Here is a 72,089-nt window from a genome sequence, read left to right as displayed (position 1 = left end):
ACGAAAAGCCGGCGACCCTCTATCATTAGTACTCCAAGCTTTTCGTACCGTCTCCAGGCAATCTTCATAATCCAAAGCCCATGCATCAATCTTAAACGGTCTTTGACCCCCACTTCTAATAAGGTTCAGATCCACTTCAATGGGGGCATGATCAGAAATCTGAATAGGGTAATGCTTAATACCCGTATCCGGGAAAAGAGACAACCAATCCTTAGACCCCAAAGCTTTGTCAAGCCGCTCATAAACCCTTTTAACCCCCTGCCGATTATTACACCAAGTAAACCGGGGTCCCTTAAAAGGAATATCCACTAATTCATTTCTTATCTTCCATAAGCGGAATTCCTCCGCTCCGTCAATTTTTCTTTGACTTGAACTTAGTTTGTCACAACTAAAATCCACTTGATTAAAATCCCCTACCATAAGAAAAGGATATTTACATGTAGCAAGCCATTGTTCCAAGTCCATAAAAACGGATGCGCGCATATTAAGAGACGGCGCACCATAGAAAAGCACAAGATACCATAACCTTCCGTTATATTTTTCAACTGCTAGAATAATAAAGTTATTACAAGCCTTAATTAACTTCATCCTTGACTCCTTTCGCCATCCAACCCATAAACCACCCGATGCCCCCACGGCATCTACCCCAAAATGATTAACAAAACCTGCCGATCTAAAAACTGGGAAAACTTGGCTTGCACTACATTTCGTCTCAATTAGAAATAAGAAATCATAAAACTTACTACCTAATAACGCTCTTATTTTAGGAAATGTAGGGGAGAGCGTATTATTAAGGCCCCTACAATTCCAAATAAGGCCCATCATGGTGCTCGAGGAGGTTGTGACGGCCCAACCTCCGCAAAGCCAACTTCATCAGCTGCCATACCATTGACTGAAGGTTCAGATGACTCACTAGAATCCAGCATGATCACATCATCAACATTTACCCGAAAACCCCAGTTCAATTGTTGTTGCTCCTCTCTCTGGTTGCCATGCTCCCAGCGTCCTTTCTTAGCCAATCTCAGCAAGTAATTTTTCGCATTGTCCAAAGATAAACGAGCTTCCTCAGGTATAATATACTCACCAGCTTCAGTGCAGCACTTCCTTTTTCTTGCAGCAGAGATTACATCCTTATGTTCATCACGCATATCAGAGACATGATACGCGTCAGCGAGCCCCAAAAATCCATCAGACGTGCTCCCAACAGGTAGAGCTGCAATTTGTTTGGATTTTGCCCCCACCTCAGGGACATCAAAGAATTTGAACCCCTGCTTGCCAACTGATTTCACACCCTTCACCATTGCCAACTCCTTTTCATACGCATCCTGGACCAATTTCTCCAGAGGAGCTAAATTAGCAGAACCCTCATCAAGTTCCTTACCCTTCCTTCGAATAGCTGCAGAAGCTAAAGAGATTTGTCCTCCAGTAACCAACACATCCCCATTTGAACCCTGCTGCCCAACATCAGAGGCTCCCTGCACTGTCAGTTGCAGATCAGAATTAAGACCAGAAGAGCTATCAGAGGAGATAATGATAACCTCCTCAGGCATTCTTTCAGAAGAAGAGTCATCAGACATGAGGGCCGCATGTGCATTGAACCACTCATTGGCAAGCTCATCCGCATCAGGGCCAGAAGAAGCTTCATCATCTGCATCATCATCTGCAAGAGATTCTTCCATACCAGCAGTGCCATTTGTGTCTTCTCCCTCTGCCACCACAGCAAGCCCATTCATTTGTCCCAAATCCTCCTGATGGGGCATATTCTGCACCCGCTGACCAAGTCAACATATTGAGCGAGGTCAAAGATATCCACAGCAAGCCAATGACTTAGACATCCCAGCCGATCGACCTTTCGGCTGCCCGCTACTGGTCTCGGCATGGCAACTCACAAATGGGGCACATACCCGCGTACTCATATCCAAGAACCCTCGGCATGGAGTCAACCAGGCTCGCCGGCCTGCCATGGGTCCCTCGGCCGAGGGTAGATCAGTCTTTCCACCTGCTACGCCACTTGGCCCACTTGGCCACTACGTGACAAAAGGTGAAAGTCTATAAATACTCCTCAATCCTCATTGAGGAAGGGATCCAGAATCTAACCTAAGAACCCCTTAAATTGGTATTATCTCTCTCATCTCTCTACAATACACGTCATCAAGCTACATACTACTTAATCACAATAAGTTCACTGACTTGAGCGTCGGAGTGAGTACGCTTGGCACAAAGCCAAGCCCTCGGTTGCCCATTGTTGCGGGAGAGGCCGAGGAGAGCAGTCAAGGCTAGAAGAGGCATTATTCGACAAAGCTAGCGTGGTAAACAAACCTACTTCGGAATTCATACCCGGAACAATTGGCGCCGTCTGTGGGGATACAGATACTAGAAGCTAGTCTTTCCCAAACACAAAAAAAAAACCCACCCAAAAAGCTGAGAAGATGTCAAAAGAACAAGAGGTGTTCGTAACCGAAGAGCCCCTCCACCCGGATGATACCGTCCACAGTGCAGGTTGTGCGACCCTCCACCAGCCGGATAATTCAACCGGAGATCGGGATGCCAATAATGCCGATACGCTGTGCCGCCGCCGACCAGGTCACCATCATGGGGCGCGTGGTTGATGCAAAGAAAGCCGACGACTCCTGGACTCGATTGTCGCCGCGCCGCTCACACTCGCCACACCGGCAAGAGCGGCGGGACCCGTCCGAAGCTAGGGCCCAAAAGGTGACTCCGAGAAACCTGAACGAAGCACTGAGAGAGGCTGAGCGTACCAAGACGCCGGGGGAGCCCAGAGTGTCAGTGGTAGAACTAAGCCCTTCCCGCACTCGCGGAAGGACGATGTCGCCACGACGCCCACGAGGCATACCCCAGACGAGCGAAGGGAGTCCGACTCACCAGAGTCGAAGAAGGAGTCCGACTCACCAGAGTCGAAGAAGGAGTCCGACTCACCAGAGTCGGAGAAGGAGTCCGACTCACCAGAGTCGGAGAAGAAGCCCTTCCCGCCACAGGGAGAGGGGCCGGACTAGGGATGCGAGGAGCCGATCGCCGCGTGTCATTAGACACGTGGTCAGACAGCCCCTCAGTGCCTACGTCCTAGAGACCCAGGTGCCGCCAAAGCTAAAGCTACCGTCTATATCATACAAAGGAGAGGGCGACCCAACCGATCACGCCGAGGCTTTCGAGTCTCACATGTCGGTATGGGAGCAACCTGACGAGGTCTGGTGCCGAGTTTTCCCAACGACCTTGGTTGGAATGGCGCAAAGCTGGTACAAGGGCTACCGGGTGGGTCGTATACTCCTATTCCGACCTAAGAGACGCGTTTTGGCCAGATGCTCTACCAATAAAAGGAGAGCCGTTGAGACATCGGACCTCCTGACCATCAGGCAGGAGGGAGGCGAGTCACTTCGAAGCTATGTGAAGAGGTTCGATGCCAGGGTTCAGCAGATAAGGGAGCTGAACAGCGAACTAGCGGCCTTCGCACTGATGAAAGGCCTCCCCAGAGGGGACTTGAAAAACGAGCTCATCAAGTGTGGTGGCCTGAGCCTTGAGTCCGCCAGGAAATTGGCCGACCAGGCCATTAAGGTCGAAGACTATCACAAAATATGGATAGGCCACGGCGAGGCCGGGCACTCAGAAAGAAAGAGCTACCGGGAGGACAAGCCGGATGAAATACGCCGTGACAACAATAGGTCGCGGACCGACAGGCCCGCCAGAAGCGAAACCCGGCGGACGGGGGAGTTCGGTCCGTACTACCATAAGAAATTCAAGGATCACACCCCCTGGTCGTATCGGCCGCCGAGGTCTTCTCCCGAGCGAAACGAGGGGCGAAGTGGGAAAGGCCCCCAAACCTAGGGGGACGGTGACACGAGCCCTCATCTTTGTGAGTACCACGGCCACACCGGTCACTTAACCAACGACTAGCCGCATTTGAAGAATGCCATTGAAGAGCCGATCGAGAAAAGGAGCCTCGGCAAATATATTGCCGGAGGCCAAAAGACTAACACCGGTGGCTCGGATAAAAAATCCGTCTTTCAACGGATAGGAACAATTCATGTTGTCATCGGGGGAAACGAGAACGGCGGATCCGCTCACGGGCACAAAAGGCACTGAACGAATCGATCGGGCCGTCAACTTCGTGCCCACTACAGGCCCCGCGCTTCCAACGTCCCGAACATAACTATTGGGAAGAAGGACTACGAAGGAGTCATCGCCCCACATAGCGACCCACTCGTAGTCCACTTAGACATAGCTAACCACCTGGTCATGAGATGCCCGATTGACACGGGTGCTTACACGAACATCATGTTCGGGGAGTGCTTTACGGGCTCGGCACGAAAATGCGGACCTTAGCCCATGCACCAACCCGTTGTACGACTTCTCCGGCAGGCTTGGTCCCCCACAGGGGTCTATCAAGTTACCAGTGATGTTCGGCCAATCCGACGCGGCCAAGAATGTGATGTCCGAGTTCGTGGTCATCGACGGCTCATCCGCATACAACGTTCTCATCGGCCGTGTCACCCTGAGTGAGGTCGATCTTTGTAATGTCCATCCGGGCCACGACACGATGTATGTCTCGGACCGCGGAGAGGTTCATAAACTCGTCTCAAAGAACGAAAAAGACGAGGTGGTCAACGTCCAAATATCGGCCAGAGGATGCAACATGCAATCCTTCAAAGTGGCAAAGAAAGAGGAAAAAGGGAAGAACCCATCCTTAAGACAAGAGGACGAACCGATGAGCACCAACCACGTCGCCATGGTCGAAGGGGCCGAGACCGAACAGATAGAGATTGATCCAGGGGCGCACCGTGATCGTCGGTGTCGGCCTAGAACCAAAATTCAGGGCCGATCTCCTAGACCTGCTGAGAAGGAACAAAGATGTCTTTGCATACTCGGCCGCCGAGATGCCGTGTAAGCGGGAGGTCATCGTCCACAATCGAACGTACTCCCCGCGCTCGCCCCGTGAAGCGAGAGGGTGAGAAACTCCTCGGCCGAAAAGGAAGATGCCATCAAGGCCGAGGTCGATAAATTGTTAGATGCGAGCTTTATCATCCCTTGTACATACCCCGAATGGCTAGCTAATGTTGTAATGGTTAAAAAGTCATCAGGGGGGTGGAGGATGTGTGTTGATTTTACGCAACTTAATAAAGCATGCCCGAAAGATTGCTACCCCTTGCCTCGGATAGATAGCTTAATAGACGCAACGGCAGGCTACACAATCTTGAGCCTGCTTTCGACGCCTTTTCGGGATACCATCGGTATTCATGGCGAGAGAAGACATGCCTAAATGCGCATTCATCACCATACACGGCACCTACATGTACAAGATGATGCCGTTTGGTTTGAAAAAACGCCGCGCGACTTACACAAGATCGGTGGACAAAGTGTTCCAAAATCAAAAAGGGCGAAACATTGAGGCTTACGTCGACGATGCTATTGTCAAGAGCAAGTCCGACGGCGAGCACCTAGCCGATTTACACGAGACATTTTGTTCACTAAGGAAATACAAGATGAAGCTTAACCCTACAAAGTGCAACTTCGGTGTCCGGGCCGGCAAATTCCTCGGCGTGCTTGTCAGCGCCAGGGGAATTGATGCCAATCCAGAGAAGGTGCGAGCAATTCTAGACCTGCCGGAGCCGAGGAATCGCAAGGAGGTCATGATACTGACCGGGAGGATGGCGGCCCTTGCCCGTTTTATCTCTCGGTCAGCCGACAAGAGCACCCCATTCTTCAAAGTGCTAAAGGGAATAAGGACTTCTGGGGGAGGAACAGAGCACGGCTTTCAAACAACTGAAGGCCCATCTGCAAACTCTCCCGACCCTGTCCAGACCGACGCTGGGGGAAACACTATATCTATATCTAGCAGTAACCTCGGCCACGGTCGGTCTGCGTAATCGTCGAGAGAAAAAACAAGCAAAGAAGACACCCAATCTACTTTATCACCATACACCTTTGTTGCCGCCGAGAAAACTACCCGCCGATTGAAAAAGCGAGCCTTTGCCGTGGTCGTTGCCGCAAGGAAGTTGAAACCCTACTTCGACGCACATCCCATGACGGTCTTAACCGACCGGTAGTTGGAAAAAGCATTGGAAAAATTCGAACGATCAGGCGGACTTATCAAATGGGCGAGAGAGCTATCGGCTTCGGCATTCAATACAAACCAAGGCCTTCGATAAAGGGGCAAAGGCGGCGGCGACTTCTTGGCCGAATGCACGTATCAGGAAGAATCGTGTCCCGGCATGTGGGAGGTATATACCGATGGATCCTCCACAACGAACGGCTCGGGAGCCGGCATCCTCATCATCAGCCCAAACGGGGACGAATTCGAGTACGCTTTGAAGTTTACCTTCTCGACCTCAAACAACGAATCCGAATATGAGGCGGTGATAACCGGAGTTGAGTTAGCCGAGCCGCCGGGGCGTAACACATCATTTTGAAAACGGACTCTCTCTTGGTGACTAACCAATACGAAGGAGAGTCGGCTCGGGACGATGGGATGGTAAGATACCTGGAAAAGGTAAAAGCCGAGACCTCAAAATTGAAGTCATTCAAAATGCGACACATCCCAGTGTCCGAGAACAACCGGGCCGACGCTCTCTCAAAGCGGCCGTTCAACCATAAAGAATATCACCGGACCGTCTTTGTGGACATCGAACGCTAAAAGCATTGACGAAACCATCGGCATGGTGTGCAACGTGGAAACCGAGACGACATGGATGACTCCGATCAAGGGGTATAAACTGTCAAATGAATTACCAGAGGACCGCAACCTCTCACAAAAGATAAAGAGGATCGCAGCAAGGTACTTGGTGTTTGAAGGAGAGTTATATAGGAGGTCCGCGACAAGGCCACTCCTGAAGTGTGTCGGTCCAGCCGATGCAGAGCTAATACTGACAGAAATACACGAAGGCATCTGTGGACATCACATGGGGGCAAGAACACTAGCCCACAAAGCTCTCCGAGCCGGCTACTTCTGGCCCACCATGCTTGAAGATTCCAGAAACAAAACCAGAAAATGCAACAACTGTCAGATGCACGCTCCGGTGATACACGCACCTTCCCGAGACTCGCAACCGAGTGCTTAATCCCCTTCCCTTTGCACAGTGGGGAATGGATCTACTAGGGCCATTTCCAACGGCATCCGGAGGAAGAAAGTTCCTAATCGTCGCCGTCGACTACTTCACCAAATGGGTTGAGGCCGTGGCAGTGCCTGCGAAGACCGCGGCGGCCGTAAGAAAGGTGATCTGGGAAAATGTCATAACTCGTTTTGGGTTACCCCAAGTCATGGTGTTCGACCATGGCCGAGAATTTTGGAGTGACACAATAATGAGCTGGTTGGAAGAACTCGGCATCAAATTTGCATACTCCTCCGTCTGCCACCCCCAGAGCAACGGACAGGCGGAGGCAGCCAATAAAACGATCCTCAACGGCTTGAAGAAGACAGTTGAAGACCTCGAAGGAAGATGGGCGATGAGCTACCCGGCGTTCTATGGTCCCTCCGGACCACGGAGAAAGAAGCAACGGGGTGCGTCCTTTTCACCTAGTCTACGGGTCCGGCGATCCTGCCGATTGAAGCAACGGTGCCAACATTCAGAACGGCCACTTTTAACCCGGATGAAAACGAGGAAGGCCTAAGAACCTCCCTGGACCTGGTCGAAGAAAGCCGAGATACGGCACGCCTCAACTTAGCGGTATATCGTAGCCGAATGAAAAGGGCCTACAAATCAAGAGTCCACAAAGGGACTTAAAAGTAGGAGATCTGGTCCTAAGGAAGTCAGCCGCCACCAACAAAGGAAACATCCATGGCAAGTTGACGGCCAATCGGGGAGGGTCCCTACAAGGTAGTTGAAGAAATGAGGCCGGGTACATACCCGACGGACATGGGAGATGTACCTTTGATGAGCCATTGGAACACCGACAATCTCGAAAAAATACTTTGTATAACAAATGAGTTGCCCAAAACAATTGTTGGCACCCCAATGCATATTCATATCTAATGAGGAGTCATCCAAGTTTTTCATCAAAGTGTTAATCCACCCCAATCAGAAGGCATACTAACATATGTACACAGCAGACAGAGCCAAAACCTCGTCTCATCCCTACCTTTTAACGGGAGTGACGATGGGACGAGCCGATATGCTAACATATGTTCAACGGCGGTCAAAACGTAAACTCCGTTGCCCCGTGAATCGGCCGGGAAGAGACGAGTGAAACGCGATCGCCTCGGCAAATTAAGACCGAGCTTAAAGACGTTAAACACAGTTGAGATACGCATTCTAACTGCCTCGGCCAAGCCGAAGGTAAAAACGAAAAAGCGCTCAATTAATTAACGCAACTGCCCTCGGCAAATTAAGACCGAGCTTAAAGACGTTAAACACAGTTGAGATACGCATTCTAACTGCCTCGGCCAAGCCGAAGGTAAAAACGAAAAAGCGCTCAATTAATTAACGCAACTGCCCTCGGCAAATTAAGACCGAGCTTAAAGACGTTAAACACAGTTGAGATACGAAAAGCGCTCAATTAATTAACGCAAAGCGCTCAATTAATTAACGCAAGAAGACAAGTGAAGGAATAAATCAAAGGCCTCGGCCAGAGGCAAAACAAGCGAGTTCTCATTAAAGAAAAAGATAACAAAGTTACAAGAAGGAGAAATACAGACGACGGCCGTCCCCTTTGGGATAAGCCAAGACTCTACCTACCAAGGTTTCACAAAATACAAGGAAAAGTAAAGCAAAAGGTTACGGACTGGTTCTTTGAAGCGCCAAAAGGATGGCAGGGAGAAAAGGCTTAATAGTTGGCCCCCGAATAGCTGAAGCTATCCGAGACGCCGGGTGAGCCTGGTGACGACCGCCCGTCTCCCTATGCCTGTTCTTTGCTTGCCCTTACCGCCATCGCGGCGTTACCCTCGGTGAGCGACTTAGATGCGCTGGGCGACCTTAGCATCCTCAGCTTTCTTAGCAGCCTTAGCATCCTCAGCTGCCTTCAGTCTAGCAGACTCCTCCTCGGCCGCCCTCGTCTTCTCTGCAAGGGCCGCCTTTGCAGCGGTCGCCTCCTCCTCCTTCTTGGCCCTCGCATCCTCGGCAGCCTTATCCGCCGCAGCCTTCTCCTTAGCCTCGAGCCTATCGTCGAACAGCTCGTCAAATTTTGTCCATAGAAAGGAGCCATCCGGATAGACCTCATCTACCACCTCCCTGAAAGCTTCTTCGGTCAGGTCCCTATACTGAGCACACATGCGTGGGAGAAGCGTGTTTTGAAGTGTCTCAATATCCTTCTCCCTTTGGGCAAGGATAGCACTAGTCTCCCTATGCGACTCTGCTTGGAGCCGATACGCCCTTTTCGACTCCTCCCTTTGGGCGACAACAACGTCGTAGCCGCCCTTGTACCTGTCCCGTTCCTCCTTCACTTGGCGGCGGCGGAATCGCCGGCCTCTACCTTGGCCTTCTCGGCCGACAAAGAGCTTCTCAATTTCCTCGACTCGCGCTTGTGCGGCGAGGAGGTCATGCTTAGCCTTTCCGGCCACCCCTTTGCGGCAACAACATCGAGCCTCACCGCTCTATCAACGGTCCCGTATCGGCCAAGGCCTTTTCTTGCTCCCTAATACGAGAGCCGACCGGATCGGACCAAATCCCAACCTTCTTGCTCGACTTTGTACCCTCCGCTATGAGCCGGTCGTTGGATATCGACGCGAGTACGGAGTCGACATTTTTCCCGCCGTCTGCATAGGCCTCTTCTCAACTCGCCGCTCGAATTGGGGACAGATCGCGCGGTTGATCTACAAAAATTCAACCAAAGAGTCCACGTCAACGTTCATGGACATACCAGAGAGCCGGTCATCGGGTATATCTAATGAGCCGGCTAAATCGAGCCGCAAGTTAGACCTGCCGGAGGGCTTGCTCTTCTTGGCCGCTTGATCCGTTTCCTCGGCGCCGGCATTAACATGAGCGACGACGAAGCATCGGTGGCATGGGTAGATCTTTTCCTCTTACGCCTAAGCGGAGATCCCTCAGCATCGGAATCCTCTCCATCGACAATGTCAACGACCTCCACCTCTGGTGGAGGCGGAACAAAGGTTGACACCGTCGCCGCCGTAGACTTGGCTTTTCGGACCCGGCGAGGAATGGCGGCAGCTACCTTGGCACGGGCCGCCGTATCGTCCAAGCCCTTCAGAGGTCGAGGCGACGGACGGCGGTCATGCACATCGACCTTCGGATTCTTCTCCTTAACGTTTCCGTCTTTGTCCAGCCCCCATCTTCTCGAGGAGTTGCTCGGACGATTCGGGACCAAAGTGCTCGTAAAAAGAAACAAAGCAAAACTTAGACAAAGGGACATGTCAAGAAACAAACAACGAAAAACATTAAAGCAGAAATGGGCCTCACACCGACCCCACTCACCCTGTGCTAGGGCCGGTATGAGGCCGACGTGGCAAAGCGGCTCATCCATCTGGATGACTTGCGTCGGGGGCAACCAAACCTTCGGCGCCCCATCATCATCGACCTCGAAAAGCTTCAGTGCCTGCTTCTCGTCCTCATTAAGATAGACATTCCCGGCGTCCATCTTATTCTTGCCCTTGGGGATCATCTTCTCACGCTCCCCTTTGCTCTCGCACCGCAAGTTAACATGGTGCTCAAAAGACCGAGGCAACGGATAATCATCTCGGGACCTCGACATACACCCACCGTTCCTTCCGGCCCTTGCAAAGAGGTGAGCTTAGGCACGGTGAGATAGCCCGGCTCGATCTGGACGCTATACCATCCCCGGCCACCTTGAACATTCATTCGAAGAAAATGAATTCGGCGGAATAAGTTTACCGTTGGGATCACCCCCTGACGACACGGCCACACGAAGCCGACTATAGTCCTAACGGCCAAAGGGTGAAGGCTGCGCCGCCGCAACGTTCATCGCCTGAATTATGGAAGAGACGTACATATTGAGAGGAAACCGGAGACCATACTCCAGGTGCCTCATATATACGCCGATGTGACCCGGGGGAGGGCAACAGACGGCCTGACCCTCCCCAGGGATGACAATGTTGTACCCCTTGCCAAAAAAGAAGTGCTCTTCGAAAAATTCAGAGCCAGAGCAGCGGACCAACTTATCGATAAAACCACGATCGGCGCCGTAGTACGGGCATCGTAATGATGCAAGACTGCCGCCCTCTCCGCCCGGAAGGATTCCTTTCCTCATCATCATCACCGTCATCCACATCGTCATCATCCTCCCACTCCTCCGAACTCGCGGTCAACTTCCGGGGAAGGAGACCTAGGGCCCCTCGACCTTAACGGAATTGCGGCTACCACCTCCTCCTCATCAAAACGCGACGGGGAACCCCCGGCGCACGGCACTGGGACCGGCATCGGTAGAAGACATGGTTCACAACAATTACTTAAACAAAACAAAAAGTTGAAAAGGTTTTTCGGTTTACCTTGAAGAAAAGTGCTACGCCGACGTAAAAATTCTGAAGATCGAAAGAGAGGGAAAGACTTGGAATTTTGGAAAGAAGAAAATTTTTAGAATGAATGAAATTGCTAAACAATTTCACTTCAAAAGTCTGGTATTTATAGGCAAAAGCCCATAAAGGAGGACCAATCAAAACGCAGCCCATAAAGCGTCAGCCAATCAACGAAGAGACACATGTCAGGCATGCGTACACGGAATGTCAATCGACGCAACAGTTGAATGTCAATCAATGCAACAGTAACCAAGCGTCTTCAACAAGCCCCTTTATATCCCCTTGACTAGTCATCTTCCTCAGCAAAATCCTAAAGTATCTGTTCTCCGCCGGCAGTATGACTAACCAAGCTAGGTAGCACCGGCCGGGGGCAATCAAAAAGCACACCGGCACTCTCAACCTTGGGTCCGCCGGCCAGCAGCATCTTCTCTTCCACATTTGATGTCCAATACCCATCCATGTGGAGGGGGGATATGGTACGGCCTGTACAGAAGTAAGCCGAGGGAGAAGCAGCCGGGGCAGAAAATTTTCACTTGCGCAGAATATACGCTCAACATACATCGGAGCCCATACCACGGCATAGACTACGCTGGGGGAAATTGATGGGGCATATTCTGCACCCGCTGACCAAGTCAACATATTGAGCGAGGTCAAAGATATTCACAAGGAAGCCAATGACTTAGACATCCCAGCCGATGCAGCCTTTCGGCTGCCCGGCCCTGGTCTCGGCATTATGATGGCAACTTTGCCGCCGGGCACATACCCGCGTACTCATATCCAAGAACCCTCGGCATGGAGTCAACCAGGCTCGCCGGCCTGCCATGGGTCCCTCGGCCGAGGGTAGATCAGTCTTTCCACCTGCTACGCCACTTGGCCCACTTGGCCACTACGTGACAAAAGGTGAAAGTCTATAAATACTCCTCAATCCTCATTGAGGAAGGGATCCAGAATCTAACCTAAGAACCCCTTAAATTGGTATTATCTCTCTCATCTCTCTACAATACACGTCATCAAGCTACATACTACTTAATCACAATAAGTTCACTGACTTGAGCGTCGGAGTGAGTACGCTTGGCACAAAGCCAAGCCCTCAGTTTGCCCATTGTTGCAGGAGAGGCCGAGGAGAGCAGTCAAGGCTAGAAGAGGCATTATTCGACAAAGCTAGCGTGGTAAACAAACCTACTTCGGAATTCATACCCGGAACACCTCCTCATACCCCTCACTGTCTTGTACCTGACCTTGGCGAGAGCTTTGCCCCACCTGTAAACTCTGGATTCCACCCGGATAATGATACCATGGAGGAAGACCCTCAACTGGTAATTCGAAGGTTTGGTTATAACCTCGCTGTTCATCTTCCATCCTTGCCCAATCCATATCCCCATCAACCCTGTTTGCAATAGCTGACTGGATCCTCTCATCCCTATCCACCAGCCCACTCAAGCTATCATGAGTTGAATAAACAACGTACGGGTCTTCAGCTTGAAGCTGTACCAGGACCCCTTGTTGAAGCAGATTCAAATCCTCCTGCATCTCCATCTCTTCCCCTGCACTGTGAAAATTTTCATTGTTCTCGTCCTCTTCAACAATCCAACCCCCAGCACCAGGAAGCACCCCACCCATAGGGGACGGGGTTCCAGTAGCCAACTCCTGAGTGCCAGCACCCGTAGCCTCTGCCTGAGCATCACCATTTCCTACCACCTGAACATCATCCATGATCACATCAGTTCCAGTATTTCCTTCAGCACGAATTTCAGCATGGATAATCCCATCAGCATTCCCCAAGCCATTTCCCTGCTCCCTGATCCCATTACCACTACTACCAGCTCTCCCCCCATTCTCAGCACCCCCTGCCTCAACCTGGAACACCACCGCCCAAAGAAAAGGTCGTGCCGTGACAAAGAAAAAGACATACTGTAGGACTCTCCCCCACAGGGTGATGTCCAGTCAAAGTCAACAGCTCTCTCAGGGGATTCCCATCTTCGCCGCCTCCTTTGTGTACCCCTCTCATTAGCTAGCTTCACCCTTGAGGACAGGAATTTTGTGGTAGAAGGGGTAGCACGCAGGTCCAGATTGAACATGGTATGATTGCTGTTAGTTTGATACACAGGAAATCCTTTCTCCACAGATTTGTCCAACATGCTGTTGATACTAGTAACCACATTCATCAGGGAATCCCTACACTGAGACCCTCTATGACCTATCTTGCCACACTTAACACAATATTTAAACACCTCCTCATAACGGAATTGCACCCACAACAAATAACCCCCCTCCATTGCCAGGAAAAAACCTGGCATTAACGGCTCATTAAGCCTGAGATACACTTTCAACCTCAAATAATCATACTCCGGTACCATCTCAAAGGGTTCAACTGAATACTGATGACTGATCAACTTACCCGCAATATGGGCCACTTCCATATTCAAGTATTCAAAAGGAAGGCCACAAACCCGAACAGCCATCTCAGCATATGGAAATCTCACAGTGCGTGGAACAGTATCGCGGAACCACTTGGAAAAAACCATGACGGCCCCATCGATAGTAGCAGTAGTCCTCTGAAGAAGACCCTCTCTGTCTTCCTCCTCCACACAGTGGAAAACATAGACCTCCCCCATGCGGAAAACCGTAATAGCACCCTTCGTAGTCCACTTCCTTCTTATAACATCGTTTATCAGCTCAGCCTCAAAACAGCGGTAATCCACCAGAAAACCCAAAACACAGCATCCCCAAAACTCCCTTGATTTCCCTAAAGCAGAGGGATCAATATTAATAACCCCCCCGGAACGAGGATACCTCCAGATGTTAGCATGAAATGAATTCATGGGATTAAACTCCGCGTCAGGGAAGGGCTGATGGACATTCTGATGATTCAGGCCAGAGTGCTGACCCTCAACGCCTTGCATCTCAGTAGTATAGTCATTCCCTCCATTTACACCTTCACTAGCCATAGTAAAACCCCTTGGAAAGTTATAGTAGAATTTATGTGCTCCCAAGCTATCACAATCCGAATTTTTGTGTCTTGATTTTTTCTTAGGATTAATAAGATTTACAAAATGAGATGAGTGAGATGAGAAACCCACTGCCATTCAGGCAGATATAAATAGAATCGAAAGAACTGCCCTAATACACGTTACAGCTTGGAATAAGCAGCGACACCTCCAATCAATGCACCCCAATACCCAATCAGCTTAACAATTAACCCTCGAGCCACTCATGCCTCAGCTTCCGCCAATACAACTTAAATACACACAATGATTGTAAGAATACGAAAGGATATTACTCGAAAAAACCCCCAAGCAGCTGAGGAAACTAGGTATACAAACCCCAATAAAGACCCCAAATATTAATGATGATCTGAAAAAAGTTATAGATCAAAGGAAAGGAGCAATCAGGAGCTGAGAGAAAAGGATAAAACCTTTTGCATCCCCCTTCAAACAATTAAATAACTGAGTAAAAATAAAAAGTGGGAGAAAAAGCACGATTTGAGGAACCAAAGAGGATAAAATTTATTAAGGATTTTGTGTCAGAAGAAAGCATTAAGCCAAAAAAAGAAGGAATATGGAAAGATCTGTGTAGAAAATCCACTGCAAATAGAGTTCTGACATGAATTAGGGTTTCGAGCCCCAATTAAAGCTCCCTAATCCAAATAATTACTGATTTTAGTAGATTTACTTTCTGGCTATATGATATTAGCTGATCAAAATATTTGAGAAGTAGTGATAGTAGTGAAAAATGAATCAACCCAGCCGATGAAATTTGGGGAAGGTAAAAAGATTTATGTAGATTAGTATTGATATGATGATAGCTAGAAAGGTAAGACGGTCTATTATATATGTAACTAATTTCATTAATAATAAATGATGATAATTCAGTTATACTCTCCTACTATTATTAACATCCGCTACCATACCTAAGGACTAAGGAGTACTATATTCTAAAGTCACGTTCTCAAAACTTCGAAGTTCGTATATTCCTAACTATTTTGGCATGACATGCATACAACGCGCATGCAATGTTATGTTTTCGTGTTCTTAGCTCTTACGTCCAACTTACCTCTAATTTGCATGGAAATAGTTTTAGTTTGGTGGGTATGTTTTTGTCATGAATTTTCCTTTAATGTTATCAAAGTCCACTTATTATTCGATCATTTTGGTCCAATTAAATTACTCAGTTTAGTAGTTCAGATAGTGTTGTACTTGGGCTGGGTCGGGCTGGCTCGGGGCGGCAGGTTCACCTGGCTAGGCCCTGAACTGGTCCGTGAGTTGGCTGTATTTGGCGGGGCGGGTCGGTTTGGATGGTGGTGTGACCCGGGCCGGGCCAAGGGCCTTTTTTCTAAATTAGCGGGGCTTAGGGCGGCGAGCTGGATTTTTGGTACCCAGGCCAGGGTGTTGGGCGGGCCTTTAATGGGCTTGGACGGGTCGGATTGGGGTCGGGTCAGGCTGATATGTTGCTTTGGCCAATTCTAAGTTCAGGTTTAAACAAATGTCGTAAGTAAAATAAAACTTGCAAGTTCCAAGGTCAACATCTAATTATTATCTGGATCAACCATTTATTACCAGTTTATTCGGGTTTAAGGAGCTCTGGTTATCGTAACTAAATTCAATTAAATGTGATAAGTCGATAATGCTTATTAGTCTTTTCTAGAAAATTTCAATCAAAATAATTGACATATTTAGCACATAACAAGTGAGAATTAGAGGTCTTGCATGACCTTGAATCTAGAAGGGAAAACTAAAAACATCACTTATAAATTGTAATCTTGTATTGTGTATGACTTGATTACATTTGAATTAGATAATTAGATTGAATACATACAAACTATTGACCATGATCAATAATGACTGGAATTTAAGATTACATTATTAAAATTCTATTGTTTTGATATTGATGACCCACATGGTACTTCTAGATTCATGACTAATTGATTAAGTAATTCAAAGATGGAGAGTCGAGTTTGTACCGTGTAAGCTAGGATATTTTTACTGTTGCCGGAAAAAATAAAAAATCAAAGATAGAGAGGAGAATAATGATTGGATAAGCTAGGAGGGAAAAGTTAAAATCATAAATTACTATGGTTTTATATTCCAATTCTTTTGGAAGATATAAATACAATAAACAAAACGTTTGGAAGTAGATTAGTGTAATTTCAAGAGAAAAAGAAACTTACATCGGATGTACTATAAGAGGTATTAAACTTATAAGCTGAAGAGAGAGAAAGAGAAAAAACCCCCAAATCAACAACCCTAAAAACCCGCTATTGCAACTGCTGCATCGCCCGTCCGCCCACCGTCCCTCTCGAGTCTCACCATATCGCCGGAGATGGGGCCGTCTTCAAAGCTCTATCTCCGGCGATCGTTCACTCACCTCTAATTTAACTAGATAAACCGATTTGTCATACACCCATTTATTTTGTCTGCTTTCCATTGTTCCATTCGTGGTATTATCAGTCTACGCCTGTCTGTGATCGTTAGCTGCTACGGTTCACACTTTTACTTTGTCTGCCTTCCATGGTTACATTTATTTTGTCTGCCTTCCATTCGTGGTCTTACAGGTTTGAACTTTGTGTGGTTTTGTGACAATCAAATTAGCCATCCTAACTTTTCATTGCTGACAACAACAATGTTATTTACTCAGTATAAGTATGGTTGAAGCAGCACGAGAACTTTGTTTTATAAATATAACTTCTTGTTTTCACCATCTTTGGAGGATTTGATTGAATTGGGACTCATGTTTCTTCTCCATTTTGTCTTGATTTTTATGTGTATGTCCTAGTGATCTTTGGTTATCGGTTGTGGCTGTCTTGTTTGATGGTGATTTTGTCTGTTTTTTGGATGATGTTCTTGTCTGAGGTTGGTGTTGAGGTTTCAGGGTGTTGCTGCTGGTTTTTGGGTGTTGATAGTCGGTTTTTCTAGAAGAGTGGGTTTTAGGTGGACTCGGGATGGGTTTATACGGTGGTGAGGGTCGGGTCAGGTGCAGTGGTTTTTCCGATAACTTTTGTCCGGTACTCTTAATTTATAAGCTTTTCTTTGCTTCTCGTTTTTCTCATAATATTATACTCTTAGAAGAGTATTTAGATTAGTAATCAATTCTGTGCTCTTAGTTTTTTCGAGTTGGCGTTGTTTTGTGAAACGTTATGGCTACCATTTCTATTGATAAAATTTTTCTAAAACACTTTGTTATTGCACATGGAAATGGTGAGCTTAAGGATGATGATTGGTCACTGTTTAGTTCTTTCTTACCAATGGATGAAACCCATTTGAATAAGGTTAAATTCCTTAAGGAGAGGGGTAATGACTTCTTTAAGCAAAATCTGTTTGACTCGGCTGGCGGCTGCTATGATATGGCATGTCGGCTCTTATGTTTAGTTTTGGAATCCATGGAGGGCTACGACGTTGAATCTATCTTGCAATTAGCAATTTCTTTAAACTTGAATTTAGCGGCTTGCGCTAATAAGCTGCATGAGTATGAGGCGGCCATAAACTTCTGCTCTTTGGTCTTGTCGTCCTACCCTAAAAATGCTAAGGCTTTATTTCGTAGAGCTGTAGCTTGTATGAAGACTAATATGCTCATGGAAGCGCAAACTGATCTTGAAACTGCGTCAATGATTGAACCTAAGAATAAAGATATCCTTAGAGAACTGAATGTTGTTAAGGGTCTACGGGCTATTAATCATAACGGTAAAAGAAGTATTGATGACCAGTTGTTATGTGAGGTGACTAGGGAGAGTAAAAGACCTATCCCTGATGATAATACCGGGGACATCTCGGTAAACGATAACGGGGGATCTTCTTGTGGCTCTTGCGTGACTCCACTTTCTGACTCCACTGTCATGGATACATGCATTTCGGATGATGGCAATCCTATAAATCTCGAAGAAAATTCTTCTCCTAATTTTGATTTGGCACACAATCAAAAAGACTCTCAAATGGGTGATAATGAGCATATCCCTAAAAACTCGATTCTCGAGTTCTCAAGAAAAGGTGGAGGAAATTCAAGACTAAAGATCTCCGGACAAGCTTATCAAAAAATGCTCCAAGGTAGTAAGGTGAGCTTTTATAATAAAAGAGACTTGTCTTCTATGACAATTCGGATCCTTAACAACAAGGTCACCAAGGAGGGAGGAATTACAAGAGATCATTATAAGAGAAAGAAGAGAAGAAGACGGTCTAAAAAGCAAAAAATGAAGACGGTGATGGTAAATGATGACACGGTTTCCTGTTCGGGTGCCATCGGCGGGGTTCATGGTATTATTTCGAGGGAGTCCTCAATTGGTGGCGTTAGCTCGAGGTCTTTCTCTTTTTGTGACAACTTATCTCTTTCTGGTACTCAAATTCTCCAAGGAGACCCTACGGTTGTCGCCCCTAATTTCTGCTTACCTGTCTCTTTGGCGAATGACACGACCAATACTTCTGTTTGCTTCCAAGCCCATAATGATTCAACTGATCGTCATCAGCCGTTCCTTTTTTCAGCTGGTCCTAAGAAGTGCAAGAGTCCTTCTTTTGGTAAAATGTCACGTGCCTCGCCTACACGTAGGCTTTGCAGGTACCCCTCACGTAGATTTTGCAGATATCCTTCTAATCGACAAATGAGTGAGACAAAGAGAATTAATAATTCTAAGAAGAATCAAAGCCAAGAGGATGAATCTCCGAGACACAATGTATCTACTTGTTCTACAAGTAGGTCTTTCTCCCGTAAATCTCTACGTCCTAGGGGCGTAAGTGTGTCTTGTTGCAGGTACTCCTCCGAAGCCCAATTGATGAAGAAGAGAAAAGAAACTTTCACTCATTTGGCAGACTCAGATCGCCCCTTCAAGAAGCTTTTTCTTTTCGATAACCCCACTCTTAGTTTAATTTCCTTTGCCAATAATGTATTAATAAAGTCTGACTCGGAGAGTCGGCTAAGCACTGTGTAAACCTTTCTTTACTACTGTTTTGTCTAAAAAAAAAAAAAAAAAAAAAAAAAAAAAAAAAAAAAACATCGGATGTACTATATCCAACTTTTTTGTTTTTTGAGCATATATGTATTTTTTTTGAGCTTATTACCTCACACTTTATTTATTTTTGAGCATATGTGTATTTTTTGAGCATAATAAAGTTTATAAGTTGGATTTTAATATTTTTTCCGTCAAACTAAAATTTAACTAAGCTTATATGTAATGTTTTTGAATTTTATTATAATTTTTTAGAGCTTAATGTTTAAGTGAATAAGCTCAGAAAGTTTATATTGAAACTCAGAAACTTTAAAACAAACTTAATTGTAATGCTCAGAAACTATAGAATTGGAGGTAGTACATCAAATGTATAATCCTCTTACTGAATTTCAACGATCATTATTAATACGCCCTCCGATATATATAGACGATTTTATTCACTTTTGAGATGTTTTCGAGGCACCAGTTAGATCGCATTTTTTAAATTTATGTGACCCATTTAATTTAGAAAAAACTACTTTGAATAATTATGTAAAAAGTTTTTCATGACAAATCAAAATATATTAATTTCATACTGTCTAATATAATTACTGTCAAAGTTTATTAAATTTGATAAACAAAAGGCGAGTAGAATCGTTTGGTTGTAAGAGAGTATAAATTATAAATACAATTAAACCTCTCTAAATTAATACTCAATAAATAAATAAACGCTCTAAATTAATATATTTACAAGTCCGATGCGGGACGGTGTAAAAAAGCACAAATACTATCCTACAACCAGTTGTATAATAGCATTGTACAACCAGTTCAAAGTTGTTGAGCTCTTACACAAAGCTGTTGAGGTATTTTACAAGTTATTGAGGTATTTTACAATTTATTAAGCTATTTTACGAAATTATTGAGTTTAATAATTATTCTGTTAAACTCAATAACTTTATACCATAACTCGATAATTTTGATAATAAAGCTCGACAACTTTGTAACAAAGCTCAACTACATTGAATAAGTTGTATACATTAACTGGTAAAAAAGTGCCAATTTTAATGAAACATAAAATAAGATAATAATCTTGTACAAACCCCTGTATAATTTCCGGTCCCTTTAATTTCTTAAATTAATAATTATAAATTACAAATACAAATATAATTAGGATAACTTATTGAAATATGACTATTGTTTGTTTTTCTTGTAATTTATATCTAGTTGGATTTCACATTGCAAAAGATGATATCCAACTGGATATAAAAAGCCCCTTACACGAAAGATGAAATCCAATGGCACCATATCATCACCATTAGGTCTTTTCTTCAGACGCGCACATTTACGTCTAAAGGTTTCAGACGGGTCATATGTGACCCATTTACAACCAACCAAATGTTACCACTTTTTTGACAAAATTACCTAAACAACAAACACTAGTTACAACATTTTGTCGTTCACATAAGGCCGTCTGAAACCTTTAGACAAAATAGTCCGTCTGAAATGAGAATAGTGTTACCATCAAATTACTTAACAAATCTGCTTACCGAACCATCCACCATAAGCGAATATGACCCGTCTCGCCCGGGGCGAGAGCTCGAATCATTGGCCAAATGTTTGGATATTATTTGTCGAACCATTGAGCCAGTAACGGCCAAGTGTTAGCCATCACTACGACTGTGCCACCATGGGACATGAATTAAATCCGCCGTGTGACAAGGGCATAATTGACTTCATCACATAATATGCCGAGTTCTTCCGACTACTCGAAATATGCTGAATCGTGTTGATTTAGCCAAGAGCCGGTGTTATCCTGGGATAGTGGATTTAGACTATCGACTACGTCTTGGGTGCATGATGTTACAAACATACATGTTACTCACCTGCAAGTAGGGTAAATTCAGAAATACAGGATTAAACGGCGACATTGGCACATTATATTCTACCCGATTTGCAACAACAAACACAAGATTATGCATATGAATTACTGTACTAATGTAGCGTCCAGAAGACGTTAATTAAGGTTGTGATTGACAAAAAAAATTAGAAAAATGCCGAAAAAAATGGTTATATACCTCAAGACTTTATGGTAATTCTCTGATTTGATAAAATGTTAACAGCGACCAGCATCAAGGCTGGTCATCTGTTTTTTCTTTCGTTTCTTCATCGCAATTGATGTTGCAAAACAGGCCTATGGGTTTTGAGTTGAGTGTTTTAGCAAGTCTTAAGAAAATCTATATATATAGATTAAAATACGGGATTAGGTGGGATAAGTAATCACACATTTGAATGGTAATGCGGATATTTTTCGTTTAATGTCATAAAAAAAATTGGGAGCAAATGTGGATTTAGTGATATGTTTCCACTTTAGAGAATTCTATAAGAGATCACAGAGATTAATTTCCGTCTGGGTAGATACATGAATGCCTGAGGGAGGATTGTTTCTGTATCCAGTCTGATATATGATTTTTTTCCCATTTCCAGCAATTTATTACCTTATGAACGATATTAACTTCTACTTCCTCCCAGTCACTATAATGTTTCCTCTTTCCCGAAACGGATTATTCAACTAATGTTCCCCTTTCTATTTTTAGAAACTTTTACTCTTATTTTATTCATTCCTCTCTCCTATAACCAAACCCACACAACTCTTTTACTCTTATTTTATTACTTTTCTTTATGTTTTGGCCCACAATTCTTTATTTAACTACTAATAATTCATCTCTCTCTCCTATCACCAACCCCACACAACTTTTTTACTCCTATTTTAATACTTTTCCTAAAGTATTGTGCCAAAATAAAATGGGAAGATTATGATGAATGGGAGGGAGTATAAACAAAGATCTGAGAAAAATGATAAAAAAAATGGTAGCAAATAATTTGGTATTCTCTCCGTCTCGATCATTTTTTTAAGTTTTCTTTTTCCTTATGTCACAGTCATTTCTTTATTATACTTCTTTTTCTTCACAAAACCCGCCATATTTAAAACGGTTTTCTCTCGATTATCCTAGTCAATGCGGTTACTACTTAAAGTAAAACTCACGAGACCAAGCATCTCGCTGGCACTCCTAAGAACCACCACCAAGTGTATCAACCTATAATGCACAGATGCAACAATGCCTAAGACGAATGTAACAACTTAGAAGGCTTTCTATAACAATAAACTTGTCTTCGCGATCATCTCATTTATTTTGATACCGTACCAAACTTCCTTTCTTTTAACGTATCTTTTGTTTATAATCTTAAGACAGTAAGATATGATACCGCCAAAATACGATTATATTTTGGCCATTTGATACAGAATACTGCTTTGATTCAGAACATCAGATTCGGCACCAGACCTAGTTGAAGAATTGCTTACAGTTTTTGTATTGATAGTTACAGACATTTGGTTGTTAAACATAAACAATCAGAAAACATGCCTTTACAAAGATGAGGGTTTGTTGCATTAAGGTGGTCAAGAAACTATAATTACTAATGGATTTACTTTAAGACGCCCCTGATTTTATGTTTCGATGCCTACTCATCTGAATGAACTTAAATATAGATTTGAACAATTTTGTATTGAAAGTGAGTTTGTTGCATGATCCTTGTCTCCGGAAGGCTTGCTCGGATTGAGAGTTTTGGGAGGGTTCGGAGGAGGGACATTTTTCTAATTTGGTTTGCTAATGGGAGAGGAGAGAACTAGAGCAATCCATTTCTCCTCCTAGGCATACTAGAATAGTAGAATCTCTCGATCATAGAAATTATTTGGAGGGAAAACTTACCACTTCATTCCTCTTTCCTTTTGTTCCTTTCAATCCGCTTTCCTTCCGAAAATTAAACCCAAATAGACGCCACGCGAGTATTTGAAGGATTTTGGGGTACATTGAGGGTACATTGAGGGGGTGTTTGAATTGAGGGATTTGAGGGAAAAGAAAGGGAGGAAGAGTAGGAGATTTAAAATCCCTTGTTTGGATAGCAAATAAAGGGTGGAGGGAAATGAAGGGAGAAGGATTTGGAGGAATCAATTTTCCCTCCAAGGCAAATCGATGAAAATCTCTCCACATTAAACAAAGATTTGGAGGGAAATTGTATCCAAACACACACACCCCCATTTTCCCTCCCCTCCCCTTCCCTCCCTTTCTCTTCCCTCCTTCCCCCTCCCCTCCATTTTCCTCCACTTTTACTATCCAATCTCACCCTGAAGGGTGGACTAGACAAGGATCTAAAATCCCTCATTTGGATAAAATTGGAGGAGAGTTTGAGGAAGAAATTGAGGAAATCTATTCTTCTCCTATAACCCTAATCAAATTCCCAACAACATAGAAATAAAATTGAAGGAAAAACTCAACCCCTCCAATACACTTTACTATTTGCTTTCCTCGATCACATCCCCTCCCTTACCCTCTTATTTTTGTTCCACTCACTTCATTTCCCCTCTCCTCTTTTTTTCTTAAAATATCGCCTTTCATTTCCTCCGTAAAATTGTATGCGAATACACTCAATGTGTTTACCGGGATACAAATTAAGGAAGGAAATGGAAGGCGAGATTATTTATAGCGAAAAGGGAAGGAGGGGGAATGAAATGAGTTAGTTTTTCCACTAACAATGTGTTTAAAAATAGTAGTTGAACAAAGAAGGGTAAAGGAGGGAAATGAAAGATGAGAAAATGGAGGAAGAGGACAGAAGAGGACGGAAAAGAATCGAATTTGTCTTAGAAGAGGGAGCATAGGTCTCTCAATTTCCCTTTGACAATATCTGGTAACCCAAAAACATAATTTGCATCCCTTCCTCCTCTTCCCTCCTTTTTATTTCCTTTCATCCTCCTTTCCTACTAAATTAAATCCAAACATATCCTAAGGCCTCTTTAATTAGAGGATTTAGAGTGGTGGATAAGCGAGAGGTGCAAAATCCCTTTTATCTGGATAACAAATAAGATAGGAAATAAATGGAGGGGATGAAAAATGAGGAAGTCCATTTTCCCCTACTCTAAGCCTACACAAAGGGTGTGTTTGGATAATAAAAGTGGAGGGAAAGGGAGGGGAGGGGGAATGAGGGAAGAGAAAGGGAGGGAGGGGAAATGGAGTATGGATGTTTGGATACAATTTCCCTCCAAATCTTGCCTATTGTGGAGAGATTTTAATTTGTCTTCAAGGAGGGAAAATGGATCCCTCAATATCCTTCCCCCTTCATTTCCCTCCACCCTTATTTGCTATCCAACAAGGGATTTTAAATCCCCTACTCTCCCTCCCTTTCTTTTCCCTTCAAATCCCTCAATCCAAACACACCCAAAATCTCACAACATGGGAAAATTTTGAAGGAAAAACGCATCCTCTATGTTCACCTTTCCTCCATCCCCCTTACCTCTATTTCCCTCATATGTTTGTATACAAACAAACTGGATACAGATTGCTTGGATAAACTTTTAGAAATGATGTGAAAGGATACGATTAATAGAAAAAGGAAAGGGAGAGAAGAGAAGGGGATGGAAATAAAGTTAAGTGTGTTTTACCATGTGTGTTTAGATAGCATATGGGAAAACAAGGGCAAAAGAGGGAGAAGAAAGGCAAGGAAATGGAGGAAGAACAGGGAAAGGATTTTGATTTTTGTCTAAAAAAAGGGAACATTGGTCACTCAATTTTTCTCAAACTTGGGAAGCCTCGAACTTGGGATTAAAAATGGAAGAATGTTGAAACTTGGGATTATTGGTGTTAAATTTTCCAAAAAGTAGAAAGAAAATAAAGGTTGTGTATAAATTAAAATTCAAGATTTCTGGTAGCCTTGTATGTCATTAAGTAATTCAGCAGCACAAAACATAAAGAAGACAATAAGAAGAGATCTCACCCGACCCAAGGTTTTTGAATTTCAAAAGAGAGGATAAGAGTACAATCTTAGTCTTGGCGCGAAAACATAATTAGGAGGATAGTTTAAATCTCACGGTAGAACAAAACGGAAGAAATTAGATTTTTGCACTAGCGTAACATTGAGGAGGAACTATAGTATTTCGGATTTTATATTATGGACTTATGGTCGTTGATTTCAATTTCTGGAGCTAAAATAAAACTAGGGAGAATTTAATGACAGACTCGAGTTTCTTGCAAAATCAAAGTAAAAGTAGATAACTTATTAGAGTTCACATAAAAGAAAAACTGAAATGTATACTGTAAAAAACATCGACAAAAAGCAAGCATGGTAATATATGAAAGTCGGATTTCAGAAGAATATTACCCCGGGAACTTTTCAGTAATACTCTGATTTGATGTATAGGAGTCATTCTCCTCGCAACGCTCTTTTTCTTCTTCTATTTCTTCAAGATCATACTCGGTGGCTGGTACCCGAGACTTGATCTGAAGAAGAAAAAAGATGGCTCAATTTAAAGATGAGGAATACGGATCCAAATCACCAACTTAGGCCGGACATAAATAGAAAGACAGATTACTTTACAATTGTGTAAATGATCTATTTCTCATTTTAGTCATCAAAATATTTTCTACTAAGCATGGAATTGGAAAGCTAGATTTTCTTTGGTGTATAATTTTATCTGATGTTAACGTTTTATCAGTTTGTCGTTTTAGATTGTAAAAACCGTTATATCTGTTAAATTTACTCGGAAGAATACAGAAAAGAATTTTCCCTAGATCCGTCATTGACAAGTGCACCACATTTTAATTCTCATCTCAGGTCATAGTGGATCAAAGTGACACCAAAAATCGGAAAAAGAGCCTCATCTGTCGAATTTTTATGGACTAGTAGGCATTTTCAGAAACATTGGATAATGATCTATTTCTCATTTTAGTCATTATAAATTATGCCTCTCTACCAAGTATGGAAAGCTATATTTCCTTTGGTGTCATGATTTTATCCGACACTGAGATTTTTATTTAGTTTGTCGGTTTATGTCGTTAATACCGTTAAATTTATCTGAAGGGATACGGGAAAGTATTTTTCCCGGATCTGCCACTAACTACAGCTGAACTAATACCTCATTATGATGCGCGAAGTGATACAATGGCTCTTCTTTGTTGACAGCATGCCTCTGCGTGCCAGGCCGACAGCGTCATCATGACTTGGATCTGTGTTGAGATAGAATCCACCATACTGTCGACCAATAGCATTAAAGTCAGCAAGGCGCTGGCACCGTTCTTGTGCCACAACGCCAGCCATCATTGATGCTCACACAGATTCATCCTCTGGATGCTGTTCTGGATGCTCCTGCAGAATTGAAATCGATCTTATCATGATTGCAGCAACAGGAGCAACAGTATTAACATTGTATTCTTAATCAGAAGTAAACTAATTCAAGTCGGGATGATGGTGTATATCTAATTCTCGGAAATTGCATCGGGGTAATGTTGTTGTTTAGCCAACTAACAGATTCTCAATATCCATGATACTACTGCATTAAAAACTATAGCAACTATGCACAAACAGAAGCAAATTCTACCAACTATAACAGAAACAGATGAGTTGGTCATCTAACATCAATTTTCCGTAACTCTTTTCTTATTGATAGTGACTCAAAGAAACGCTTACATTTGATACATGATTTCATAACAAACGGACACATTTTATCGTAGATAGTGACTCAAATTTGACACTTACATTTGATATATGGTTTCAGAACAAGCGTACACATTTTATCGTAGATAGTAGACTCAAAGAGACTCTTACATTTGATACATGATTTCATAACAAGCGTACCCATTTTATCGTAGATAGTGACAACTTTTACTAGTACCCATTTTATTATTTTTGGTACCATTTTACTTTAAATTGAAGTTGGTCTTCCAATAAATTTATTGCGAGATCATCTCTCAAGAGTCCTGACCTACTCATGTCTGTCTAGTACTACGAAGAGTCGGTAGCAATTTATCAGCATGCTGCTTCTTCCGTGGCTTACTTCATACTAGCTTCAACTGCTTTTTTAAACTTCTCCCAATATATTTATTGAGGAAAGAGCAGATTTGTTGTTTGACATTACCTCCTGCAATTCCTTATGTAGTTTATCATCCTTCTGCTTCTCTTTGCCAAACACCATTGAGAAACTGATAGGAGCTTCTCCAATTGTGTCTGCTAGGACAGGGATTGTAGACGACTCCTCCGGAATGACCTCTCTTTTTTCACAATAGGGAATTGCCACATCTGCTTTATGTCATTATGACATAGTGGCTTCATAAGAAACATCATTGCTCCAATCGAGAGACCGTGCAGGCGTGCATGACGAGATGTCGAGATGTTCATTAAAAGTATCGGACATCACTGCATAGAATAATAGGGTATTAGTTCGAAAGAGTGGTTGCATCCAGCATTGTTCGAGAAGATATTGACAAGAGGAGAAAATGGGACTTCGGAAACATAATCGAAAGAGATACTGTACTTACTTCCGACAGCTACTCTCGTTTCTGTTTCGACTTTTTGCAGAAACTCAAGACTGGACGACATATCCGGCAAAAAGAGGTCTGTCACCACTAAGGAGATGCCATGATGTTTCTTCAGGAGAATGCGCAGTGCCGCTTCTCCTGTTGTAGCAGTCACAACTAAGGATGCTACATCAGTTTTTGCAAAATACCATTGAGAAATTATTAGGAAGGAACTATAATAATAAGGGAGAATATATTTGCAGACTCGAGCCTCCTGCAAAATCAAGTATCAATAGATAACACTTATTAGAGTTTACATCAAACAAAAAACACTAAAAAAGAACTGAAATGTATGTGTAAACATTATCAAAATATCGACAAAAAATAGGATTTCATAAGAATATTACCCAGGGAACTTTACGGTAATTCTCTGAATTGATGTATAGGAGCCTTTCTCCTTGTAATTTTTTATTCTTCGTCTTCATCTTCTTCATGATCAGAAGAAGCAAAAAGCAGTGAGTGACATGACTAAGGAATTCCTCCTCAATTTAAAGAGGGAGAATACGCGTTCAAATCACCAACTTGGCAAACATAAATAGAAACATAGATTACTTTCCAATTATGTAATGATCTATTTCCAATTCTATCAACCAAGTATGGAAAGCTATCAACCAAGTATGGACAGGCAGAGAAAATCTCTGGCGATCTTATCTGATACTAAGATTGTTATTAGTTTGTCGGTCTACGTCGTAATACCGTTTCATATAGTAATACCATTAAATTTACTATTTCTCTCTCGCAAGTACGGAAAGCTACATTTTATTTGGTGTTACTCATTTTTTGTCGTCATATACTAGTATCTTTATTTGGTATATGATTTCTAACAAGGTTTAAACAATTTTAAAGAGGCGTTTTATGTCGCATGCGTAACTCGTAATATGGTAATACATGGAAAGCTATATTTTTTTTGGAATCATGATTTTATTGGAAAGTAAGACTTCTTTTATTTAGTTTGTCGGTTTATGTCGTTAATACCGTTGAACGAATATGAAGAGATACAAAAAAAATGGATCTGCCACTAACTATTGCAGAACTGATACCTCATTATGGTGCGCGAAGTGATATACTGGCTTTTCATGAACAACAACACGTCTCAGAGTGTCAAGAAGACAAAAACCACTACCATTGTGGCGAGGCCACCATGCTTATCACAATCAAATTCCAAATCCAAAATCTGCAGATACGGATTTGTAAATTATTCTTCAGTTATCCAAACACTTATTGCCTCAAACGTAATTTAGAAAAAAAGACGGAACCAGTTCAGATGTTCCTTATCGACAATAAGGCACAAGCTAAGTAAGGACAATCATTCCTTAAGCATACTCACTATCACGATCTCTACGACAAAAACAATACAAGTCATAAGAAACTATACACTTTTGCAAACATTCCAAAAAAGGTTTTTAAATGCAAAATACAGACTGATTTTGATTTTATCTGAAACTAAGATCTTTATTTAATTTGTTGATTTATGTCGTTAATATAGTTAAATTAATCTGAAGAGATACGGGAAAATGGATCTGCACTAGATATTGCAGAACTGATACCTCATTATGGTGAGCAAAGTGATACAGTGGCTCTTCTTGGATGACAGCATGCTTGAAAGTACCAGGGATTAACCGTGTCATCATCCCGTCCACCAATAGCATCTCTACAAAGCCAATGTCACAGTTAGCAAGGCGTTTGCTGTTCTTGTGCCAGTTACGATCACAACGCCAGCAATCATCAACAGAATTTCCTGTTCCACAAGAAAAATAACATCTTACTCTGGGTGCTGTTCTGGATGCTCCTGCAGATGTGAAATCGATAATATCATGATGGCAGAAATTCCTCAATAATATCTCTAGGGTTCAGATGCGATAAACTCCACAATCCATGATTTAACATCATTTCAATCTAATTCAGAACTTAGAAGTAGACTTCAATTAAATACAAGAATGCTATATTGTATTCTTTTTACCCTTAATTGCATTGGAGTAATGTTCTTGTCGAGCAAAGTAAAAAAAATTCAATTACTGTTATGCTACTGCATTAGAAAACTGCACCAAGCCACCAACTATACACAAACAGAAGCACATTCTACCAACCATAACAGAAAAAGATAAGTTGATCCTCTAGCATCAAAATTTTCTTTTATTATTGATTGAGACTCAAAATTACTCTTACATTTGATACATGATTTCATAACAAGCGTACCCATTTTATCATAAAAAATGACCACTTTGATTAATAAACCATTTTATATTACACGTACCCATTTTATTACCTATGGTACCATTTTATTACACGCACATTGTACCAACCATACTATGAAGATCCGGAAGCAATTTATCAGCACAGCGCTTTTCTTCCATGGCTTTCTTCATACTGGCTTCAAGTGCTTTTTTCGGCTCTTCCTTTTCAAACTCCACCCAAGAACAACCCTCACGATACCTTCTATGAAGATCCAGAAGTAAGCTATCAGCACAATCCTCTTCTTCCATGCCTCTCTTCATAGTGGCATTAGTTTTATCTCAAGTTTTTGTCTAACCACATCTAACTGAGAGGAAACAGCAGATTTTGGGTTTGACATAACCTCCTACAATTCCTTCCTGCTTCTCTTTGTCACTGCTGGAATGCCACGCATCTGAAGTCCACTGGATTCTAGCGCATAAACACAAAATTTGACATGTCTGGCAAATTCATAGCCATGCAGTGTCGTCAGTAGAATCTGCAGTACTTCTTTTCCAGTGTCAGCAGTTACAACTAGTAATACAACAGGATCAGATAGTCAGAGGATGGCGACAATGAGGAAATAATCATGAAGGGCATCGACTCGACTATTTTTATACTTTTAATACATAAAAAAAATCACATAGGGAGCCAAAGAGGAGGAAAAGTTAGTCTGCAGAAACTTGGCCAAGTCGAAAATAAATAACTGTTATATAAGCTATCATACCTAATGTGAAAACACATCAAACATTAAAATAAAAAATGTTGGAAACTTGGGTGTTCCTTATTATTTTCTTCACCCTCCACCAAGATTTACACAGTAGAGAAAAACAAGACAAAGACACCCGGTGAAAAAAAAAAAAAAAAAAAAGAGAGATCCTCAATGTAATTTGAGAAATTACTGAGAGGAAACAGCCGTTTTTGCCACATACCATTGATTATTAGGAAGAAACTATAATGATAGGGAGAATATATTAACAGAATATAGCTTCCTGCAAAATCAAGTGTCAAGAGATAACTGAGTTCAAATAAAAAAAACACTAAAAAAGAACTGAAATGTATAACTATCAAAATTCGACAAAACATAGTAGTAGTAGAAGATTGAAAGTAGGATTTCATAATAATATTACCAAGGAAACTTTATGGTAATTCTCTGATTTGATGTATAGGAGCCAGTCTCCTTGTAATTTTTTTCTCTTCTTCATCTTCTTCATAATCATGCTTGGTGCTACAGCTTTGATCAGAAGAAGGAAGCAAAAAGCAGTGAGTAACAAGACTAAAGGCTGGCTCTATTTAAAGATGAGGAATACGTGCTCAAATCACCAACTTAGGCCAACAAATTTGGTAGATCAACCAAGTAATGATCTTCCAAACATGTCCTTCCATTTTTAGTCATCAGATACCCTGTCTATCAACCAAGTATGGAAAGGTATCAACCAAGTATGGAAAGGTAGATTTTCTCCGGCAATCTTATCTGATGCTAAGATTGTTATTAGTTTCACATTCTATGTCGTAACTCGTAATACCGTTTCATATCGTTTTTTTCGGTAAATAGCGTTTCATATCGTAATACCGTTAATTTTACTATGTCTCTCTACCCACGTACGGAAAGCTACATTTCATTTGGTGTTACGATTTTATCGGACATTGAGATATTTATTAGTTTGTTATTTTATGCCGAAATACTGTTAAATTTTCAGAAGGGATACGATGGAGAATTTTACCTCGATCCGCCACTAACTAGTACACCTTATTTTATTGCTCATAGTCAAGCCATAGCGGATCCGAGTGACACCACATAATTGGAAAAAGACCAGCATTTTCAGAAATATTAGATAATGATCTATTTCTCATTTTAGTCATCAAGTACTCTGTCTTACTACCAAGAATGGAAAGCTTGATTTTCTTTGCTGTATAATTTGTATCTGAAATTTAAATTCTTTTAGTAGACGTTTAATGTGGTAGGTGATATCGTAAAATTTTCGCGAAGGGATACAGGAAAGAATTTTCTTTGGATCCACTACTCAGTAGTTTACCACATTGCATTACTCATAGACAAGTCACAGTGGATCAGAGTAGTGACACAAAATAATCGGAAAAAAGAGCATCGTCTGTCAAATTTTATGTTGGACTAGTAAGCACTTTCAGAAACAGACACTATAAGACTATCACGGTAAGACGTCATATTTTAAAGAAACTGTAAGACCTAATTATTTTAAAGAAACGTCTTTCACCATGGTAATTACCGAAACTAATAATAATCAAGAATTATACAAGATGCTTACTATGTACGGCACTAATCAAATACGTTAAATGAAGTTCCAACATTCTTAAGGATATAGCTTAATTTATGACACTTCTAACTGAGCTGTATGATCAAGTCTGTCAGAGATCAGCAAGCTTCGACCATGATTGAAATAAGAATGCTGTAAGACTTAATACCATCATCCAGAGTGACATAAATTGCATAAAAGGTAAAGAAATGAGGAAAATCTTGAAAGTTACACAGCTAAGTTTCGACCATGATTGAAATATTCCTTCCATATGAAAGATTCACTCTCGAAGGTAGCTACACAAACTACAAAGTTCTGACTACAGTTCCAATAATTGAGAGGAATGAATCGAAGATATTCTCAACTCTCGAGTATGATGTCTTGTGTGAAGAAAACTAAATTCTGGAACATTATTCAGGGGCATTAAGCTATAAATAGTTCATAACTAACACAATGCAACACAAAAAAAAAAAAAAAAAATCATTTCATTGAACAACAGAAGTTGAGCTACAATGGTGTCGGTGTCAATGCATTTGAATGATTGATCCTTGAAGACTAACATCAAAATTCATAGCATGACACTATGAAGTACCAACAACTGATTTTTCGTTATCTATATCTAGTTTCACGTCATGGAGGCTACGGGACTTCAAACAATCGTTAAAGAAATGCAAGGTAAGCACAATATGGCCTCAACTTGTCAGTACATTTTTACGAATCTGCCTCACTAGACATTAGTAAGATCACTAACTGTAGTTAAAGCACTTAACGGTTAACCATCACTACAAAGCACTTTCCAAACCAGATACCAAAACTAGCAAGGTAGGTAGCTTTCACACGTCCATCTTCAATGACCTAGATTATTTCATCTTGTACCATTAAAAGGAACCCTAAACTAAGCAGACACTTACAGTAGACAACATCGCTCCTTTTCCCCGATCTCATCAAACCATAACAGTGGCCATTAAATAACCCGAGTGCATAAGTTTGTTAACCGCGTCTTCCTAACATCGTGACTTTTAACATGTTGAAGAAAAAGATTGAAACCTATGCAAAATAACCAAGACAAGAAGCATAATCCTTTTTAGTGAGAACTAATTAGAAGAAGCAAAACGGGATAACGTGACTAAAAGATGGCTCGATTTAACGATGATGAATATAGGTCAAAATCACTAACTTAGGCTGACATAAATAGAAAGATAGATTACTTTACAATAGTGATGATTTATTTCTCATTTTAGTTATCAAATACTCTTTTCCTACACCAGATATGGAAAGTTGGCTTTTTAATTTATCTAATTTTAAGATATTTAGTTATCAAATACTCTTTTCCTACACCGTTAAATTTACCGTTTCTGAGAAGAATGGAAAGCTACATTTTCTTTGGTATAAGGATTTTAACGGGCTCTAAGATTTTAAATTAGTTTGCCATTTTATATCGTAATACTGTTAAATTATTCCGAAACAATGCTTGGAAAGAATTTTCCCTGGATCCGCCACTAACTAGTGCATCTTATTTTAATGCTCAAAGTCAAGTCACAACGGATCAGAGTGACACCACATAATTGGAAAAGCAGCATCAGTCAATTTTTATGAACTAGCAAGCATTTTCAGAAACATATGGTAATGATCTATTTCTTATTTTAGTCATTTTCTACCAAGAATGGAAAGCTAGATTTTCTTGGTGTATGATTGTATCTGAAGCTAAGATTTTTAGTTAGTCGTTTTATGTTAGTCGTAAATTGTTGTAATACCGTTAATTGTATTACCCCCTTAATGGAGGGATTATTACACTATTTTCCCCATCTCTATCTTCAACCTCCATCACTTTCTTCCATTTTTTAGTTCATTTAAAGTCTATTACCCTAGTAATAATTACTTCCATTCCAAGCGAGAGTAACACTACAAAAACTTAGAGACCATTCTTAAAGCCAAGGTCCGACTTTATGCATTACATAGAACAAAAGCATCAAAAAAATAATTTCCACACCAGAGTTGTCAAATTCGATAGCAGAAAAATACAAATGTTTATTCAATGCATTAAGATTTAGGAGAGATAGCTACTAGCAGTTCTGGAATCGGATGATGGTTTGCCCTACATTAACATAGAACTATAGACGAGAACTGTAACGTGTTTTCGAAGAAAGGGTATGATAAATACTTAATTGCCTTGTACATTAACTAGATAGTACCATGCAAACATTATTCATGGATTAAAAAATGGTGACTGAAACCCTAGATTGAAGGGTATATTTTTATATCAAATTCAAGTTGCAATCCATCACATGTTCGCGGTCTTATCCTTGTGTTAAAAGTGCAAACTGACCATAGCAACAATAGTTCATATTTCAAAGCAATGAAATCAATATTTAAAGCAAATGTAACTTAAATAAGCAGTTAAATTAAGATCGCAGTAACACAAGTACACAACCAATAATTCATGAAATCAATTAGTAATTATCACCTCAAAATTAATGGATGAGAGCTTGATTATCAACATGCTGCAAATCGTCTTCAATTAGCAACTACAGCATCAAAAATTCAACAATTAACACTAGAACCCAATGAATAATAATGAGAAATCAAATTACTAGCGTAAAACGATTGATTAACACTAGAACAATTAATTATTGCATGAAATTACTTACAATTGATTGCAACTAATTGATCGGCGATTAAGATGCTTTGAAATTATGAGCTTCATTGCAAATTCGATCGCGATTTTAGGGTTTGTCGTCAAATTTCCCAAATGGGGATTGAAAATGATATCCGAACTTGGATAATATTTCTTGGCGACTGTTAATTCCAAACCGGATCCGGTTTTCTGCATGAAATCACACCTTTGACACAAGAACTAGGTAGCTCGGACAGTCCTCCTAACTAGCCGTCGCATGTCCGACACCCGACACTTGTCGGACACACGCCTAAAAATGTTATAGTTTAGACGAGGAAAAAATTGTCAAAAGAGATTGATTAGAAGATCGGTTTGGGTAAGAAATGAGAATTAGTTATAGTTAAGGTCGAACTTTACCTTCAGTTACCTAAATTTAGTATCAAATACATTAAATTTAGAATCAAATACATTACAAAAATAAAATCATATGTTATTTATAATCATAAAATATGTTTTTTATTAAATTTAAATAACGTGTCCCGTGTCCTAAATTTCATGGGATACCGTATTACGTGTTCGTGTCATATCCGTGTCCGTGTCCGTTTTGGTGCTACCTAGCACATGAACCGGTGACATGTAAACGACGATTTAATATGAATATTTGAATTTTGTAAACACGGATACGTACATCGTGGATAATTTAAATATGTTTGTAAGCCGAATGAGTTAACGTATTAATGACAATGAAGTTGATTATGTTCGACCTCGGAATTGATTGGAGGTGAAACCTAAGATTACTGACACGGAGTTGGTTTATGTTGATATTTTAGTGGTCGAAAATTAATATGTATGTATATTCGTTTTCAAGCGTATCTTGGAGTTTTAGTGATCTGGTGTCAAGTAAATTTGTGCATGCTTGTCTATGAAGTATGGGACTATGGGTAGGCGTAATTTTTTGGTTCTTTATTGCGTTACCTTGGTGACAACGCAAAGTTTGTCTATTAACTTTTTGTTTTTTGTTATCATTGCCAATGGAACTCATTGTGAATACTACGACAAAGCATTCAATAAGAAAACCAAAGTAAGGAATGTTTTTATTCTAAACACAATTTCGAAGATAAGTAAAGAACTAAAATATTATTCCTAACTTTGCTTTTATTTATTTATTTAATATTCTGTCTAGTTGTTCACAATCGATTCTCAAAACTATTACTCCCTCCTATTCTACTTAACCTTCCCCTTTCATTTTGGTACAAAGATTAAGAAAAACACACTAACTACCCTATAATTAAATTTGGACCATACAAACATTTCCTAAAAATAGAAATCGGAAAGGTATTGTGAATAGACGGAAAATGAAACATAAAGGGGTTATTCAGAATAAGAGTAAATTTTTTTTAGTAGATTTTGAGAGACTGTATCTCAATCAACGCGAATCAGCAAAAGTGTAATTCAAGCCTTAAAGAGCGTTTATTCCTTTCTTAACATTATAGTGAGTTCATCAAAGCAAAGTTTTGATTTGTTTATACCTTTCTTGACTTGTAAAATAAAAATCACAAATTCTCATTTGTGACGGTTGATATCCGTCACAAGCTTGTGACGGGTCAAATAAAATTCACATGAGAGGATAAAGATAAGTCATTTGAGATTTCCTATACATTCTACTTTTTGTCTTATCTACCCATGTGGATGATAATGATCCGTCACAAGCTTGTGACGGATATATCCGTCACAAGCGAGAGTGTGAGACCTAGGGGTTGTTTGGTTGCCACCTAGAAAACATAGGCATTGAAAAATCCCATGATTTTGAAAAAACATGGGTTGTTTGGTTGCCATAAAATTTGGAAAATGTAGGAATTAAAACTTTTCAGGAACTTCCAATGCCTACATGATGTGGGAAGTTGCTTACCTACTCCTCCCTTGGTCATTGGAAGTTCCTGTGGAATTTAATTCCTACATGAGCAACCAAACACTTTTCCGAAATTCACCCGAATTGAATGAGGGAACTTAATTTCCATGAATTATAGATTTCTAGGAAAATTAAGTTCCTTAATCAACCAAACAACTCCCTATTGAATAAAAATATGGAGTACACGACACTCAATCAAAAGGAGCCTCACAAGTCACACCACTACAAACAATATAAATCATTTTTTATCGTTCATTTATCTATCTTATAATACCATTCACAAAACGTTATGTTTGAGATTTTACCGAAACTCTAATTATTAATAGGATCGTTATAATAACATTAAGTTTTCGAATTGCTGAGGTACTCCTTCCGTCCTAATTAAAAGACAAGGGCATGGAGAAAACTCGAGAGCAAAGTGGAGAAGAAGATCCGACGTACTCGGATTCTTACCTTTTGTCAAAAATTCTAGAGTTCCATAAGCCTACTTACAGAGAACCAGTTTTCGACTCTTTGTTAACAATTGTTAAGGCCATTAACGAGCGTGCCACAGGGACCATTGGAGAACATTCAAAGGTATGTTTGCATACATCGTATTTTTTTGAAAGGGTTGTGCAAGAAAAGAGAGCACTAACCAATTTTGATTAGTTTGATACTGTGTGTAATCAAGTTCCTTAAATTATAAATGTAGCAAATTAATTCCGTAAGTTTCTCTTAATGTGCAATTAACCACTTATCTTATTTTTAAGAATAAAATTTGCTAGTTAGATATTTTACGATTATTGAAAATAAAAATTATTGATTACAGAATAGATTTTAATCTTAAAATTCTTGATTATTAAAAAAACATGTTCAAATAATTTTTTTAAATATTTTGGTGAAAAATGTTCATGATATGAGAATTGTTAATAATGTTACAATGAAAAGTTACATGACCAAATTTTTATTTATACTAAAACTGGTTGGCATTTTTCGTTGAAAATATAAATATTTTATTTAGTTATTTAAGAAACATATTTATAATAGTTTTTATAATAGAAAACAATAGGTTTTAGTTAAAAAATGGTGAAAATTTTGATTTGTGCTTAATTGCACATTTTTGGAAAGTTATGGAGCTAATTTGCTACAAGTAAAATTTAAGGGGCTCATTTGCACATAACTCATAAATTATGTGGATAATTTGCTACATTCTCGGATCATAAATCATTGAAAGTAACTAAATCCCTGAGCGGTCTTCGTTCATTAGCTTGCAATATATAGTCTAGTACATAGGTTAGATACAATGTGAACGTAATACAGAATATCTACGACACGCTATCAAATAAAATATATACAATATTACTATTTACTAATACACTCCCGCAGTCGAAGTGGGACGAGGTCGGACGCAAAGACTGGTCCGAAACTTAAATAAAAATAATAACCACCTCTTATGAGAGTCAAGAGAGGTCTCTCGCTAACATTAATGAGATAGCGTCGTCTCTCTTAAGAATTTGTGTTAACAACCACCACAAATGGTGCCAAAGGAGGGAGTAATATTTTTTGGTGGAACGGGGATTCATACTAAGGCCCTTTTTTTTTGGACTTAATTTAAGTTGTTATAAGTTCGATTCGATCAGTTTAGTTCAGTATGTATTGCTACATACGGAGTATGTCATATTGTCGACTACAATCTATCAAATTAAATGAAATCGATTCGATCAAAAACTTTTGAAGATCCAAAGACCCTCTTGTAGAGGATGTGTAGAAGCGGAACAAATTAAGTTTATAGATCTTTGTTTGAATTTTAGAGTTAATTAAATTTTACTCCCTTTTGAAATCCACTTTTAATCCACTTTTTTAAAACTATCTCCTTTCAAAATATTTTCCTGTCTGTTTTTGAACTTAATATATTTGTAGCTTAGCCAATTTATACTTCGAAAAGTAAAACTATGTAGACAAATGGAGCCATTATGGAGGGAGAGTTCAAAAAGAGAGGAAATAAGTCACTTAAATTGAACTTTTAAAGCAATTTTAGGAAAAAAAAAATGCAGCTTTAGGGAGAATTTAAGCAAAAAAATATAAAAGAGAGTAATTTTAAAATTGTGTATTCAAAAGTTAATTAAAATCTAATTAACTCTTTATTTTATTCGATTTTGTATTTTTGATCCGATCAAAATTTAATATATGTTGTTGCTCATAATATGGTGACTCATGCTCTTGCTCATGCATGGGGCTGTAAATAATCTGAGCCGGCTCGTAGAGCCCTCGGAATCAGCTCGGTCAAAACTCGGCTCGAAGTCGGTCAAAACTGATTCCGAACCGATCTCGAGCCGAGATTTACAAAATCCGAGCCGATTCCAAGCTTAGTAGAGTTCGGATCGGAAGCTCGAGTGGGCTCGTTTTATTTTTTATTATTATTTAATTTTGGCATTTTACAGTTGTTTTTATTCTTAGTAAAATGTTATTTAGAATTTATGAGTATATTTTTATTATAGTTGATAAAAATTGTATATTTACAGTTAACTTAGCCTATAAAAATTTATGAGTATTATTTTTAATTAGATATAAAAGTTAAAGAAAGTAAAGAAAATAATAATTTTTTTTTTTTTTTGACAACAATACATAGCATAGCTTACAATAGAGCTTTCTGGGCAAGATTATGAGCTATCCTATTCACTCCCCTAGGACAATAACTAAGAGAACAACAATGGAAACGAGACGCAATAGACTTAAGATCCTGGATAATGCAACTAATAGACGCAATCGCCCTCTCCGCTGCGGCAACCTGCATAACCAAATTTAGACAATCTGTAACAAGTCTAATGTGGAGATAGCCTTCGTCCAAGGCCCATTTTAGCGCCATGATAGCAGCATGCCCTTCGGCATGCAGGGCAGATGAAGCAAACGTGCGATCATGAGCAGTAGTCCTTAAGGTTCCATTACCATCCAACAAGCACCACCCCATGCCAGAACTTCTATCCTCTCTCCAAGCAGCATCACACTTGACAGTGCAAACATTCCCACAATCAGGCCCACCAACAATCCAAAAAGGAAAAGAATTTCTAATCCTCTTTGCTAAAACAAAATCAGGAGAGATGTTCACGAAAGGCGCTTGAATAAGGCAAGCGCTCTTGCTACAAACAACCTCATTCATACACTGAATGTCACCCATAATAGCATTGAGAGCACTCATAGGCCAAGGGCGGCGATTCTGGAAAATCATCTCATTCCTGCAACACCAAATTCTCCAGAGGGTAGCAAGAAGGGGAAAAACGAGCGAGTTAGAATCAGGCCCTTTTAAAAAGTAAGTAACCCAGTTTATGACCCAATCCCTAACATCAATATCCACCCCATCCGTGAGTCTGAGTCCCAAAGGACAGCCAAACCAGAGTGCCTTTGCAAAACTACAATCTCTGAAAAGATGAGAGATAGATTCCACACAAGGGGAAGAGCCTTCACAAAGAGAACATGTAGAGCGCCAATGCATATTTCGTTTAAGAAATTCAGAGCCAACGGGAAGGGCATTAGCCATAAATTTCCATAAAAACACCCTTAGTTTCATAGAAATAGGCAATTTCCATAGCTTTGATTTGCAGAAAGCAACAATAGTTGCAGACATTCTAGAACGATCAGCCGCCGAGTTAGAACCAATAGATAAGCCCTTAACAGCAGCATAATATCCAGATTTGACAGTGAAATCGCCATGTTTAGACAGTTTCCAGTAGAAGGAGTCATCTGAAGGCTGACACGGGATGTAAGTTGCGAGGATTTTTTTCTTAACTCCCTCACCAGGATCGAAACCAAAAGAGGAGAAATCCCATCTCCTACGATTATCATGAAGATCACCAACCAGGAACGTAGCATTAATAGGAGCATCAATAAAATCCCCACAGAGATCACGAAGACTGTAGCCCTCGATCCATCTACTCGTCCAGGCATTAAGACGAGAGGACGAGCCAATCGTCCAAGCAATATTGTTGTAAATAAGATCAGAGCCCCAGATTAAGCTTTTTAAAGCCCATGACGACGCTTGGGGAGTCTTCCATCGGTTCTGGAAAAATGGGTCATTTTGCATACCAAGCTTGGGACCAATAACTTTACTAATAAGGCTTCCTGGAACACTTAAAATTCTCCAAGCAGACTTGGCAAGAAGAGCTTGGTTAAAACAGCCAATATTGCGAAGACCAAGACCCCCTTCTCCAACCGACCTACTAAGGAAGTCTTTACTACACCAATGAATAGACTTATTAATTCTAGTTCCACTCCACCAAAAATGCACCATCAGAGACTGAAGCTTTGACGTTACACTTACCGGTATGCGAAATACCGATAGAGAGAAAAGAGATAGTGAAGAGAGAACAGAACGAATAAGGGTCAATTTACCCGCCGAAGAGAGAAGAATGTTATTCCAGGAGGATAGCCTGCGCTTGGTTTTGTCAACAAGAAATTTAAATAAGTCCCTTTTAGAAGACCCAATACTCGTTGGTAGGCCAAGATAATTGCCAAGATCTTGCTTAGATGCAAATTTGTACTCAGTCAAGCACTTCTTGACCGTCATAAGAGAGCAATTCGGGCTGAAAAGAATAGAGGACTTATCTTTATTAATGCATTGCCCAGAGGCAACACAATATTCATCAATAATGTTCATAAGAAAGTCCAAGTCCCCATAATCACCGCGAATAAAGAAGAGAGAATCATCCGCAAATAATAAATGGGATATAGCCGGTCCGTTCTTGCAGATTTTGATACCCTTAATGAAGGTGCCATCCTGAGCGTATAGAATCATTTGAGAAAGAACTTCCGTGCAAAGCGCGAAAATATACGGAGATAAGGGATCACCTTGCCTAATCCCACAGCGAGGTTGAAATTTTTCCATAGGCGCACCATTAATCAGAATATCATAGGTAACAGTTTCAATAGTACTCATAATAAGGTGAACCATAGAGCCCGGCAAGTTTAAGCTGGAGAGCACCCCTCTAATGAAGTTCCAGTTTAGTCTATCATAAGCTTTACTCATATCAGCCTTAACCGCCATCAAACCCTTCTTACCATAATTCCTATGATTGATAACATGTAGGATTTCTTGGGCAATGACAATATTATCCGCAATACTTCTATTTGGGACGAAAGCACTTTGGAATGGACCAACTAGATCATCCATAACCCCTTTTAATCTGTTCGCAATACATTTTGTAACAACCTTCATAATAACGTTGCAGAGACTAATCGGCCGAAAATCCCCAACTCCTTCCGGACAATCATTTTTAGGAATGAGAACAATAAAGGTTTTATTAAAATCTTTAATCACATTGCCCGAGTTGAGAATATTGAGAGCATCATTAATCACATCCTTCTTAACAATAGCCCAATACCTCTGGTAGAAGGCCGCCGGTATACCGTCAGGACCTGGTGATTTTAAGGGACCCAATTGGAAAATAGCCTGTCGAACTTCATTTCTCGAATAGACACGGCCCAACTTGGCCCTCTCCTCAAAGCCAACTTTACGCTTGAGATTATCAAAAAGATAACCATAATTACACATGTAATTGTCAAAGCACTCAGGCTCAGCATCAGACTTAAAAATAGTGGAAAAGTGTTTAAGAAACAAACCACCAATCTCCTTCATATCAAAAGTCCATTCATTAGACTCCTTCTTAATACCCAAGATAGTATTAGCACCAGACCGTCCTTTAACCCAATTGAAAAAGTATTTAGTGCACGTGTCTCCCTCACAATTCCATTTCTGTTTTGTACGTTGTCGCCAATAAGTGCCAGCAGCAGTAGCGAATTCCATAAGCTTTTTGTGACATAGAACATAATTATCAGTGACACCACCATTCTCAATATCAATGAGATAGGACTCAAGTTCCTGATCAAATGCACTCCACTTTAATCCCCACTCATCTTTTTTGTTGCAAGCCCAAACTCTGAAGGCATTACTGGTACGACGTAATTTGGACAAAAGAACCTTAAAGCAAAGCGAGGCAGGTCGTCACCGGAGGTCGGACAGGACGGCCTCAATCCCAGAAACAAAGAAAAACAGACGGCGAAGGCACGGTGGGTGGATGGGAAGCGCGACAGGACACGTTGTTTTTGGGGGAAACCAAAAAATTGAGATGTGTCAATCGCCGGAGAGAGGACATGGGAGTGACCCATCTCCGGCGATTGGGTAGGGTGAGAAAAAGGGGGGGCTAGTGTGGAAGACGGAGACGGCGGAGCAGGGAGATCAGGGGTTGGGGGATTTTCCGATTTGCGATTGGGTTATTGCGGTTTTTTTCCTGCTTTCTCTCTCCTACAATTAACTACTGCTTCTAAGTTCCTGAAAATAATAATTTAATTGAGAACGAATCGAACTCGAGTTGAGCTCGAGCCTAATCCGAGCTGATTCCGAGCTTTAATTTTTTGAGCTCGGAGAATTCCGAGCCGATTCCGAGCTCAAGCTCAAATTTCCGAGCCGATTCCAAGCCCACCCGAGCTCGAGCTCAGATCGGCTCGGTTACACCCCTAGGTACCATATGTGATAGGAAGACGGTTTTGGCCTAATGTCATACCGGCTGAAGCTGAAGCTGTGAACTCTTTTGATCGTTTATTAATGAATTAGTACCCTTTTCGGGTTTTCTCAAAAAAAAAAAAATTAATATATGTTGTTGACCTTGTTGTTGTTGTCTTATGATTTTTTATTAATGAAATAATTCATTCGTTCTCAAAAAAAAAAATATATTAAAGCATCTTGTTTTTTCATTTTGTTTCGTTTTCTTGTCAAAACATTTAAATTTGTTTTGATGTAGTATATTTGTGCGAACTTGGTGATAAAGGATGTGCTAATAGGTTTATTATATATACACCATGTATTCAATCAGAATGATCTATCAATAATACATTCTCCCTTATTATCGTCTCCCCTCTATAATCTTAACATGGTATCAGAGCCTCGATCTTGAGGTCTCTATAAACCGCTTCCGCATTCTTATCGGTGGGTGGCCGGAAATTTACACCCACCGGTAGGATTTTCAACCACAAATAATAATTTCTAGTTTGAATTCAAAAAAAAAAAAAAAGTTTTGATCTTTGTTTGTTTGAATGTTTGATGTTGCGTTTCAATTGTCAGGACGTAGTTTTTCTTAGCACAATAATGCTTTCCTCATTTTCCTTCTATGGTGTGGAGATTTTATACTTGCTTTGTTCAAGATATCCACATCTTGTTTTTTGATTTTGACGAGCGATTAAGAATTTTCTGTCTCTTTGAAATTTACAAGTCTTTTACTTCGTTTAAGATGGTACAAATTAAAAACTGACTGGCGAGTTACGCAATTTTAATCACCATGATGGTGGTTTAGATCTATTTGGAGTTCGAAAAACTTAGCGTTCTCCATATTTTGAAATTGACGGATAATTTTCCGTTTGACTGAAATTTGTTTAGGTCCGATTAGTATTCCTAGCAAATTATTTGATATTCGACAAGTCCGAAAAGGTTAACGTTCTTGTTCGAATAAATTTTCTACCTTTGAAAACGAAGAAGATTACTAAAGATCGAAGAAATTGAAGATTTCATTTTTTTTCTTTTGTATTTCTCCAATCGTAAAGTTCGTACTATGTACTGCCTTTACGATTGCGGGAAGGTATTAGGATATTAGCCCCATTAGGGCTGACTATCATCTAGGGTTTGAAAGTGACGGCTATCGTCTAGGGTTTATGCTAATAGGTTTATTATATATACACCATGTATTCAATCAGAATGATCTATCAATAATACATTCTCCCTTATTATCGTCTCCCCTCTATAATCTTAACAGGATGCCTTATTGGAGGGCGGTAAGGGAACTTATGCTCTTCAGGATCTCGGAGTCGATACTAAAGTGCAAGATATAATTCGAGACCTATCCTACCAGGTAACTGATTAACATATATACTTGTTGATTGCAATTTTGAAATAATATTAATGCGAGTAACGATCTATAATAACTTATGAACCTCATTAATCGTTATAATTAAATGAGGCACATAAGATCATATAATATCGTTATACGAACCAAAATGGTGTTATAGAATACCAACTGTATATTTTGTTTCTCCCATGTTATTGTTAAACTCCTGATCCGGATCGTAGGATCTTACGATTCTACGATCCAAAAGTGGTGACCGATCCTGATCCTAGGTAGGATCTTAATTTTGTAGGATCTTACGATTCAAATTGTTTCAGCTTTTTTTATAGTAAAATCTTAACCCGATCCTAAGATCCTGCGATTATACGACTCAATCATATATTATTAACATTTCAATTTTTTCAGTTATTAAAATTTTATATATGAATTTTAAAATAGAAAATTACTATAAACGGAAAAAAATTGTAAACACATGCTAAGATAATAGTGTGTTTAAACTTTAAACACAAGATTTTAAAACATATTTTGATAACACAATTATGTATTTTAGTTAATTTGTAGTAAGATCTTACGATTCTACGATCCAATCCTACCAATTCGATCCTAGTCAGCTTATCGATTCAAAGTAGGATCCCGATCCTAACAACATTGGTTTCTCCATTGCAGGTGACAAGTGAGATTTTAAATGGCAAGGATGCACACTATATAACAATGAAGTTGTTAAATCTGTTACCAAACTTCTATTTCATCAACAAAATGATACTCATATTAACAGCATTGGCGCTGACCTTTGGCGATTTCTGCCTCCTTATTCGAATTTACGCTGACAATGCTATTAACGGACAGGAACTGACATGTGAGGAAAAAAATACTTATAGAAATATTCAGTTTAAAGCCAATGAATTCATCAAATACGTGGATAATCTAAATAAATACCGTCAATATGATGGAACGGCAGTGCTTGTCTACTGGGTAGTGAGATGTGCGATTGTTGCAACAACCCAGCTCGTTATGTTGTCTAGCCGGGGACTTGATCAGTAAGTTAATTATTCTACTTTTAATAGTTTCTCATATGCATGCAGAATAATCTACTATTAATAGTTTGTAATATGCAGATTGCAGAATATAGTAATTCCTGCATTCCACTTTTGTTGTCCTAGTTTGACTAAAAGTAATATTTAATAAGAAAAATGGGTGAAATAACATAAACATAAACGCCCCTTGACCAACAAACTTAAATACAATATACTCCGTTTAAGCAAAATGGGAAATGAGAAGTTACTTAACTAGGGGCACTGGCGGATCCAAGGGTAAGCTATTAAGGCTAAAGCCTGAGTAATTTCTAGGTAAAAAAAATATATATAATATGAAGTAATAAATTATTAGATGTTAGCTTGTGGTTTGGTGATCATAAGGTTGGTTTTCACGCTAGTTACCCAGGTTCGATTCTCTACCACAAGATTTTTTTTTTTAATTTATGAATGGTGTGTTGTAGGGCTAATCCAAAAATTCAATTATCCAAACCGATCCGAAAGTTAAGTTTGGATCGGATATCCGATTCGAAATCTTTGGATGGGTTATAGGTGGGGTAGTTTCGGGATCGGGTAAAATACGGGTCAGGTGTATTGCGGGACAAGTAAAATAAAGGGTCAAGTCTATACGGGTTTCAGATCGGGTTCGGGTAAAAAAACGGGTTGATCAACAACTTTTTCTGAAAAACATTTTTAAAAATTTTCTATACGTTTTGACTCCTCCTACGCGTCTTAGTAATCTTAATTGTCACCATCACCACCACCGCCCATCATCATCATCATCATCATCATCATCATCATCATCATCATCATCATCATCATCATCATCATCATCATCATCATCATCATTATCTCCGCAAAGTACAAAAGCGAGGCTCAATTAAGATGACCGTGATGACGTTGTATGTGGTTCGACGTGATAAGGTAGGTAGCAATGTTGACGTGCACCGGGTTCAAGCTCATGATGTTGCAGTGTTAACATGGATAGCACGTGGTTCGAGGTGATGAGGTGACAATGCTGATGTGATATGCGGTTCGACGTAATACCGCAGGAGTGATGGCGTGGCACACACTATGAGATGATGAGGTCGTATGTGGTTTGAGGTGATGACCGATGACGTGGCAATGTTCACTTGGATAGGACGCGTTGTCGGTACGTGGAATGCAGTTTGACGTAATACGATAAGATGAGGTGACATGTGGTTCAAGGTAATGATGTGGCAATCTTGACTCGGATAACACGCGGTCTGTGGTGGTAGTGCTGACGTGGAATGCAGTTCGACGTAATACACTGGGAATGATGGCGTGGCACACACTTCAGATGATAAGGTGGTATATGGTTCGAGGTGAGGACGTGGCGATGTTGACTTGGATACAATTTTCGAAGTTTTTAGTTAAATTTTTCGAAAAAAGTTCGAGGGTGTTTTATAAAATTAGTCGTTCGCCCCCCTAAATTTAAATCCTAACTCCGCCACTGGACCCAACAGTCAACCCATTGTTATTTACGGGTCAATTTTCGGATTGGAACAGGTTTTGATAGGTCTAATTCGACTTAATGAATAGGCGACGTAAGTGTACCCACATGATAAAGTTAAAGATAGCTTATCCACGGAGTTACTTTATCATTACCAATTGACTACAAGAGCATCTTCCCTTTTCCTTTTTCCTTTTTTTTTTTGATATGGAAAGGAAACTAGGTTGATTGAAAGATCAACCTATAACATACTTACGGATGAGAAACGGTACAAGGAAATCTCGGAGTTCCAAAATACCAGGCAAACCAAATATGGGGAAGAAGAACATGAAGGGCCAGAGCAAAGTGACTCTCAAAAGAGAGAGTCTAAAACACAACCCACATGAAAAAGTTCCAGAAAACAAAGAGAGTTGAGAGCGCAAAAACATAGATCTAAAGATCTAGACAAACCATTACAAGAACAAAAAAAAATAAGCCCAAAGACTGCACCTCAACAAAAGCAAAAGATAAAAAACTTCAAAGGTTAGAATGGAATAGATTCCACAACCAATAAAAAATCTTAAGAAAGGAAGCACAAATTTCAGATCTTCATTTCTTAACATCATTAAATTGGAAGGGAGGTGGCTGTGTGGTGTGCTTGTTGGAATTGCTGGATTTCCTTTGTTTGCTCACAAAATTATGCTGCCAACCCCAAAAACTCAACCCTTTATTCTTAATCTTTGCTCAAAATTCTAAATTTCATGTTTCTATTTCAATTCTTAAATTAAACCTTCAGTCTTAAGATATATGACTAAAAGAACTCTGCTAGGCTAAAATAGAGAGTAATTAAAATCTAATCTTATAGTAGGTAAAACTCAAGAAAGGAGACAAGAAGAAATTCTAAAAAAAAAAAGAGATGAAGAAAGAATGAGAATTTCTGGGGTTTTTTTTGCTTTTTGAGAGAATTTTCTCTCTCTAAGAATTTAGAGGGAGAGACTCAATGGAGTTTTCCTTGGGGTTATGACGTCTTTTCTTGTGAGTGTAAATAAATATTGGAAGTTGATTTGACTGATAAAAATTATTTATTGTGATGAATATTGGAGATTATAATATTATCTCCAAATTATATCATGAATCTTATTTCTATAGTGTAGGATCTTCATGCTTGTTCTCCAAGTTAGTTATAGTGGCTAGGGTTCGTACATAGTCTTGAATCATGTGTATTTTTTTTATAAGACAAGAAAATTAGGTTGATCATCTGGGGTAGGACCAACCTATCTCATCCTTTCGAATGAGTGAGATAAGTTGAAGTCACCGGCTTTAACCATCTCGAAAGAGTTGGACATGAATGTCCAATAGAAGCATGAAGTCAGCAACTTTGTTGGCTTCACGAAAGCAATGTTTAATTATCGCTTCATCGAACAAATGAAGTGATAATTTCACATTCTTGATAATATTATAGATTTCCAAAGGAATTTGCCAAGTAATACGGAGTGAGTTAATAACACATAAATTATCCCCTCCACAATTAACTTTGAGATTACTAACTGTTTAGCGGCTAAAATACCTTCTTTTAAAACGAGAGCTTCCGCAACAAGAATACTATTAGATCCGCAATTGAATCAAGTGTATTGTATCTCCTATATAAACCTTAGCTTGTTTGTACATCTACAATATTTATTTATTTTATGCGATTCTTGTACTTGTAAAACCTTTCTTCTAAATTCTATCAATGGATAGATATTTGGTAGGTATTCGTGGCTTTCCAACCTTGAAGGAATTTGACAAGCTCGAATCACTCAATGTAGATATTATGCTCAAAATATCTGAATCAGAAATGCTCGAGAGTAAGTGATCGAATATATATATATATATATATATATATATATATATATATATATATATATATATATATATATATATATATATATAATGAGAACCGTGGGAACCCTTTCTAAATCATCATCAAATCTTGTTCCGAAAGTTTTGATAAATCATTTACCCTTAGTTTAGTTTATTCAAACACAATTTTAGTATAGCTAAACAAAATGTATTGATTTTATTAACAACATATAAACTTAATGTACAAAAATACAATTAGGCATACTAAAACGGTTATAGATGCACGAAAACAAATACTAGGTGCATGAAAATTGTTACATGCATGAAAATGATTACTAGGTGCATGAAAACAACAGGTTCAAGGTGCATGAAAATGAATTCTAGGTGCGTGAAAATTGTCAGATACATGAAAATGAGTAGTAGGTGCATAGAAATTAATAAAATGCATCTCGTCTCGATTTTTATCACTAGTTTATGTTTTTTAGACTAAGAAATATATTATCTAGCCATAAAATTCCATGCCGAATCCAAATATGTCATTTTTTTTTAAAAAAAAAAATTCATAAGGTGGAGTTCTCACGGTTCTCATTATGTTGGTGGTTCTCATAGGATCTCAATTCCATTTACTTAGACCCAGAAAATTACAAATACGAATCTAAATTTCTAGTGTTTGAAACAATAATGCAGAGGGGCAGAAACCTATTAAAAGTCGTCTTGTAGATAAAAATGACATTATCAAGAGCATTATCACCCCAGAAATAGACGTTTCTCCGTTGTACCATGGTGTGACCAAGAGTAAGGTATGTGCTTGAATCGATTTGAGCACATCAATACTATATATTAAATTCAGAAACCAAGGGACTTTAATGTAATTCAAGAAAGTTATACAAATTAATATGTACGTCTTGTGTAATATGCATGGCAGGATGAGCTTGACGCCTTGAATGGGAAACGTGTGCTGCTTCTTATCTCAGGGCTAGACATTGCTCCTGAAGATATAAAAAATCTTAAGCATATCACCATTAACCCTAATTCAGATGAAATTGTGTGGATACCCATCGTAAACCCAAACCCCTCGATTGAAATAATAACTCAGCTTGAAACCTTGCAAAACTCAATGCCATGGTACTCTGTCCACCAACCTTCAAAGACGATCACAGAAGACGCAATTAATTACTTCACAAAGCAATGGAACTTTATTAGTACTCCAATTCTTATTCTCTTAAGTCCTTTTGGAGAAGTGCTCAATAAAACTGCAATCCACATGGTGCGGATTTGGCAAAACCTCTCGTTTGATAAACTTACAAGTTATAAGTCGGAGCTACAACGATGGAGGAGGGAAACATGGAACCTAAAGCTACTTCTAAATCATATTGATCCCCTCATTCAAAAATGGGTAACTATTTCATTTTTTAAATTTGATCGTATGTAGTTGAATTAAATCTGCTAATTGAAATATATTAGTCAAATACATCTATTAAATTGTTAATTGAAATATACTAGTTAAACCTGTTAATCTAATACTCCCTTCATTCAACTCCACTTTACATGTTTGCTTTATCACGTTTGCCAACGCGACTTTTACGTGCTAAATATCTTTAGCTACGTATTTGTAAAAATTATAAAAGTTAGATATTTTTAATGTACTTTTAAAGACGAATCAAATAAGATCACACATGAATATATTTTAATTTATGTATCGAGAAAAAATTGAAGTTGAATGTGCGCTTGTGAATAGTGTGCAAAAGAGAAACATGCAAAGTGGAGTTGAATGGAGGGAGTATGTCATTTATTGGCCTTGTTTGGTAAACAACAGATTAATTTCAGCATAAACAGATTTCAAAAGCAGATTATAAATGACAGATTTTATTAGAAGCTTTGACTAACATATTATAATTAGCATAATTAATTTGAGTGTTTGGTTGTTGGCAGATTACGATTAGTAGATTATTATTTTTCTTTGTAAAATGGAGAAAAATTTCCTTTTTTACAATATGCTAATCAATATGCTGGGGTAAACAGCATATTGTAAAATAACATATTGACCCCAAATATGCTCTTTCAATATGTTAACAAACACTAAAAGTAGCATATTGATTGGTCAAACATGCTAAAATCCTTGAATATGCTAAAAATTGGCCAATATGCCGTTTACCAAGCAGCCCCATTATCTGTTTTACCAATATGTTTCTGCTAATATTAATCTGATGAATAACAAATAGCTCTATAATTCTTTACTTTTCTTATTGCCAACTTTATTTACTTAGTAACGACCAAATCCGGATATTATATTTAAATAAAACCTGGGGATTTAATTCTGGCTCATGTTAAACAGATTCTAGATGAAACGTACATTTTCTTGAAATATACTAGTCAAACCCGATAATTACCAAACACCATTTATTGAATCTGTTAATTGAAATATACTAGTCAAACCTGTTAATCTAATATGTCATTTATTATCTATTTTACCAATATGTTTCTTCTAATATTAATCTGCTAAATAACAAATCCGGATATTATATTTAAATAAAACCTGGGGATTTAATTCTGGCTCATGTTAAACAGATTCAAGATGAAAAATACATTTTCTTGTATGGAGGTAACGACATAGAGTGGATACGCGCGTTTATACGGCAGGCGGGTTCTTTAGCAAGTGTTCTACATATTCATATAGAAATGGTGTATGTGGGAATAAGCCACAATAAAGACCAAGTTTGCAGGTTGCAAGAAATAATAACGATGGAAAAGTTAAGTTATTGTTTACCTGAATCAAGCGGGGCGTATTTCCGGTCACGACTCGATAGCATGATATACTCCATAATAGAATTCAAGTTGAGTATGGGTGTTAATTTTCCAAGGGGTACTGAAGTACTATTAGAGGAGATTCGACGATTTCAGAGACATGAAGAATGGGCTTTGCTTGCAAAAGGGTCAACAATTCTAGTCAATGGGTCGGGTTCAATTGCCTTAAATGCCCTTGAACAAATAGAGAAATGGAAGACACATTGAATTAATGGAATGTCTAAAAGGGTTAAGAGAAAGAAGGCTGACCTGTTCCAGTTCGATGACCACTATCATCCTCCCCGTAAACCATTTCGTCTTTCTGTTTCAATTAAATACTTTTGTACTTTTAGTTCGAGTACCTGGCTTTCTAGTAGTCTAAGAAACTTGGGTACTCCTATGCTTGTAATGTAAACTTGGTTTTTCTTTTAATTACAGTTTATCGTTGTCCAAAAAAAAAAAAAATGCGTAATGTGTATTTAGTGGATTATTAGAGCACAACCTTCTTACATGAAACAAGCTCTCAAACACATGGAGTTCATGTAAGAAATATTGGGCTTAAATACACTAATATATGTAGACGAATGATTTATTCGGTAATAATTGTATTTATGAGCTATAAGTTAAGGTTAGCGCAAAATAAGGTGATTCAATGCGGTATTTATTATACGGGCATATTATTTATATACGTCTTAAAAAGTACGGGTCAGTTTATTATCTAAGAGTAACTCATTAGGTTTGTTAATGCATGATGGACGTGTTAGACTAAGGAGACCCTAGTTAAATCTACTCTAACTACCTTAGCCAATTACAGTATGCATACGGCTAAACTTCCACGGACAGTATGTGACAATATTGAAAGAAAAGCTCGACGTTTTTTATGGGGTGGTACGGACGACAAGAAAACCATTCATTAGGTCAACTGGGAAACAATCCAAAAACCAAAATCCTGAGGAGGACTCGGAATAACTTCAGCACGGCAGGCTAATGCCGCCTTCCTTACGAAGCTTGGATGGAGGGTTATCGCGGAACCTCATAGCTTATGGTCCCGAGTTTTACGAGCCAAGTATTGTAATAACAGATGCGGTATTGACATATTCCAACCAAAAACTAATATGTCAAATGTATGGGCCGACATCTCGTCACAAGCTAAGACAATAGTTAAAGGAACGGCAACAGCTGTGGGTAACGGTCGGCGTACCCTTTTTTGGGATCATGCGTGGGTGGATGGAGTATGCCTAGCTGATCACGTTATTATTCCTATTCCCGAATCTAGCTTGTCATCAACCGTAAGAGACATGTGGATCGAAAACCATGGGTTGAATTGGGACTTATTCTCTAACTACCTCCCTGGAAATATTCTTCAAAAAATTGCTTCGATCTCGCTTATTCCCGACCCAGACCAGGAAGACCAACTTTATTGGCGTGGTACGAACTCGGGAAAATTCTCACTTAGCTCTGCACTTGGCTATCTTCGAGAATCAGACCTGGCTATGCCGGTCGAAACCTCTTGCTGGAAAACTATTTGGAAATTACCCGTTCAACAACGCCTTAAAATGTTTTTATGGTTGGCCGCTCATGATAGAATTATGGTTAATGTGAATCGGGTTAAGAGAAATTTGAGTGATAATCCTATTTGCCCGAGATGCGAGGATGCGGAAGAAACCACCGAACATATGCTTCGAAGCTGCCAGGTTACACGCTCTATATGGTCACTTACTGGGCTCGATCATAATAACGCGTTTTTCTATAATTCATCGTTTAACGATTGGCTCCTTCGAAATGCCAGTAATGACATTGAGGTTAGTATTCCTGATTGGCCCATTTATTTTGCAGTCACTTGCTGGTGGATTTGGCGATGGCGTAATAATATTGTCTTCGGTCGTGAGAATGAAAATCCGCTAGACCGCTACATCCCCATATTTTCTTATATCAACAATTTGAAGTAACTAAAAAGGCTTTCGACAAATTCGACATTCTAATTCCCACGCCCCGGTCTCGCCATGTGGAAATATTTATTCGTTGGTCTCCGCCGCCACACGGATGGGTGCTGCTTAACACAGATGGTGCTTCTAGGGGAAACCCGGGTCCAGCTGGCGGAGGTGGAATTTTCAGGGATCCGACTGGTATTTTATTTCGGCATATTTCTTGTCTTGTGGGAACTGCTCATCTACGAAGGCGGAGCTGCTAGCTCTTCTAGCTGGGTTGGAACGGGCTAAGGAGTTATGCATCCCAAAGCTCTTAGTACATATGGACAATTCACCATGTGTGGAGATTATTAATGGGGATCAATTATTGGTAAGCAACAGTCTAAAATTTATAATAAAGCGATGCAAAGACCTTATGAATGACCCTTCATGGTCCGTCAAGTTGGAGCACATCTATAGAGAAGGAAATAAAACAGCCGATATGCTTGCTAATCGAGGGATAGAATCTAGCACTATTCCTACTGATTTAGATACTCCTTTCGATAATCTTCGTTCTATTCTTAGGGATGATGTATTCGGAGTTACCACTCCTCGTATTGTAACAAATAATTAATCTTAGGGGCTTTGCCCCTCATGAGCGTTGAAAAAAAAAAAACTAAGGAGACTATATATTGATTTTTTCAGTGTTGTTGAAAATCGGATTTGCTCGCTCACTTGAGTTCTTAAAGATTTCGAAATAACTCATGTCAGCTAAATATTGTTTTGTCGATATATTCATGATTGCTTGAATTAAGTTAGGGTTTGGTCGTTGTCTTACATGTCTTATATGTAAATATTCTTTAGTTATTGTGTAATTATTTGTTACCTCTCTTATTGTATATTATGTAATCTCGAAGATCTCGAACTCTTGTATTTATAGTCTGTTATTAATCAATGACAAATCAAGCATTACAATTTTACATGGTATCAGAGCATGGAGTGGTCAGCACTAAGTTTAGACTTAGTGTCGACGGATGTAGTCCACAATTCCACAATTCCTTTCAATCCGGCCCTCGCAGTCCCTAACATTCGTAACCATGTCACTGTCACATTGGGCATGGATGATCAATATCGACTGTGGGTTGCTCTCTTTACGAATCATGCTAAAGCTACTCGCGTGATTCATCACATCATCAAATGATTCGGACGGACTGGTTAATGATATCGAGTACGTTTGTAAGGAGCTAAGAAACCCGGTCCATTAGTATATCCTAAGTCCACCAGATAATACTTGTTTGGGACAAGTTTTAGACCATTTGGTCTTCGAAGGGCATCATAAAGAACCCGAGGATCTGATGCCGAACCTTCCCAACCTGGCAAAACATAGCTAAAGCGAAGATTGTTATCACACGTAGCTAGAACATTAGTAGTAATATCACCTTTCCTATTTCTATATCTAGGCCGGTCTTGCGCATAGACGGTCATTTCGATATGTGTCCCATAAAGCGCTCCGACAACCCCTTCAACCCATTTCTATTTACTATCTGTGGCAAAACTTACAGTAGAATCTCTTTCTTTTATGTAATATTGACCTATTTTCATCACAGCTCTAAGCACCATATGAAAATGACGACTCACAGTTTCTCCCGATCGAGTATACACAGCCCCAATAGCTAGTCCTATTTTTCAAGTCATGGCCAAGAATATGAAGAAAATAGGCTACAACTTCCTTAATTGTGACATTTTTAGTACTCTTTAAACCCCCTTTGATTTGCAAAATGCGACACAATTTGTCAAAACAATGTATATCCATTCGCAATTGTTCTCGGCATATGCGGTTGTTCATTAACGAATTCAACCAATATTTTCTTTTCTCAACACGTTCATGCTCACACCAAGCTATTTGTTTCTCTCGATAATTAATCTGGTGCCATGAACATAATATTACACTGATAAAACCAAAAATAATTGCAAACAACTCGACTTCGTCATCATAATCTTCCCTAGCACGCTTCCTTGACTCAATACCATTAATTTCGTCAGCCATTTTTTCCTTGTGTTAAAGCTCACAACCTAAAAACCCTAAATTATACTCCCTCCAATTTCATTTATTGTTCCCCTTTATTTTTGACATAAGAAATAAAGGAATCAATTTGGACCATACAATACACATGACCCCACATCAAATTGATTTTGGATCACACAAAGTTGTCCAAAAAAGGAAAGAGGAAACAATAAAGAAAATAGATGAAAAGGGAAAAAGGAACAATAAATGAAATTGGAGGGAGTATAAGTTATACGCATCTTAAAACAACACCACAAAGTAGTGAACAAGGACCAAGTAAAATACATCATAAACAGAACCAAGTAATGTATATATGTGGACCAAAGTTGTCATATTATTGTTGGTTAGATTTGATCATTTGAATGGTCTATCTGCAGCTAGCTATGAGAGTTGGATTCAATGAGCTTACTTATGTTTCAGATTGATGTTTATGCTTCACTTTAGTAATTAATGATGTAATTAAGCAGTTCCTAACAATACATGGATCTCTCAATCTAAAACTTTAGCATTTCTTTGGTTTAAACATAGTGATGCTAACAATGATAATCTATGCCTAACTCTATTTTGGTAACAACGATAATCTATGGATAACTCCGTATTTATACAGGCTTGACGGATTCCTGAATGGTATACTTTTGTGTTATTTGTACTACAAGAATGACACATGACTTGGGAGAGAAAAAGAGCAATAATATTTCTCCTCTGGATGCTGTACTTAGAGCTGGCAAATAATGACACGACACGAAAACACGACACGAAATTAACGGGTTTGGGTTGAAGCTCAATGACCCATTTATGTAAGTGGGTCGACACGAACACGACATGATATTTAATTGGGTCGGATTTGGGTTGAGCTTTCTAAACACGAACCCGACACGAATGACCTGTTTAATAAATTAATCCTAATTTTTTTATTTTTCATCACATAAATATACTTGAACTTTCCAAATATTGACATAACACGAAAACACGACCCGAACCCGACACGATATTAGCGGGTTAGGGTTGAGGCTTGTTGACCCATTTATGTAAGTGGGTCGACACGAACACGACACGAGATTTAAACGGGTCGGGTTTGGGTTGAAGGGTTTGTGACCCGTTTACATGTGATACGAACACGAACCCGACACGACCCGATCTGTTTGCCATGTCTAGCTGTACTGGACGCTCCTGTAGAAATCAAATCCATATTATCATGATTGGCAGCAATAGGAGCAATAATATTTCTAGGATTATATTAACATCCCTTACCCATGTTTTAAAACATGCTGCTTTACATTAATCAACTTGATAGGACGCCACCGGGTGGTGCCCGAGATTGGGTGTCACCCTCTCACATACATCCTTTATTGAAGGGGTCTCCACTTATTACATGTGAGAGGGTGGCGCCGAAATTGGGTGTCACCCGATGGTGCTAGCTCAATTTCTACATCATACAACTGGTGATATAGTCTGTATTAATTAGTGGATTAGTCGACAGCTGGTGTGGAGTGGCCGTCGAGGAGATGGTCGAGGATATATACAACTAATTACGACATTCTCTCCAATAATTATGATATAATCTCCTACAATAATGGATACAGATCATACATTCATACTGAATAACAAACAGAAGATTATGGAATATTCTATTAGATATGGTGGAACGCGGGTCTTTTTCTATGGTCTTGTGGATCTGGTAAACAATGACACGACACGATATTAACTGGTTTGGATTGAGGTCTAATGACTTATTTATATAAGTGGGTCGACACGAACACGAACACGACACGATATTTAATTGGGTTGCGTTTGGGTTGAACTCTCTAAACACGAACTAGATCTGTTTACTAAATTAATCTTAATTTTTCTTGATCATCCATCACATAAATAAATATATACTTAAAACTTTCTAAATATGTACATGACACGAAAACTCGACACGACTCAACCTGTTTGTCAGGTCTAAATATAGCCAAGCTTTTGTTTGATCGGAGAGCGATACGAAAACAACAATAATTTGGTCAATGGAGAACATACATGTAGCCACGATGGATATCCCCAAAGCATGATTCATAAATCATAATCGCGTCGTGTCATCCTCTTCTCTCGCACTCGTTCGACACATTAATGTTTTAATTAGCTGTTTTGACAGCTCTTTGATTTGATTTGATGCTAAAAGATTATTTGATGATATACAAGGTATTAGCTAGGGCTATAAAATGGTGTTAAACAATCGTCAACCAAAACTAAGAAAAAAATCATAACAAAGTAGTTGTGTAATTGTTAATAATATTAATATGAAGAATCAAAAAAATATGCAGGTGGTTTGTATGGTGGCATTATTGATTGGGGTCGTGTTAGCGATAACACTTGAACCCGTTGGTGCTACTCGACATATGCTCCAGGAGGTTAATACCAAGGATCCGGTCGGGGGTGGAAACTCCGATTTAGTCTGTCAGATGGATTCTGTTGCACCGATTTAAAATGCCACAAAGGCAAATGCGTCGACCCTTCCTGCAGTCATATTGATGAGATTTGTGTGTCCAATTTAGATTGTTGCGAAGGTTATCAATGCAAAAAACGTAGCGAAGCCGTAACCTTAGGCCGATGCAAAGATGCCTAAGGTAAGCCTGATGAGATTTGTGATGTATGCAACCAACAATTTATGCAACCAACAATTTATGTTCTTTGCTTATGCTTTTTTTTTTTTCCTAGTATTCTTGTCTTATGTATTTCGAATTTCGTATTTTGTATTTCGTATTTCGTATTGAGTGCTATTGTTGTTTTCTTATTTTTATCATGGAATAAAACGGCGTGTTTTTATTAAGTTTTTTTGTATTCTATTCAACCGGCTTTAAAATTGCAATTGGGAGCGTAGAATAATTTCATGAACTATCTATTTTTTTAAATAATTTGTGAGTTGGAAATTTGGACCCCTCGAGATTCAGATTCGCCTTTGATCTCCGAATTTGGATCTGCTTGATGGAAAACTATTTAAGAAAACAAAAAAAAAATATTAAAAAAAAAAATGCAAAAGCCAATAAATAGGGGTTTTTGATTAATTTTACTCCTTAAATAAAATAATGCCAACAATTTTTTTTTTCCTTTTTTTGACAATTGGAATGAAAGCGAGTAAACAAATTAACTCAACGTGACACTTGAAATGTTACTTGCTATAATCCTCTATCTACTAAATGAATAGGTGATTTCTATCATTTTTCCGCCAAAAAACATATTCTCAAAAAAGAAAATTAATGATAATTATATTCATTCACTAAATAAGGAAACTAACAAATACAATTTAATTCATCTATTATATTTTCATTAAAATTAATCTTTTCATCAAATTATATTATTTTCACTAAAATATAAATTATAATATTTTAATTAAATTAAAATAAAATTGATATAAAATTATAAATTGCTAAATCTTTTATTAATCTTATTATTAAATGAAGAGTTGACCAAAAAACATATTCTATATAAAACCAAAACTAAAAATTGTTGTTATTACTTTCGTGACAAAAAAATTGAAAAAAAAAATATAAATTGAAACTCATTAGCTTTATGCTATAAAAATATTTTCATTAAAATATATTTCAACTCATTACTCAATTCTCTTAACTAATTTTCAATTCTAGCTTTTATTTATCAAAGCAAAATACAATGATGAGAAATGTAAACATTATAAGGTACCAATATTATATAAGTAATTTTATAAAAATATTAAACTTTAAGTACCGTGCAATGCACGGGGTCTAAACTAGTAAACATATGAATTCAATGTTGAAAAATTACTTGATTAGGACCATTATCCATTCATCCGTACTTAATTAATTGATTACTCTAGTTTTTATAATTTTATTTTATTTAGAATCGGATGTATGTGATCAACAGTTTATTATAACACAAATTCTAAGGTCCATCGGGTGTATAAGAATATCGTACACCCTAGCCAATGAGATGCCTTAGTTTTTATTTGGGAAATATAGCAAACCACCCCCATAAGTTTGATACTATGTGCAATCAAACCCCTTAATTTATAAATATAGCAAATCAACCCCATAAATTTCTGTTAATGTGCAATTAACCACACATTTTATTTTTAAGAATAAAATTGCTAATTAAATATTTTACAATTATTGAAAATCAAAATTATTGATTAGATTTTAATCCTAAAATTCTTGGTTATTAAAAAACATGCTCAAATATATTTTTTTATTTTGGTGAAAAATGTTCATAATATGAGAATTGTTAATGGTGTTGCAATGAAAAGTTACATGACCAAATTTTTGTTTATACTAAAATTACTTCTCATTTTTCATTGAATATGTAAATATTATATTTAATTATTTAAGAAATATATCTATATATTTTTTATAATAGAAAACAATAGGTTTTAGTTAAAAAATGGTAAAAAAAACTTGCACATTTTTGGAAAGTTATGGGGCTAATTTGCTACAAGTGAAATTTAGGGGGCTAATTTGCACATAGTTCATAAGTTATAGGGTAGTTTGCTACATCCCGATTTTTATTTTATTAAGATTATATTCTATTATTAATGGAGAATTTATTCAATTCTAATACTAAATAGTAGCTTAGTCAAAGATTTTGATTTTGATAATAAAATGTGAAAATTTGAGAATACAATAAAAATAATAGCTTGTCTTACAACATAGGATTACAAACAATCATCAATCAATCAAACTTGAGAAAAAATTCATAACCAAGTAGTGTAAGTGTTGTTAATATGGAGAATCAAATAAATATGAAGGTGGTTTGTATGGTGTAGGAAATATAAAACTTATCTGACCAATTAAATTGAGACGTCGTGTAAGAATACTATCCTAAGTGAGTTAGACCCCCACACAAGTGCTCCTTAGGTTCTTTGGTCACTAACTTCGGGTTTAATGCCTAAAGTAAAACTCACGAGTGGGCCGGGACTGGATGGGCTAGGCATTAAACCGATAACCACGAATTACCATAAAAATCTCTACCGCTTTTACAACTCTTATCTCAGTGTTCTTATTCAAAGCGAATGCTTAAAGTAAAACTCACGAGACCAAGCGCGTCACTCGCTGGCACTCCTAAGAACAACCACGGAGTGTATCAATCTATAATACCAAAATGCAACAATGTAGATACTCCCTAAAGACTAGCAAAGTTACATCAGAACATCAACAGCTGGTTTTCCTTTTCAAAACATCACTACAAAGCACTTGCACCATTAGAAGAAACCCTAAACTAATAAGCAGATGCTTGCATTAGACAGTGTCACTGTGTTTTCTTCCGTCTCATCAAAGTAACCCTAAACTAGAAGCATAATCCCTTATAGTGAGAAGTAATAATAAGGTAACAACAACAACAACAACAACAACATTACCCCAGTGCCTCAATGGCTCCCGCAAATTGCGGGGTAAGGAAGGGTCGGATGTACGCAGCCTTACACAGCGGCTGTTTCCGAATGACCCAAGATGAAAATTGCGTCGAGAACTGCATCGAAGGACTGCTACTTCACAAGAGAAAGAAGTGCAACCACTTTAGTAAACCATAAATTCTCTATTTTCATAACAAACATCTAAAAATCACAAAACCCATCTAACAAAACATGTCATTTCCTACCATAACCTAAATTAAGCAGCTTAAAAGACTAATAAAGAAACAATATATACACTGAAAATCAACAAAAACAATCAAATAAACTTAACCGTTCACTAAATAAGAAAACACAAATGAATTTACGATAACATTAACACAGAAATATGAAATTTACAATGATGTCTGCGTTTATGTGAGAACTATTGATAGTTTATTGGTTTATGTCGTAATACCATTAAATTTACACGAGGGCACGGGAAATAATTTTTCCTGCTGCGTACATCCGAAACCAACCACCCCCCCCCCCCCCTACCCCACAATTTGCGGGAGCCATTGAGGCACTGGGGTAATGTTGTTGTTGTAGCCATCACTCATCAGATACTCTGTCTCCCAATATTACAATATTTGCTAGCCAGACAACAAAATTTGTATTCCCCCCTCCCCTTTTTTCCCCATAACCAAACCCTAAGAGTTGAGGTCTTTCGACACAAGTAACTCATTTACATAAATGAGTCATAATTCGTTGGGTTAAGTCAATAATCCAACCAAACTGTTTCAAAATAAGAATTATCATTCGTCATTTTGAGGTAATGGGTTATAAAATTGGTTTGGTGGGTTAAATAGGTTTAAGGAGTTGAAAAATGAACTGTTTAAAAATAAATGGGGTTAACCGGGTCAAGTTAGATTATAGAAAAATCAAACGGGTTAGGCTAGGGTTGAGAAAAATGACGTGTTATAACTAATTGAGTCAGGTTCAAGGTTAGGGTTGCGGTGATCAATTTAAAATTGACAGGAACACGCACACGACACGACTTGATTTGTTAGGTACATCTATCTAAGAGGACCAAAGAAACTACAAATTGAGAAATCAGACATTCGGGCTCTCTACCAAGTATATATGGAAAGCTATATTTTCTCTGGGGACAGGATTTTATCCGAAGCTAAGATTTTTATTTTGTTTGTCGGTTTATGTCGTTAATACCGTTAAATTTATCTGAAGGGATACGATAAGAATTTTTCCCGGATCTGACACTAACTACAGCTGAACTAATACCTCATTATAATGCGCGAAGTGATACAGTGGCTCTTCTTTGTTGATAACATGCCTCTGAATGCCACACCGACAGCGTCATCATGACTTGTGTCTGTGTTGACATAGAATCCCCCATCCTGTCTATCAATAGCATCAAAGTCAGCAAGGCGCTTGCACCGTTCTTGTGCCACTTTGGGTCACAACGCCAGCCATCAACGATGCTAACACCGATTCCTCCTCTGGATGCTGTTCTGGATGCTCCTGCAGAAATCAAATCCGTATTATCATGATTGGCAGCAACATTGTATTCTAAATCAGAAGTAAACTAAGAAAAGTAGTAGACGAAGTTGATTAATTCAAAGAATGCACAGCAGCAAGTTTTAAAACATGGGTAAGGCAGGGTAATGGAGTATATCTAATTCTCGTAAATTGCATCGGGGTAATGTCGTTGCTGTTTAGCCAAGTAACAGATTTTCAATATCCATGATGCTACTGCATTAAAAACTATAGCAACTATGCACAACACAAGCAAATTCTACCAACCATAACAGAAACAGGTGAGTTGCTCATCTAACATCAACTTTTCGCAACTCTTTTATTAATGATAGTGACTCAAAGAGACGCTTACATTTGATACATGATTTCATGACAAACAGACACATTTTATCGTGTAGATAGTGACTCAAATTTGACACTTACATTTGATACATGGTTTCATAACAAGCTTACACATTCTATCGCAGATAGTGACTCAAGGAGACTCTTACATTTGATATTCATAACAAGCTTACACATTCTATCGCAGATAGTGACTCAAGGAGACTCTTACATTTGATACATGTGATACATGATTTCATAACAAGCGTACCCATTTTATCGTAGATAGTGACCACTTTTACTAGTACCCATTTTATTTTTTTGGTACCATTTTGCTTTAAATTGAAGTTGGCCTTCCAATAAATTTATTGTGAGATCATCTCTCTCGAGTCTTGACCAACTCATGTCTGTCTAGTACTATGAAGATTCGGTAGCAATTTATCATCATGTTGCTTCTTCCATGGCTTACTTCATACTAGCTTCAACTGATTTTTTATGCTCTTCCTTTTTAAACTTCTCCCAATAAATTTATCGAGGAAAGAGCAGATTTATTGTTTTGACATTACCTCCTGCAATTCCGTCTGTAGTTTATCATCCTTCTGCTTCTCTTTGCCAAAGACCATCGAGAAACTATTAGCGGCTTCTCCAATTCTGCCTGCTAGGAATGACCTCCCTTTTTTCATAATAGGGAATTGCCACATGTGCTTGATGTCATTATGACATAGTGGCTTAATAAGAAACATCATTGCTCCAATCGAGAGACCATGCATGACGAGATGTTCATCAAAAGTATCAGACATCACTGCATAGAATAATAGGGTATTAGGTCAAAGGAGTGGTTGAAAATGGGACTTCGGAAACATAATAAAAAGAGATACCGTACTTACTAACAACAGGTAGTCGCGTTTCTGTTTCGACTTTTTGCAGAAACTCAAGACTGGATGACATATCCGGCAAAAAGAGGTCTGTCACCACTAAGGAGATGCCATGATGTTTCTTCAGGAGAATGCGCAGTGCCGCTTCTCCTGTTGTAGCAGTCACAACTAAGGATGCTATATCAGTTTTTGCAAAATACCATTGAGAAATTATTAGGAAGGAACTATAATAATAAGGGAGAATATATTTGCAGACTCGAGCCTCCTGCAAAATCAAGTATCAATAGATAACACTTATTAGAGTTTACATCAAACAAAAAACACTAAAAAAGAACTGAAATGTATAGTGTAAACATTATCAAAATATCGACAAAAAATAGGATTTCATAAGAATATTACCCAGGGAACTTTACGGTAATTTTCTGAATTGTTGTATAGGAGCCTTTCTCCTTGTAATTTTTTATTCTTCGTCTTCATCTTCTGCATGATCAGAAGAAGCAAAAAGCAGTGAGTGACATGTCTAAGGAATTCCTCCTCAATTTAAAGAGGACGAATACGCGTTCAAATCACCAACTTGGCAAACATAAATAGAAACATAGATTACTTTCCAATTATGTAATGATCTATTTCCAATTCTATCAACCAAGTATGGAAGCTATCAACCAAGTATGGACAGGCAGAGAAAATCTCTGGCGATCTTATCTGATACTAAGATTGTTATTAGTTTGTCGGTCTACGTTGTAATACCGTTTCATATAGTAATACCATTAAATTTACTATGTCTATCTCATAAGAACGGAAAGCTACATTTTATTTGGTGTTACTCATTTTTTGTCGTCAAATACTAGTATCTTTCTTTGGTATATGATTTCTAACAGAGGTTTAAAATTTTTAGTTAGGCGTTTTATGTCGCATGCTTAACTCGTAATAAGGTAATACATGGAAAGCTATTTTTTTTTTGGGAGTCATGATTTTATCTGAAGTAAGACTTTTATTTAGTTTGTCGGTTTATGTCGTTACCACCGTTGAAGTGTATCACATGCAAGGTGACGAAGGAACAAAAGAGACAATACGTACCTGATGAAGAGATCAGCGCACGTATTAAGCAATGGCTTACGTTGTCAAGAAGACAAGAACCATACCATTGTGGTGAGGCCACCATGCTTATCACAATCAAATTCCAAATCCAAATCCAAAGTCTGCAGATACGGATTTGTAAATTATTCTTCAGTTATCCAGACACTTATTGCCTCAAACGTAATTTAGAAAAAAAAACGGAACCAGTTCAGATGTTCCTTATCAACAATAAGGCACAACCTAAGTAAGGACAATCATTCCTTAAGCATACTCACTATCACGATCTCTACAACAAAAACAATACAAGTCATAAGAAACTATACACTTTTGCAAACATTCCAAAAAAGGTTTTTAAATGCAAAATACAGACTGATTTTGATTTTATCTGAAACTAAGATCTTTATTTAATCTGTTGGTTTATGTCGTTAATATTGTTAAATTAATCTGAAGAGATACAGGAAAATGGATCTGCACTAGCTATTGCAGAACTGATACCTCATTATGGTGAGCAAAGTGATACAGTGGCTCTTCTTGGATGACAGCATGCTTCAAAGTACCAGGGATTAACCACGTCATCATCCCGTCCACCAATAGCATCTCTACAAAGCCAATGTCACAGTTAGTAAGGCGTTTGCTGTTCTTGTGCCAGTTACGATCACAACGCCAGCAATCATCAACAGAATTTCCTGTTCCACAAGAAAAATAACATCTTACTCTGGGTGCTGTTCTGGATGCTCCTGCAGATGTGAAATCGATAATATCATGATGGCAGAAATTCCTCAATAATATCTCTAGGGTTCAGATGCGATAAACTCCACAATCCATGATTTAACATCATTTCAATCTAATTCAAAACTTAGAAGTAGACTAAATTAAATACAAGAATGCTATCTTGTATTCTTATTACCCTTAATTGCATTGGAGTAATGTTCTTGTCGAGCAAAGTAAAAAAAATTCAATTACTCTGATGCTACTGCATTAGAAAACTGCACCAAGCCACCAACTATACACAAACAGAAGCACATTCTACCAACCATAACAGAAAAAGATAAGTTGATCCTCTAGCATCAAAAATTTCTTTTATTATTGATTGAGACTCAAAATTACTCTTACATTTGATACATGATTTCATAACAAGCGTACCCATTTTATCATAAAAAATGACCACTTTGATTAATAAACCATTTTATATTACACGTACCCATTTTTTTACCTATGGTACCATTTTATTACACGCACATTCTACCAACCATACTATGAAGATCCGGAAGCAATTTATCAGCACAGCGCTTTTCTTCCATGGCTTTCTTCATACTGGCTTCAAGTGCTTTTTTCGGCTCTTCCTTTTCAAACTCCTCCCAAGAACAACCCTCACGATACCTTCTATGAAGATCCAGAAGTACGCTATCAGCACAATGCTCTTCTTCCATGCCTCTCTTCATAGTGGCATCAGTTTTTATGCACAATTCTTAGCATAACTTTCTCCCTTTGTTTTATCTCAAGTTTTTGTCTAACCACATCTAACTGAGAGGAAACAGCAGATTTTGGGTTTGACATAACCTCCTACAATTCCTTCCTGCTTCTCTTTGTAACTGCTTGGAATGCCACGCATCTGAAGTCCACTGGATTCTAGCGCATAAACACAAAATTTGACATGTCTGGCAAATTCATAGCCATGCAGTGTCGTCAGTAGAATCTGCAGTGCTTCTTTTCCAGTGTCAGCAGTTACAACTAGTAATACAACAGGATCAGATAGTCAGACGATGGCGACAATGAGGAAATAATCATGAAGGGCATCGACTCGACTATTTTTATACTTTTAAACATAAAAAAAATCACATAGGGAGCCAAAGAGGAGGAAAAGTTAGTCTGCAGAAACTTGGCCAAGTCGAAAATAAATAACTGTTATATAAGCTATCATACCTAATGTGAAAACACATCAAACATTAAAATAAAAAATGTTGGAAACTTGGGTGTTCCTTATTATTTTCTTCACCCTCCACCAAGATTTACACAGTAGAGAAAAACAAGACAAAGACACCCGGTGAAAAAAAATAAAAATAAAATAAGAGAGATCCTCAATGTAATTTGAGAAATTACTGAGAGGAAACAGCCGTTTTTGCCACATACCATTGATTATTAGGAAGAAACTATAATGATAGGGAGAATATATTAACAGAATATAGCTTCCTGCAAAATCAAGTGTCAATAGATAACTTAGTGTTCACATAAAAAAACACTAAAAAAGAACTGAAATGTATAACTATCAAAATTCGACAAAACATAGTAGTAGTAGAAGATTGAAAGTAGGTTTTCATAATAATATTACCAAGGAAACTTTACGGTAATTCTCTGATTTGATGTATAGGAGGAAGTCTCCTTGTAATTTTTTTCTCTTCTTCATCTTCTTCATAATCATGCTTGGTGCTACAGCTTTGATCAGAAGAGGAAGCAAAAAGCAGTGAGTAACAAGACTAAAGGCCGACTCTATTTAAAGATGAGGAAGACGTGTTCAAATCACCAACTTAGGCCAAAAAATTTGGTAGATCAACCAAGTAATGATCTTCCAAATATATCCTTCCATTTTTAGTCATCAGATACCGTCTATCATCCAAGTATGGAAAGGTATCAACCAAGTATGGAAACGTAGATTTTCACTGGCGATCTTATCTGATGCTAAGATTGTCATTAGTTTCTCATTCTATGTCGTAATACCGTTTCATATCGTTTTTATCCGTACATAATACCGTTTCATATCGTAATACCGTTAAATTTACTATGTCTCTCTACCCACATACGGAAAGCTACATTTTATTTGGTGTTACGATTTTATCGGACATTGAGATATTTATTAGTTTGTTGTTTTATGCCGAAATACTGTTAAATTTTTCCGAAGGGATACGATGGAGAATTTTACCTCGATCCGCCACAAACTAGTACACCTTATTTTATTGCTCATAGTCAAGTCATAGCGGATCCGAGAGACACCACAAAATTGGAAAAGGACCAGCATTTTCAGAAATATTAGATAATGATTATTTCTCATTTTAGTCTTCAAGTACTCCGCTTTACTACCAAGAATGGACAGCTAGTTTTTCTTTGTTGTAAGATTCGTATCTGAAATTTTTATTCTTTTAGTTAGACGTTTTATGTCGTAGGTGTAACTAGTCATATCGTAAAATTTTCTCAAAGGGATACAGGGACGAATTTTCGATGGATCCACTACTCACTAGTTTACCACATTTTATTACTCATAGACAAGTTATAGAGGATCAGAGTAGTAACACAAAATAATCGGAAAAAAGAGCATCGTCTGTCAAATTTTATGTTGGACTAGTAAGCACTTTCAGAAACAGACACTATAAGACTATCACAGTAAGACGTCATTTTTTAAAGACAGTGTAAGACCTATTATTTTAAAGAAACGTCTTTCATCATCGTAATTACCGAAGCTAATAATAATCAAGAATTATACAAGATGCTTACTATGTACGGCACTAATCAAATACGTTAAACGAAGTTCCAACATTCTTAAGGATATAGCTTAATTTACGACACTTCTAACTGAGCTGTATGATCAAGTCTGTCAGAGATCAGCAAGCTTCGACCATGATTGAAATAAGAATGCTGTAAGACTTAATAAACATCATCCAGAGTGACATAAATTGCATAAAAGGTAAAGAAATGAGGAAAATCTTGAAAGTTACACAGCTAAGTTTCGACCATGATTGAAATATTCCTTCCATATGAAAGATTCACTCTCGAAGGTAGCTACACAAACTACAAAGTTCTGACTACAGTTCCAATAATTGAGAGGAATGAATCGAAAATATTCTCAACTCTCGAGTATGATGTCTTGTGTGAAGAAAACTAAATTCTGGAACATTATTCAGGGGCATTAAGCTATAAATAGTTCATAACTAACACAATGCAAAAAAAAATCACTTCATTGAACAACAACAAAAGTTGAGCTACAATGGTGTCGGTGTCAATGCGATTGAATGATTGATCCTTAAAGGCTAACATCATAATTCACAGCATGACACTATGAAGTACCAACAACTGATTTTTCGTGATCTATATCTAATTTCACGTCAGGGAGGCCGCGGGACTTCAAACAATCGTTAAAGAAATGCATGGAAAGCACAATATGGCCTCAACTTGTCAGTACATTTTACGAATCTGCCTCACTAGACAACCATCATCTAGATAGGCATTAGTAAGATCACTAACTGTAGTTAAAGCACTTAACGGTTAACCATCACTACAAAGCACTTTCCAAACCAGATACCAAAACTAGCAAGGTCGGTAGCTTTCGCGCGTCCATCTTCAATGACCTAGATTATTTCATCTTGTTCTATTAAAAGGAACCCTAAACTAAGCAGATACTTACAGTAGACGACATCGCTCCATTTTCCCCAATCTCATCAAACCATAACAGTGGCCATTAAATAACCCGAGTGCATAAGTTTGTTAACCCCATCTTCCCAACATCGTGACTCTTAACATGTTGAAGAAAAAGATTGAAACCTATGCAAAGTAACCTAGACAAGAAGCATAATCCTTTTTAGTGAGAAGTAATTATAAGAACACTGCAACATCAACAAAGGACATATTTGCATCACATGCAAGTGACGAAGAAAGGAAAGAGATAACACGTACCTGATGAAGAGATCAGTGCACTTATTAAGCAATGGCTTAAATTGTCTGGAGCCACTCACATTGTACCAAGGTCACCAAGCTTGTCGCAATCAAGTTCCGAATCCAAAATCTGCAGATACAAAATTTGAAAAGTATTCTTCAGTTATCCACCACTTATTTAGTGATTTTTTTTTTTAAAAAAAAAAAAAGGAACCAATTTTGATGTTTCTTGTCAGCAATAAAGCGCAAGCTAAGTAAGGGTAAATCATTCCTTAAGCATTACTCACTGTCACCATCTCTATAACAATAACAGTAAAAAAGACGCAGGAAACTTTACATTTTTGCAAACATTCCAACACAGTTTTTTATCTGCAACATATAGACGGACATATCTCAATTATAGATCATCGTTGTTTCTAAAACAAGATTTAACAAACTGCCTTAATTAACATGGTTATCTACTCATTGCATTAAGTGATGAGCAATAACCACTGAGAGTATCGATATCAGCACTGAATTTAGAGCGTAGAAAGGCAAGAAATGACATTGAAAAAGAGAGCTTTTCAACCAGAATGCAACAGCTAACGTAAAGCAAATTTATAATGCTTACTCACTATTTTATATTAGGTTATTCCCTGAACTATATAAATCTTTTGGATAACTAAATTTAGATTGCTTAAAAGATTAACATGTGAGAACACCATTTCATGGACGTGATTTCGGTGATCGAAGCAGTATAACTCTTCCCTTCGTCTTCAGTTAAGGTTAACATAGCAAAAACTAAAAGCCCTTTCATGTACACGAAAACCAAAAGTCCGACTTTATGCAGTAAATTGAACAAAAGCGTTAAAAGTAGAATTTTTTTCCCCACACCAATTACCAAATCTGACAGCAAAGAACTACAAATGCTCTTTCAATGCATTACGATTTAGGAAAGATAACTATTAGCAAGTCTGGAATCGATGATGGTGTGTCCTAACTCCTTAATTAGCAAAGAAGAGAACTGTAGCGTGTTTTCGAAGAAAGGGTATGATCAGCCTTAAATGCCATTACGTTAACTGGATACTACCATGCAAACTTCATCGATCATGACAATTGGATGTGCCAAATAACAAGCTACAACCTAACTGTCATATCAGCCTCTACTGAAAAGTAAGTAGAAACTACCTTGGGGTTGGAACCGCTATTCTAAGAACAGAAAACGTGTCAATTACTGAGGCTCCTCTGCCTTTGAATCTCAACTGATTCATACAGAATTTCATAAGACCAACATGAACAAACCAATAATAATTTTTATGTTCACTAATCTATTTTTTTCGCATTTTAAGGTGTGCGTTCACTCATGGACGGTTCTAAAGGATGATTCATGTCAGCCGACCCCAAATCATTTTGGGATTAAGGCTCTGATGTTTGTTGTTGTTGTTGTTGTACTAATGTCAAAAATTCTTGTGTAAGGCCGTCTCACATGAATAAACATGGGTTTGCCTACACACTTATTATACGACAAATAGTAACGCTACTTGAATCAAATCCTAGCATTTCATAAGAGAACCATGAAAGAAACAACAACATAAACATATAAATTAACCACAATCATCGAAAAAGTATGCCAATCATCAATATTTCATTCAACAAGGATCTCCAAATCAAACAACACAACAAAAATAACAAAAAGATTAAATCTTTATAACTTTTCAGATTAAACAAACATAAAATCTCTACTTTGAAAACCTTAATATTATAAATAACTCACAAAAAAATAAACATGTAATTTCTTTCATAACCTAACTTAGACAGCTTATAAGACGAATAAAGAAACAATACATGCATTGAAAATCAAAGAAACACAATTAAAATTAACATTAACATGCAAAAAATGGAATTTAGAATTATACCCGTGTGACCATTTGGTAATTATCTGCTTTGATTGAGATAATCTGCAAAAAAAAAATGGATAAAAAAAAATTGATGATTGAAACCCTAAATTAAACTATTAAAGGTACATTTCTTGATCAAATTATGAAACGAGGGGTAACATTTAGAAGGGAAAAACATACCCAAAATCAATTAGGGAGTAAAGCTTGTTAATTAATAAGAACAATAAATCAAATTCAATTGTATGCAATCGAACTTGTTGATTAGATCATATGAAATTTGGGGATATTGCGAGGGAAGCTAACAATCCCCACTGTGAGAGCCGTAGCCCGTAGTTCAACAAGGTTGAGTAACGTTGTACCCTCCGTCACAGATAATACTTGAGCCTAGAGTTTGCAATCCTGACACGACTCGAAAATACGACACGAACCCGATACGAAATTAACCGGTTTGGTTAAAGCGTTGTGATTTATTTAAGTTATTATACGGGTTTTTCTAACGTGTGCCCTTAAGGCACACATTAATAAACCAAATAAGGAAAGATTCATAGGATATTCTCACTAATTATGGTAAAACTAAGTTTATAATTGCATTTATCATGAGAATATATTGTAAATCTTTCCATATTTAGTTTATTAATGTGTGCCTTAAGGGCACACGTTAGAAAAACCTTATACCCTTATTATTATTATTATTATTATTATTAAAAAAC

The 72,089-nt window shown here is 38.6% G+C and overlaps 3 protein-coding genes across 12 annotated transcripts; 1 reads left to right on the top strand and 2 right to left on the bottom strand.

Annotated features, from left to right (window-relative positions):
- Positions 1 to 20,387: 20,387 nt before the first annotated feature.
- On the bottom strand, positions 20,388 to 35,124 carry LOC141592990 (uncharacterized). 7 transcript variants are annotated; one of them, XM_074413912.1, is made up of 14 exons: positions 34,878 to 35,120; positions 34,694 to 34,754; positions 31,087 to 31,184; positions 30,889 to 30,948; positions 30,038 to 30,490; positions 29,512 to 29,534; positions 29,293 to 29,396; positions 28,786 to 28,919; positions 28,093 to 28,173; positions 27,707 to 27,959; positions 27,307 to 27,584; positions 26,308 to 26,537; positions 25,554 to 25,672; positions 20,388 to 21,226 (listed from the first exon to the last, which is right to left on the bottom strand). In XM_074413912.1, the coding sequence occupies exons 5-8, from the start codon at positions 30,238 to 30,240 to the stop codon at positions 28,839 to 28,841; spliced, it is 411 nt and encodes a 136-aa protein (XP_074270013.1). In that variant the 5' UTR covers positions 30,241 to 30,490; positions 30,889 to 30,948; positions 31,087 to 31,184; positions 34,694 to 34,754; positions 34,878 to 35,120; the 3' UTR covers positions 20,388 to 21,226; positions 25,554 to 25,672; positions 26,308 to 26,537; positions 27,307 to 27,584; positions 27,707 to 27,959; positions 28,093 to 28,173; positions 28,786 to 28,838. The 7 variants fall into 7 exon arrangements, with proteins under 7 accessions (XP_074270013.1, XP_074270010.1, XP_074270009.1 ...); XM_074413909.1 differs by having other exon boundaries at positions 30,000 to 30,490; positions 31,087 to 31,190; positions 34,878 to 35,117; XM_074413908.1 differs by having other exon boundaries at positions 30,012 to 30,490; positions 31,087 to 31,190; positions 34,878 to 35,117.
- Positions 35,125 to 37,014: 1,890 nt separating this feature from the next.
- Positions 37,015 to 52,200, top strand: LOC141591364 (protein SIEVE ELEMENT OCCLUSION B-like). The gene is made up of 7 exons (XM_074411679.1): positions 37,015 to 37,328; positions 44,528 to 44,623; positions 45,284 to 45,654; positions 48,842 to 48,948; positions 49,631 to 49,743; positions 49,869 to 50,339; positions 51,512 to 52,200. The coding sequence occupies exons 1-7, from the start codon at positions 37,149 to 37,151 to the stop codon at positions 51,953 to 51,955; spliced, it is 1,782 nt and encodes a 593-aa protein (XP_074267780.1). The 5' UTR covers positions 37,015 to 37,148; the 3' UTR covers positions 51,956 to 52,200.
- A 10,026-nt stretch (positions 52,201 to 62,226) lies between these two features.
- LOC141592989 (two-component response regulator-like APRR9) lies at positions 62,227 to 71,794 on the bottom strand. Of its 4 annotated transcripts, XM_074413903.1 has the most exons (14): positions 71,560 to 71,793; positions 71,398 to 71,439; positions 69,524 to 69,632; positions 69,255 to 69,405; positions 67,191 to 67,294; positions 66,992 to 67,051; positions 66,063 to 66,592; positions 65,576 to 65,598; positions 65,357 to 65,460; positions 64,862 to 64,983; positions 64,184 to 64,264; positions 63,797 to 64,049; positions 63,476 to 63,711; positions 62,227 to 62,573 (listed from the first exon to the last, which is right to left on the bottom strand). In XM_074413903.1, the coding sequence occupies exons 11-14, from the start codon at positions 64,259 to 64,261 to the stop codon at positions 62,472 to 62,474; spliced, it is 669 nt and encodes a 222-aa protein (XP_074270004.1). In that variant the 5' UTR covers positions 64,262 to 64,264; positions 64,862 to 64,983; positions 65,357 to 65,460; positions 65,576 to 65,598; positions 66,063 to 66,592; positions 66,992 to 67,051; positions 67,191 to 67,294; positions 69,255 to 69,405; positions 69,524 to 69,632; positions 71,398 to 71,439; positions 71,560 to 71,793; the 3' UTR covers positions 62,227 to 62,471. The 4 variants fall into 4 exon arrangements, with proteins under 4 accessions (XP_074270004.1, XP_074270006.1, XP_074270005.1 ...); XM_074413905.1 differs by lacking the exon at positions 69,255 to 69,405 and having other exon boundaries at positions 66,075 to 66,592; positions 71,560 to 71,792; XM_074413904.1 differs by lacking the exon at positions 69,255 to 69,405 and having other exon boundaries at positions 65,357 to 65,598; positions 66,075 to 66,592; positions 71,560 to 71,794.
- Between the last annotated feature and the right edge of the window lie 295 nt (positions 71,795 to 72,089).

The sequence above is a fragment of the Silene latifolia genome, chromosome 7 (genome assembly GCF_048544455.1).
Source record: "Silene latifolia isolate original U9 population chromosome 7, ASM4854445v1, whole genome shotgun sequence".
In the NCBI taxonomy this organism is placed as follows: Eukaryota; Viridiplantae; Streptophyta; class Magnoliopsida; order Caryophyllales; family Caryophyllaceae; genus Silene; species Silene latifolia.
The sequence above is the reverse complement of the archived record's forward strand: the minus strand, read 5'-3'. Positions and strand labels throughout refer to the sequence as shown.

What these genes read in the sequence shown, in the direction of transcription:
- LOC141592990 (XM_074413906.1), bottom strand. Translation starts at nt 28,179, where the DNA reads ATGAAGAAGATGAAGACGAAGAATAAAAAATTACAAGGAGAAAGGCTC. An exon ending in ATTACCGTAAAGTTCCCTGG is followed by an intron (nt 27,960 to 28,092) that starts GTAATATTCTTA and finishes TTGATTTTGCAG; the next exon opens with GAGGCTCGAGTCTGCAAATA. An exon ending in AACGAGAGTAGCTGTCGGAA is followed by an intron (nt 27,585 to 27,706) that starts GTAAGTACAGTA and finishes TATTCTATGCAG; the next exon opens with TGATGTCCGATACTTTTAAT.
- LOC141591364 (XM_074411679.1), top strand. Translation starts at nt 37,149, where the DNA reads ATGGAGAAAACTCGAGAGCAAAGTGGAGAAGAAGATCCGACGTACTCG. An exon ending in TTCGAGACCTATCCTACCAG is followed by an intron (nt 44,624 to 45,283) that starts GTAACTGATTAA and finishes TCTCCATTGCAG; the next exon opens with GTGACAAGTGAGATTTTAAA. An exon ending in TCTAGCCGGGGACTTGATCA is followed by an intron (nt 45,655 to 48,841) that starts GTAAGTTAATTA and finishes ATCAATGGATAG; the next exon opens with ATATTTGGTAGGTATTCGTG.
- LOC141592989 (XM_074413904.1), bottom strand. Translation starts at nt 64,261, where the DNA reads ATGAAGACGAAGAATAAAAAATTACAAGGAGAAAGGCTCCTATACAAC. An exon ending in ATTACCGTAAAGTTCCCTGG is followed by an intron (nt 64,050 to 64,183) that starts GTAATATTCTTA and finishes TTGATTTTGCAG; the next exon opens with GAGGCTCGAGTCTGCAAATA. An exon ending in TACAGACGGAATTGCAGGAG is followed by an intron (nt 62,574 to 63,475) that starts GTAATGTCAAAA and finishes TGATTTCTGCAG; the next exon opens with GAGCATCCAGAACAGCATCC.